The sequence below is a fragment of the Arachis stenosperma genome, chromosome 9, assembly GCF_014773155.1.
Source record: "Arachis stenosperma cultivar V10309 chromosome 9, arast.V10309.gnm1.PFL2, whole genome shotgun sequence".
Lineage (NCBI taxonomy): Eukaryota > Viridiplantae > Streptophyta > Magnoliopsida > Fabales > Fabaceae > Arachis > Arachis stenosperma.
Genome location: NC_080385.1, coordinates 24497358 through 24569446, shown reverse-complemented (window position 1 = coordinate 24569446; position 72089 = coordinate 24497358). Strand labels below are relative to the sequence as shown.

The 72089-nt window shown below is 33.5% G+C and overlaps 3 protein-coding genes across 3 annotated transcripts; all 3 read left to right on the top strand.

Annotated features, from left to right (window-relative positions):
• The first annotated feature begins 46405 nt into the window (after positions 1 to 46405).
• LOC130949258 (uncharacterized) lies at positions 46406 to 47362 on the top strand. Its single transcript, XM_057878029.1, has one exon. It carries the CDS (start codon positions 46406 to 46408, stop codon positions 47360 to 47362), a length of 957 nt encoding a protein of 318 aa, XP_057734012.1.
• Positions 47363 to 51121: 3759 nt separating this feature from the next.
• On the top strand, positions 51122 to 52078 carry LOC130949256 (uncharacterized). Its single transcript, XM_057878028.1, has one exon. The coding sequence runs from the start codon at positions 51122 to 51124 to the stop codon at positions 52076 to 52078; it is 957 nt and encodes a 318-aa protein (XP_057734011.1).
• A 3757-nt stretch (positions 52079 to 55835) lies between these two features.
• Positions 55836 to 56792, top strand: LOC130949255 (uncharacterized). Its single transcript, XM_057878026.1, has one exon. The coding sequence runs from the start codon at positions 55836 to 55838 to the stop codon at positions 56790 to 56792; it is 957 nt and encodes a 318-aa protein (XP_057734009.1).
• Positions 56793 to 72089: the final 15297 nt, after the last annotated feature.

Below are 72089 nucleotides of genomic sequence, written 5' to 3'. Positions count from 1 at the left end.
GGGGAGCGTGAAAAATCCACTTTCCATCCTTCATTCCTATCTAAAAAAATGTCCCCGTTCTTTCTCCGTTATTGCAAGTTCCTGTTTAATTACCCCTTAGAGAACGTAGATCTCTTCGGGTATCTACGAATATTCTTTGAAATTTTTTAAAAAAATTAACACAAAAAGACATAATATAATAAATCATAAAATAATCAATTCAATATAATTCAACACAATTTATAACATATTCATTATGAAAAATAACATTTTAAAAGGAGAAAACATAAAAAAATAATCCAACATAATAACATAACATAATTTTTTAGGACGATACTAAGCGACATAGTGACGGACTTGATGAGAGGTAGAGAAAGTGAGTTAGAGAGAGAGAGAAGATCAAGGCTGAGAATGAGTCTAGAAGAAAAAGAAAAAATTTGAATTGGAGGCAGAAATTAGGATTACTAAATTCATTACGTATATATAAATTAGGATAAATTAATAATTTTATATTCGCGTATATTTAATAAGTTTCATGGGGCGGGTACTTATGTCTGTTCCCCTATTAAGAGTGGCAAACGGGAAAGTCCGTCCTGTCTCGCCAAAAACCTGCCCCGCCTAGTAAGACGGTCCTGAATTTTCCCCCCGCCTGCCTAATGGTAGGCTGGCGCGATCTCTTTTTTTTATAAGCCATTAAATATTAAACAATATATATAATTTCACAACAATTTCAATAAATTTATAATTTCTAAAAACATTAAAAAATTATAATTTTTAAATTCATGTACATTAACGTCTTTATAATTATAAATGTGTAATAAATATAATTATAAATATTTTTTTTGAAACAAAATAATAAAACCAGCATTGTCCAAAGCAAAACAAATATTATCCAAAATATAACTTAAAACTTCTTCAATTATCATCTTTATCATTTTGTAGATCAATAACATCATAGAAATTTATAAAAAAAGTGGCTCTACCAAAATAAAAGCTTGGCCCAGCGGAAAAGCCTGCCCCGCCCCGCTGAAGCCCGCCAAATCCCGTGGATTAGGCGGTGCAGGGTAAGCAGGATTTCTAAGTTTGGTGGCCATAAATTTCCAGCCCAACCCGCATTTTTTGGCAGGTTATACGACCAGCTCGACAAATTTTGACCCGTTTGCCACCCCTAGTCCCCATTCATTTTCGCATGGCAGGTCGTGAGGATTTCAAGGGTCCCCATCTAGCTCCAAAATGCGAGTAATCCCTGCAAATACCCATTTCGGCTATTTTTGTGATCATCCTTATTGCTAGCATTCATTGGTTCGTGACGTGGAGCTATTCTAGCCACTCAATAAATTCTTAAATAATCAAAGTTTAGGTTATATCATTTTTACAAAGTTACATGTATTCTTGTTATAACAATATTAATAAAAGATAAATGGATAAACACTAAACTATTGTTTGGATATAAGATAAAAAATAAGAGGAAAGAAAATAGAAAGAAAAGTATATTTTTTGTGTGTGCTGTTTAGATGAAAAAAATGAATGAAAAGAAAATAGAGGAAAAAATTTCTTTTGCTTGAATGGAAGGAAAAGTAAGAAGAGAAAAAATTATAATAGAGAAAAATTATATTAATGTTTTTATATATTATATATAAATTATATTTCAAATGGTAACTCTGTATTTTTATCCATGTTTGCACTTTTGAATCAGTTTTCTTCGCAACTTTGAAGAGAAAAAATTTACGTGAGCTTCATATACACTTTTATGTTTTTCATTCAATTTCTTTGTTGAACCAAATAATGAAAAATTAATTTTTCCATCCATTTTCTTCTTCAGCATGTTATTTCTCTACAAATTCTTCTAATTTAAACAATGCATAAATATGTCACATTTTTTATATATATAACAATAACTAATATCATATATTAGGCTAATTTACGTTGATAAATCAAACTCACCCTAAAATTACCTGAATCCCCTAAATCCAATAACATTGCCTAGTTGTCTCCATTTAAATCGAATTTAATGAATTTGAATTAGGATAATAAGTAATAAATCTAATTTATATTTAATAATTTACCTCTAACTTATGGTAAAAATATAAGATATGATGCCAAAAAAAACTAAAGCGTCATAAATTTTTTACTAACAAAAAAAATATTTATTTATTTTTTCATTTTTTAGACACGTATCTATCTTTCTAAGTTATACATTTTGATTTATATAAATTAATGATAATTAAATGTAAAAAAATACTAATTAATAAAGGAATAAAATTTAAGATAAACATGTCCTGAACAAATTGAAATAAAATAAATACTTTTAATTATGATCATTAATTATAATTACATATATTTACTTCAAGATTTATACTTCGAAAACACAGTATATTAATATTTTGTATTTTTATTTTTTAATTTTATACTATCACAAACATTAGTTACTCTTTAATAATGAAAATACTTTTAAAAAAATAAATATAACTAAATTATCTTAAAATTATATAATAATTTTCAACATAACAAAAAAATATACAATTACCTAAAATATAATATTTGTGTAGTAATTTAAATTTAATTGTCAATATAAAGTAATATATAATATCATTTCATAATCAAATAAGTATTTAATCGAAGAATTTAATATTTATATAATAATATGACAAAATAAATTAAAGTTTGAGTTTAATCATAGCAAGCGTTCAAGTTTAAATTTTTATAAATTAATTTATTTGTGTTAAAGTGAATTGCACAATAAAAAATTCATAAAAATTTCATATATTGAAGTAGACAATAATTTATTTGTAAATACAAAAAGTGTATTGAATAAGTAAGAAATTATTTTATTTTAATTTGGTCCATAATTCACATTATTTAAATTTAGCTCAATATATATGATTTGATTTGATTTGATTATTGGTTGAAAGTATCTCAGTTGCCTAATTTTTCATAGATTTATTATTTTAATGACTAGTAAATTAATCAAATTAATTAATTAGTACACACAATAAATTTGGGTTAATAAATTTTAAAAAATAAATTAAAAATACTAACAGAATATTAAAATAAATAAATTAGAAAATACTACCAAATTAAATTGATATAAATTACAATAAATTATATAATATTTAAATATTAATCAAATTAATTAGTTGATATAGTTAATTTATCGTAATAAATTATAGTTAATGAGTTAAAAGAAATAAATCGGAAAATATTCTCAGAAGTATGCTACATCAGGTACATCATTAAGTACAAAAATTCGATTTTTATATAATAGAATAGATAAATTTAAATGCGTAATATTATTCTTATTAAAATTATCTAATTATATTTATGCAACTTAAACTTTTAGAGAAGATTATTAATGACATCTTATTGGTCAAAAAACTTATTAATGACTCTAGATTCTAGATAACTTGATGTGAATTTTTTTTTATATTTTACATTAACTTTAGGTAAAAAAATAGTTCTGACATATAATTGAAAACTTAAAATGCAATTAATAAAAAAATTTTATCTATAATTCTTAATAAGATATAATCTAGATATAATGAGAAATAAATTATATAAATAGAGATTTTGTATAATAGGTAGAGTTAAATTCAAGAATAACGATGTTTTTTAATTAATTTTTTAATTTATTCAATAATAATAATAATAATAATAATAATAATATATTTGTCTAACTTAATTTAATTTTCTCGTAGACAATTTCTAATATATTTTATATTCATCTACATTTTAAAAAAAAAAGAAAGAAATAAAGGATATATAATCTTTAATACGGTGCTCTTTTAGGTATCTAGAAATCTGAAAAAAAAAAAAGCCTTGAAAAACCAAATAGCCACCTAACTTTTCTTGCCCTCAATTCTATGATCTCACTCCCAAAACTTCAGGAGAGTAGAATATTGCTTGACCTGCTTTCGAATGCAATAGAAAATAATATGCAACTTCCATCTCGTCGCCGTTATTCCACCTGTCCAGTCACTACTGTTGTCGTGTCTGCTCTGTCGCCATGTGCGTTGTTATGGGTCATCCAATTTAATGAATTTAATTAGAATAAATAATAAATTATTTATTTTATTTTAGATTTCATAAATGAAAAAATCAATTCACTGATATAATTAATTACAATTAACGTAGTCTAATTAATTAAGTAATATAAATTTTAATAAATTATATTAATATTTAAATATCCAATCAAATCAATTAGTTAATATAATTAAGTCATTGTAATAAATTGTATTTAATGAGTTAAAATAATTAAATTGAGAAACACTCTCTGGAGCATGCTATATCTACTCCATCATTAAGTGTAGAAATTCAATATTTATATAATAGAATAAATAAGTAAGTAAGTATTTGCACTATTATACTTCTTGTTCTACATGATGACTTAAGATATTTGTTTTGTATGTTAAATAATATAAATAATATTTTGTATCTTATATTCATTAAATATTGATATTAAGATGAGAAAATTATGTAATAAATTTTATAAATAGTAATTATAAAAAATAAATAATTATTTATTATATATAATAATTCTTGGTATACATAGGATCGGATCATGTATATATTAGGATATTTATTAATTATTGTTATTTTTAATTTTTTATTATATTAGTAAATAATATTTAAAACTAAAAAAATATAACTAAAAATAAAATTTTCTTAATTTGAATAAAAGCTCTCTTATAAATATAGTAAAAATATAAGATGTGATATAGAAAAAAAGCTAAAGCGACATAAATTTTTACTAAAAATAAAAATATTTTTTTGTTCATTTTTTTTAGACATGTAACTATTTTATTCAAGGTATAAATTTTAATTGATATTTTATCAAAAAAAAAAGCAATCAATACAAAAATAAAACTTAAATAAGGCAAATATGTTCTGAAAAAAATTAGAATAAAATAAAAACTCCAATTATAACCATTAATCATAATCATATATATTTATTTTAAAATTTATACTTCAAAAATTCAGAATATTAATATTTTGTATTTTGTATTTTTTTAATTTTAAACTATTATAAATATTCGTTGTTCTCTAATAATAGTAATCCTTTTAAAAGAATAAACATAATTAAATAATTTTAAAAATATATAATGATTTTTAAAATAACAAAAAATGTACAATTTCCTAAAATATATTATTTTTATGTAGCAATTGAAATTTAATTGCTAATATAAAAATTATATATAATATCCTATCATAAATAAATAAGTGTTTAATCAAAGAATTTAATATTTATATAATATAAAAAATAAATTAAAATTTGAGTTTAATCATAATAAATGCTCGAGTTTAAATTCTTATAAATCAAATTTTATCATTTTTTTCTGGAAGTAACTTATACAATAAAAAATTCCTAACGCATTATTATACTCAAATAATAGAAATAATATATTAATAAATACAAAATATTATTAAAAGTTAAATATACAGATAAAAAATTATAACTTACAAAAATATCTCTAAAATTTATTACATAAATATTAAAGTCATGTATTTATATAAATTCAATTATATTAAATTGTAAGATATTTAGATATTTAATTAAATTTGAAAATAAATGGTATGCTAATTCAAATAATTTAGATTGAAGATAAAAAAAATATATAATCAAATTATATCATATAACATAACATTTCTATAAGTTTCTTTTATAAGAGATTTAATACAAAAATATTTATCATCATCTATTTAACGTAACAATTTAAATTTAGGAGAATTGTTCCAAAAAATACCTTTTTCGAATTATTTATAGTTAATATTAGGTCAATTTCATAACATTCAATAATAACATAAATGATTATATTTGAACCACAAAGTTAACCTAAAATAAAATATAGAAATTGATGAGAACAAAATATTAAGACAAAAAATGATTAAAAGTGTAAAAATAGAAAAAAATATCAAATTTAAATAATGTAAAAAAGAATCTAATATATAAAGATGTGAATTGTAAAAATAGAGGGATACATATATAAAGAAGAATAGCATGTATGCATAAACGTTTATTCACTATATCATAATTTGCTCCAGCTATACGATGAATTCAGCGGCAGTCAGCAGCTCCAAAAGTTTGCATCGGTGCACCTCGAACACATGACCTGATTTCTTAAGCTGCAAGTATGCCGAGCACATTATCGTCCAATTCCATCAGCAACGGTAATGCCTAAATTAAGACATTTTCGAGTTATAAATAAACGATCAACGAAATACTATTTATCCATACCTTCTCATTTATCCATAAAAGAAATTTTTACATAAAAAAAAAAAAGAAAAGAAGAGTTAAAATAGCAAGAGCGATAAAAATGATGATTCTTATCATTTTGTTTGGCCGTCTATATATAGAAGACCAGAAAATCATCATTATCTACAAAATTAATTTGTATTTATTACATTTAATTTGAATAAGTAAGAAATTATCATATTTTAGTTTAGTATTTGAATTTGATTTAATACATATAATTTAATTTGATTTAATTATTAGTTAAAAATATCTCAATTGCTTATTTTATTTTTAGATTTATTATTTTAATTATTAATAATTTAATCAAATCAATTAATTAATATACATAATTTATACCTAATTTGATTTAATAAATTAAAAAATACTACCAGAATATTAAAAGAAATAAATTAGGAAATACTATTAAAACAAATTGATATAAATTATAATTATTATGTAATATTTAAATATCTAATCAAATCAATTAGTTGATATAATTAATCTCATAATAAATTGTATTTAATGAGTTAAAAGAAATAAATCGAAAAACACTTTCAAAAGCATGCCACGTCAGCTCCATCATTAAGTGTAGAAATTCGATTTTTATACAATAGAATCGAATAGACGTTAATTCATATATAGTATATAAATAAATTTAATTAGAATAAATAATAATTTATTTATTTTATTTTATACTTTATAAATAAAAAGACTAATTCACTAATATAACGAATTATAATTAATGTAGTATAATTAATTAAGTAATATAAATTATAATAAATTATATTAAGAAAAGAAATATTTAAATATCTAATCAAATCAATTAGTTAATATAATTAATTCAGTGCAATAAATTGTATTGAATGAGTTAAAACAATTAAATTGGAAAACACTCTTCGAAGCATGTCACGTCAGCTTCATCATTAAGTGCAGACATCCGATTTTTATATAATAGAATAGATTTCTGTTAAAATAATAGAATAATATTATATGTAATAAGTGCGTAATTAATTTGAGTTGGTCAAGTGGTCAGTTCATTCGTCTATTTAAACATATGTTAGGATTCGAATCGCCTTTGTAAATACAATAACCTGTTGGCCAGTAACAGACCTTTAAATAAAGCTTAGATTCACAATGGTTCAATTCTTGACCAGTTAGGAGATACCTTATGAATGTTACATGCAAAAAATATGGATGTTGAATTATATAAGATAACTTTGAATTATTATCTTCTTAGCATTTCAATATTTGTATTATTACATTATATTTAACCTATCCTAATTTCTTTTCTTGTTAAAATGTTCAATATTACTGATGGTAACAATGTAAGCCTATCAATTTATTATTATTATTTTTTTGTTTCCTATGGTATCCCTGTTAAAACCGCAAATTAATTAACTTTAAATAATAATAATTTAATTGCTTGAATTAGGTTCAAAAATTATGATATTTGGACTCGATAGATTTTTTTGAGTCGAAAAATATAATTTTTTACAAAAAATTGCATAAAAATGCGTACCGGTAAATTAACTGGCAGTACCAGCTTAAATCTGTCCTGTACTGTATAAGAGCAGTAAAAATCATAGAAAAACTTAGAAAAATAATTAAAGTTAAAAAAGGGCACAAATTTTAAAGGTTTGGCCCAAAATTGGGCCAAACGGGCAAAAAATGCTAACGAGTTGGACCAGGTCACCAGCTAGCACGATATCGTCCGCTTTGGCACATAAGACCTTACGCTTTTTCCTTTGACGATAGGGTTGATAGCCGAAGCCCCCCTCACTCACTCGTCAAAACGCGTCATGCTAAGGAGAGGTATCCACACCCTTATAAGGCATGCTTCGTTCCCCTCCCCAATCGATGTGGGACCTTACAATCCACCCCCTAAAGGGAGCCCACCACCCTCGCTGGCACATCGATCCAGGCTCCGGCTCTGATACCATCTACACAATCCAAACTTAATCCTAGGGGAATCTAGCATAGGAATTCTCATCACACCACACGGTACTTAAATGAAACTTAAACCGTACCTTAATGACGGCGGTTCACACTCCCACATCGGTTGGGGAGGGGAACGAAACATGCTTTATAAGGGTGTGGATACCTCTCCCTAGCATAACGCGTTTTGACGAGTGAGTGTGGAGAGTTTCGTATATTATCCCTATCGTTAAAGGCAAAATCGTGAGGCCTTGTATGCCAAAGTGGACAATGTCGTGCTAGCAGATGGTCTGGGCTGTTACAGATGGTATCAGAGCCGGAGCCCGGATCGATGTGCTAGCAAGGACGCTGGGCTCCTTTAGGGGGTGGATTGTAAGGTCCCACATCAGTTGGAGAGGGGAACGAAGCATGCCTATAAGGGTGTGGATACCTCTCCCTAGCATGACGCGTTTTGACGAGTGAGTGTGGGGGGTTTCGGCTATCAACTCTATCGTCAAAAGCAAAATCGTGAGGCCTTGTGTGCCAAAGCGGACAATATCGTGCTAGCAGGTGGTCTGGGCTGTAAGACCCAGAATCTTTGAAAAGTCTTATTATGAGTAAGTTTCAAATCCTACAGTTATTTATAACCTTAATTTCAGAGATTATTTTATTATAGATAATTAAGGCAAGTTTTGATTTATTGAATTTGAGACAAGTCATGGTTATTATCCAATTTTATAATTATTGGATTATTTTCTATATCTAAAGTATAAGGTTGATAGTTATGAAATAATATGGATTTTACATGATTTTGATTAAATGAGTAATATTTTAAATATTATTACTGCTATTTTGGAAAATGAAGAAATTAAGTATATTATTTCTAATTTTTAGATTTGGGCATTTTATTGAAAATAATTTGTAAAACGGAGGAGCAAATAGTATTTCTATACATTAATTTTGTTGGATTAGAATTTATTTCTAATTTCTATATTATCCCTATTTTTAAGTAAAATTACTAAAATGTCCCTAACCCTAATTTTCAAAATAAGAAAACCCTAACCCAGTAACCCGTTACCATGACCCGGTTCCCTTCCCACTCAACCAAGCAGCAGCAGCATATGATTTTCCTTTTTCCCTTTTCATGAAAGAAAGGAACGAGAGCAGAAAGAAAGAGAGAGAGAGGGGCTGAGCTGCGGCAGAGGAGAGTGAGGACGCCGCCGTTCAGCTGGTCACCGCCATCCATCCTCACTGCTGCCAGCTGCGTGTCCCCACCAAGCCGCCAAACCTGCCACGCATCGCCGCCGCCAATCTCGCGCCGCCACGGTCCCGTCGAGCTTCCGCCAATACAGCATGAGACAGAGAGAGAGACCGATGGAGAAGAGGGCCGCGGAAGGGGAAAGAGCCGTCGATTGCAATCGCCATTGGGTCCTTATTCCTCGCCGTTGAAGGAGTTGCTCCCAGCCACGGTGGTCGCCGATGTTTGCGCCGCTGTTGTCGGAGAACCCGAGGAGGTGGAGGCGACACAACGGGAGAGAGGGAGTCGCCGTGGAGCAACGAGCTGCGTCCAGTCGCCGCCGACGCACCATTGACCACCGCCGTTCCGCCGCGCCGAGGATCCTTTTCCTGCTAGGTCTGCCGCCGTCAAGCATGAAGGGAGGAGGAAACGGCGTCGCGAGTCGGGGTTGATCCTTTTACGGCCGTTGGATCTGACCGGAGAAAGGAGCTGCATCTCTGTGATTCTGGCCGCCGGAGTGGTTGTGGCTGTCGGAACCACACCGGAGCTACTGCTGTTCACCGCTGCTGATGTCCGTCGCTGTTGCTGGTGATGGTTAGTTGAACCGCGGTCAGGAGAGGGTTCAGATCCGCCGCTGCTGGAGTTCTGAGGCCACCGGAACCACCGCCGGAGCTTCTGGCTACTTCTGCCGTCGCCGGAAAAGTTGCCGGTAAGGGTTTCATTTGAGGTTTCTGCCTTTTTAGTTTTTGAGATGGTTTTAATGCTGTACGGTTCTTCCAGTTGATCCGCCGGAGCTTCTGGCCGCCACCGGAGCTGTTGCCGGGGCCGGTTCAAAATCGCAGCTGCTTTGTGTTGTTATTTCGGTAAGAGATTATGTTTTGAAAAGCCTCGCGTTAGCATTTTGTTGTGTATAGTTGATGAATATGAATTCTGATAGCGTGGGGTCGAGTTCTGATTATTGTATGTTGCGATTAGTGTTGCTATGGTCATTGCGAATGTGGCTTAAAGCTGAGGTTGCGGTTGTTGTTGATTTCGGGTTGAGACGGAAAGGACTCTGTGAGGCGTTTGGATTATGGATTTGCGATTTAAGGTAGGGGCGCTTTCCAAAATCTATGTTTTATGTATTGGAATTATTACATATGGATACTGATGTGAGATATTGTGTATTTGGTGATTGTATCTGCCTTATGTATTATTTGATTGACTTGAATGATTATGGATGTTGGTTTGGCTGAGTTGTTGTGCGGCTTTGTGAAATATAGAGTTTTGAAGTTGATTCTTTAAAGATTTGAAATCTGAGATTAAACCGTTGATGATTGGTTTGAATTGAGTCAATTATTTCAATGATGTGAGAAGTCAAATGCACTTTTGAATTCAGCCTGGTTTATTTTAATTGATTTGGTTTTGGACAAATGATTTGTTATTGAACCGTTTCTTTAAAGCCTGGGAAATGAGTTATATCGATTGATATTGAATTGATTCTGAAATGGTATCCTTGAGATACGCCACTGAGGCGATTGTTGGATTTAGCTTGCTTTAAATTGATTTCTGGTTTTGAGCTGTTGAAAAGGAATGAGAAATGGTTTAGTTGGGACCCGAACCGGGTGGCAAAAGTCCAAGTTTTAGGGGAGGTGCTGCCGAAATTTCTACAAAACCCTACACTTGTTTGTAAGGTTATTTAAAAAGGGTTGGATTTGAGAAATTGTATTATTTGATTTATTAAAAGGATATTTATGTTTTTAAGCTTAATTTAGTTGATGAACCTTATACGTTGAGTTCGGCTTATTTAGAACTGAACTATTTTTACCGTTGAATCACTGAAGGAAAGAATGATGCTTTAATATTGATTTCAATATAAAAAGGAGTTTTAGTGATTTTTAAAGGAACCTAGACTTTTGATTGAGTAATCAAGTTTGAGGCATTTTGGAAGAGTTAGAAAAATGGGTTCCAAAAAGAAACCTGAAAGTGGTTTGATTCAAATGAACCGGTTCCGTTTCAAATGAGTTAATTTTTGGACCGGGTTGGAACTTGTGATTTTGTATGGCCGGTTTTATAGTAAATTCAGTTTTATTTACTTGAACCGAGAAATCTATGATTTTAAGAGTTTCAATGAATTTTAAGGAATTGATATAGGTTGACCTTCCCTAAAGACTTGGGACTCTGCCGAGAAACTTTTGTTATAAAATCCCATTGTTGGATGGGTGATTTTGAATGCTTTGAAATAAATCCTTAACTTGCCATGGTTTTGGAAGTTTTGGAAAGAGAATGCCGAGAGTGGCTTTGTTTTAAAAAGGGAACTCACTTTGAGTAAAATTTGGCTTATGAGCCTGAGATGATTTGAGAAATGAGATCCTTTAAAGCCAAGGCTGAAAAGAGTTAAAATTTGATTTCAAAGTGAAATGGCTTGAGAAAAGTGAGTTATGGCTTAAATGCCGGTTTTATGAATTTGATGATATTGAATGATGGAAGTACTGTTTTTGTTATGGGCCAGAATGGCTATGTATGATTATAAATATTGGCTGGTTCTGGATTGAACCGTGAGTAGGAATGGCTGTGTGTGATATTGATTTATGGCCGATTATCGAATGAGTTATAAGCCGTATGGCCGATTATGAATTATGAATTTAAGCCGAAGGGCTGTATTTATTGATAAGTTGATTGGTTCTGGATTGAACCGTGAGCCGGATGGCTGAGATGGATGGTGATCCATGGTTGAATATATGTGCATGTATGCAATTGAATGATTTGTGAATTTAAGCCGAATGGCTGAGATGAAAGTTGTAAGCAAGTGTGCTTGTGTTTTCTCTCTGGTTGTAAGGGTGACAGGGCACCGATACCCTCTAATGGCGACAGGGCGCATATACCCTCTAATGGCGACAGGGCGCAGATACCCTCTAATGATAATAATGCGCAACAGAGAGACTGTATCCGGGTTAGCTACCGGACACGTCGGGTTGGCTTGGTAACCGACAGATGATATCATCAGCCACTAGGAACAGGCATGCATCATATGCATCTATGTGACATTGTTTGGGTATGCATATTGTACTTGGTTTGCCTATGTGATTAACTGCTAATTGTTCTACTTGCAATAACTGTTTGTTTGTGTTTGCATCTTCCTACTTGTGTTTGCATCTGGAACTCTGTTGGATTGTGGTGGATTGGTTGTGGTTGGATTGTTTGGGCCTAGGGCCGTGGTTGATTGAGATGGACCGATGGTTGATTTCGGTTTTGTGGTTCTGGTCTGGAATAAGATATGAAAGGTTATTTTGGTTCAGTATAGATAAACCTTTTTGAAATGCTTTGATGTTTTGAGAATTGAACGGTTCCTCTTTCAAAAAAGATTTCTGACTTTACTTTTATTGTAAACTGTTGTTTTTGAAAAGAGGCATAAGATGGTTATTAATCACTGGTACGGCTTATCTTCATGTATCCTATTACAGTAATTCCCAAAAACCCTCTACTGAGAACCCTTTCGAGGATGATGTTCTCACCCCCTACATTTTTTCCCCTTTCAGGATTTGGGCACAGAAGTTATGAAGAGTTTAATTATTTGTATTTGAGATGCTCTGTATTGCTTTAGATTATTATTTTTGTACCCTCGCCTTTATCTTGATATATTCTATGAGAGGGATAGGAATTGTACTGGATAATGTTTGTAATATTATTTATATATATGTATGTATATATATATGGATGCACTCTTTATGAGTTTTTGTAAGTTGTATGGTATGTATGGACGTACGTTGTATGGCGAAAGTATTTTTGGGAATGGTATTGCGGTTTAAAGTTTTAAACAGGCTCATATTTTAGTATTAAATAGTATAAGTGTCGTCGTAATATCCGAACTATCAGAGTTGCGCAGCCGGAAGCGTGAGCTTTGGTAGTTAGGGTGTTACATGGGCTGTTACATTCAGTGAGCGTTACACATTGCCATCCTCACTGAGCCGTCTCTATAGCATCAAGTGAGCGTTACGCATCGCCGTCCCCACTAGGCACTCGGCAATAAGACCCAAACAACACTCAATTTCTTTTTAATCTTTGCTCTTTACTCTACTGCGGTAGAGATACCTTTGATTAATACATTCTTTTCTATCTATGTTACTGTGGCAGACGTTCATTAGAGTCTTTTAATCTTTGTTCTCTGCTCTCCTGTGGCAGAGATTCTTTTAATTAATAAATTTTTTCTCTTATATTCTCTGCTCTCATGTGGCAGAGGTTCTTTAGTTTCATTTATTCTTTTAATTATTTTGTTCTCTATTATTTATTGAATTATATTTTCACTTAACTCAGCAGCCTTTGTTTGAGTTTAGCTTCCAGTGCCATAACCTCTGTAAGCAAGTTCTGTCTTACAGGTGCGACTCTCTTGAGCCGATGTATGCAAACATAATCTCTGTAAGCAATTTCGATCTTACAGGTGAGGCTCTCTCTAGTCAATGTATGTATTGATAACCTCTGTAAGCAACCTCTGTCTTACAGGTGCGACCATCTTTTGGATTGGCCGATTTATCGCTGAAAAGCAAATTTCAATGAGATCACCACCATATCTTTGCTTATCTCATTTTCTTTTCGTTCATTCTTTCTTTCTTTTCTTTCTTATCATTTGACAATATAAATTGTCTTTACATTATTTCCTCGCCTTTCCCTAAGTATTTTATGGAAAGAGTATCAAAGTTTCTTAATTTAGATTTGTCTTTCTAAAGCTTTTAGGACAGTTTTTTGCTTACCTTTTTAATATATCATAAATAAAATAATATATTTTAAATAAAATACTAATATATAATATATTTCAAAAATACATTGATAATAATCTTAATAAATTAATAACAATAATAATAATTTTCTTTATTACCCAAAACTTATTAACTTAAGCTTTGTTCTTAATCTTTTATAAATTATTCTGTATCTTTGAACTTCCTAAAATATTTATATTCTTACACCAACATATTTTATAATTTATTAAAATATTCTTATATATAGTATAATTACCAAAATAAATTTGCATCTTTTATAAAATATCCATTTTATCTCTGAACTTCTTAATTATTACCTAAAATACTCTAAGACGTATATAATTACAAAACTAACTTCAAATTTTTATTAAATTACTATTTCAATCTCAGATATAAATTTTGTTTTCATGATTATAGCTTTACCAAAGGACCGAATTCCATTCCCAAAACTCTTCAAGTTTTTGCTTCATTTTTAAGTCTATTTTTGAGCTTTACGGTTACTGACTTTTCATAACTTTTAATTTAAATTTGAATCCACCAAGGCCAAACCATAATCTCAAAAATAACAATAATTCAACCAAATTCAACATAAAACTCAATCAAACTCAACAATAATCAATTAAACTAATATTCACTTATCAAATTCATATTTAATTATTATAAAATTATCAAACTCTATTTCCGTGCATAAATCACAACAACGGAACTTTTAGAAAAGTTTTTTGACCGAACCGCTGAAGAGAAAAACGTCAGAAATTGTCTATACTTCTTAGAACTCCAATTGACTAAACTCAAGAAGAAAAAGAACTACGTTATCATCAGTTTCTACCAAACAAAAATAATACTAATATATAAAAGAAAAAGATACAAATATTTTTATCGAATTAAACTTTTTTATTAAAATTACATATCACAAAAAATCGAAAGCGAAATTTTCGGTGTGGGTCACGGTTTTTCTCATGCAAGCATTCAGTCTCTCTTTTTTTTTTTTCCAAAATAATTCGGTCATGCATGAGAATTAAATGAGGTTGATAATGTGAAAGGAAAATGTGTGGTGATTAAGGCTTCATGAGGTGTCAAGGTTATATATATATATATATATATATATATATATATATATATGCGCCTAGGTATATATGCCTATAGTAATAATAATGATAATAATACAATAATGATATATCGGCAACTAATAATATATGAGTAATTCTTTTTTTTTGTCCAAATTATTTTAAGATTAAATATATATATGAGTTACTAATATAAATGATATTAGTAATTTAAGGATAAAAGATATTTAATGAAATATTTGCAAAGTTAAGTTTATCGAAAAATACCGATATTTACTTATATCGACGAATTTAGAATTTGATAATAATAATATTAATTGAATTCTATTTTTAAATTAAAAATATTAATTATTTAAATTAAAATATACATATAATTTTATTATTTATAAATTACTAGAATTATAGTTTTAATTATGTAAAATATTTCGTCATAAATATATATATATATATATAAAAGAATATGAATTTGATTAAATTCAAATAGTTATAAAATTAATTTAATTACTTATAATAAAGTAATTTCTAAAAATAAGAAACTCTAATTTTTAAAATAAATTTTAATTTATTTATATTTATATTTTTAAAAATGTGGGTTGTTACATCCAACCTGTACCAACATGTTGAATCCTTATTAGAGTGACACTCAAAATGGCTACAGAGAATAACTTTTTAATTCTTCTGTACTACAAAAACACGATTAAGAAAAAAACGCAATTGGAAATTAAGTTTACTGATAAAGATCCATTGAGCGTTTTTATCAGACCTTCTATGAGCCTAGTTGATTGTCATAATACCGTACTACAAAAATTGGGTCTGCATGAAATGAAACGAATCTAGACGTTATATTATCAAATTTCAATTTCTATTGTTCGGGCTAGGGTGAAGTACGACTCATTTGTGATAGGTAGTGACGAAGATTTGCAAGTTTTATTTCACTACCAATGGCCAATGAAAGGCGTCAAACTCAATCGGCCTGAAACCCAAAAACCGCTAAAAGATCCATGACTGGAGGAGATGCAAGGGACCGGCCAACTTAACCACATTCCTGTTAGCCACACGACATAAGCAACGGTATAACCACGACAAAGCAGAAAATCCCCAGCTGTATCCACCCATATTCTCCAATCTTGCTACATATGGTAGCCACTGGATATGCATACGTGTATCGGACTTGTCATCGAAGAGCTGGGTGGATAATAGAATCATGATGTGCGCCCACGCGTACCTCTTAACTGTCTCCTTATCTGCGTCATGAGGAAGGTGACTGAACGTCTCCTGTATCCAAGTGCACTTCACCGTGAGCTTGTCAATGTAGTCTGCCGGAGGTAACACACCCAACAACTCCTAGAACCAATCCCATGCATGTCTCCTGCCATCAATGAACTGCTGGAAATTCGTCAAGCATCCGCTAATGTAACATATATCGATGAAAAGTCCTAAATGATATGCAACATCCTAAAGCATAATCGTGCACTCTTCGAATGGCATATGAAAAGTGTAAGTCTCGGGCCGCCGCTGCTCCACAAATGCACTGACAAGCGGTTTATCCAACCTAAACCAGTGGTCGTTGAGTCTCGCAAGAGGGGATAAGCCGACCATGTGTAGGTATGGTATGATCCTGTCATCCAGGAAAATACCATGATACCTCCTCATGTTAGTAATACATCGATGTGGCTGTACCACTATAAAAAAATTTCTTTTAGAACCATCACAAGTAACATTTAATAAATTAATAATTTAACAAAATTAAACTACATTAAATAATTTGATAAATTAATCCTCAATAATTTAATACAAAATAATTAATCCTAAATAACCCTAAATATATTAAATCTAAATAAATTAAACTGAATTAAATTATTAAAAATTTTAACTAGCCCAAACTAAATAAATTTTGAACGACTTAGATTTTTAACTAAATTACTAGTCCTTTAATCTAGAGCTTAAGAATTACATTAAATCTAAAAAATTAAACTAATTTACATCCTTATTTTATTTCTACTGCCTATTTAACCTAACATTAGAAACCTACCTAAACTCCTGAAAAATTACTAATCTAGTTAATCACTACTTTAACTAAGTATTGTTAATCAGTAAATAACTAATCTAACTACCATTTGTAGTTTAATCATAATAGCACATATAACAAAATTCTAAACCACTTAACATCACAAATTAAACTATTATTGATATTCAATTTCAAAAACTAACCTCTTCATAGATCGAACCAAGAATGTGGGCGATGTCGCCTAAATGATAGATACGGTTGGGATTGTCTTTCATTTTCACAGTTTCAATCCTAATATTTTTTTAGCACAAATATTCTCTGGATTTGGTTTTTTAGTAGTTGGAATATAATTCGAAGCAAATGGATTTGAATTCCTTATATATGCATAGAAGAACTAAATCGAAGCTTACTATAATAATATAGATTATTTTTTAAGGTTATATGTGTAAAAAAAGAATTAAAAATTGTCAAAAAAAAACAAATTTTGATACTATTTTAACTATGAAAACATGTTAATAAAAATTTTGTCAAAAATAGTATTTTTAACATATAAGTAATTGTGAAAAAAATTTAAATCTTATTTTGATAAATATTGGTTCTAAAAAATAATTTGTTAGAAAAATTTGAGAATATATTTTCTGTAATACTTATTAACCGTCAAAATACTATTTATTTTGACATTTATTGACCATTAAATATTCTCAACGAAAATTTTTAACAAAGAATGAGATGAGATCTTGAAACTGAAGAATAAATTGAGATTTTGAAGATAAAGAATGAATAGTATGATCATAAACTGAGAGCAGTGTGATGTCAAAATTGACAGAGCTCAGAGAAGAAGAGAAATAGTGGAGTAAATTGAAAACAAATGAGTGTCAAAATTGAGAAGTAATTTTCTACGATCAAATTATTCATCAAGAAAATGTTAGAAATAAGAGACTAAACTAAAAAAAAAGGATTTGTCTATTATTGAATGTATTCAAGTTGTCTATTCAAGTTGTCTGGAATGATAAATATAAAAGGGTATTTATAGGTACTAAAAGAATCGTAATAATAAGAATGTAATCTCCTAGAATAAATATTCAGATATACTAAATAATACTAATTAATCCTAATTGATTCTAATTATATTCTAACATCCCTCCTCAAACTCAAGTGACAACTTGAGTTTGAAACTTATTTAAAACAACAAAATAAAGAGAAAAAACTGCATAAACTGATAAAATGGGTGTAGACGGAACTGCCAAAAAGAAGCGCAGATGGAACTGTCGCTTGTCTAAAGGAAGAGCAAATGGAAATGCTGCTTGTCTGAAGGAAGTGCAGATGGAACTATCGGAAGGAAGTGCAGATGGAACTGTCGGAAGGAAGTGTAGATGGAATTGCCGCTTGTCTGAAGGAAGCGCAGACGGAACTGCCGCTTGTCTGAAGGAAGCGCAGAAGGAACTGCCGCTATCTGAAGGAAGTGTAGATGGAACTACCAGAAAGAAACGCAGACGAAACTACCACGAGAAAACGCAAATGGAACTGCCACGAGAAAACGCAGATGGAACTGCCATGAGAAAATACAGACGGAACTGCCACGAGAGAATACAAACAGAACTGCCATGAGAGAACGCAGATGGAACAGCCACGAAAGAACGCAGACGAAACTGCCACGAGAGAACGCAGACGGAACTGTTGAAAGAGAGCAAAAACTATATAATTTCTTCATGAGAATAGGAAAATAGCGGATGACATTAGTGTTTGATCATTCGACTCGAAAAGACACAAGAGGGAGAGAATAGGCTAGTCGGTGAGGTGAAAAAGCATCAAAGAAGTGACAAAAGGTAAAGAAAAATGGCATAGAAGAAAAAAAAGTGCAAAAACTACGGTGATTTCACCGCAAGGAAAACAACCTATCTTTAAGGAGGATACCATGGCTCTGATACCATGTTAGAAATAAGAGACTATACTGAAAAAAATGATTTGTGTATTATTGAATGTATTCAAGTTGTCTATTCAAGTTGTCTGGAATGATACACTATAATAGGGTATTTATAGGTACTAAAAGAATCGTAATAATAAGCACGTAATCTCCTAGAATAAATATTTAGATATACTAAATAATACTAATTGATCCTAATTATATTCTAACAAGAAAACATAGAGAATTTGACATTTGTGATATTTGTCAAAAATATATATTAATTTTGACATTTAATTATGGTGTTAAAAAATAAAGTGTTAAAATAATTTTCTTTTTTTGTAGTGACGCTAATGAATTCGATTTACCAATAACTTTCGTTCAAGGTAAAACGAATCAACTCTATTCGATTTACTAGTGATGAATTTGAATCTAATGAATTAAAATTACTAGAGACGAAAATCAAGGTTTTAATTCGAAGTCATTGGTTTCAATTTACAAGATCAATAAAATAAAAAAGGAAATATTTTATAGAACCAAAAGCTAATTAGATGACAATGAGCAAATTTATTTATTTTGGTGCAGACCAAGAATGTTCTAAGTTTTTTTTATTAAATTGTAAGGTATACCAATTATGATGATTCTTTAATTATAAGCTTATTTTATGATTGATTTCATTTTATTTGAAATTTATTTTATTTCATTTTTATCATAGAAAGTAATATATGATGAACAGGTCCGATCAGTGGAGTTTGAAGATTTGGAGATAGTGGTAATATTATTTTGCTTCGAGATCCTAAAAATGATTCATGCGCATCATGATTTCTTTTTTTGTCTATGCACATAATGATTTGATGAAAAAAAAAAAAAAAAAAAACATCTATCTTCGTTAACGACCACAAATTTCCATTCTTAAATATTGTACGTGAAGATTGTGTTGCAAAATCCCTTATGTAATTAAACAAAATGTTTATTAGCCTTTGCGTTGATAATGTCTTACCAATATCTCAAGTTATAAATAAAAGTCAAGTCATATAAATACATTCTTGTCTCATGCATTAAAAGTTATTTTAACAAAAAAAAAAAATTAAAATACACAGCGAATAGCGGGAACTTAATGTAATAGTTGGAGTTGAAAATTTATTCTAAATTTTCATTAATTCTCCTTTCTTATTTGGCATGTTCATGTAATTTTTTTTTTATCACGTAATATAGTTGCATGAGAAATATATGTAGATATGAGAAAAACCTTTGCCTAAACAGATTGAAAATTTTCTTTTTCCATTTCTAGCCACATGTTCGTTATTAGCTAATCAAAGATGTTTTCTAATTTTACCTGAATGCTTAAAATAATAAAAATATACTAGAAGATTACAGAATTTATTATTCTTAATTATTAATTAGTTAACCATCAATCTTTAAAAATATAAGTTAAAATATGTTGTTAAATTATTAAACTAAATAAATTATTAGATTGATGCTATAATTAAAAGCAATGACTAATAAATTTTAATAATTCTCTAATATTTTTCTAAAATAAATTTTAATTTTATCTGTATATTTTTATACTTTCACTTATTATTATCTATTCCTCCCTCTAATAATTCCACCATCACTTTTACCATCATCACTACTATTATTGTTGTTACCGCCACTACCATTATCACATTTATCTTAATTAAAACATAAATTTTACTGGAAGAAAGGGATGGTCTACCAAAGGTAATGCTCGAGATCGATAATGAATTGCAAGGGCTCCTTCAACTGCAACACATCTTGAATTCAAAAGAAAGAACATAAGTCATGCATATTGCTCCAGCTAGTTTAATTTGTTCATAATACTAGCAAGAAATTATTTGTAATACGACATGTTATGTATAGCTAAAAAATTAAATTTAAAGAAAATTCATATGGATAATTACCTTCTCAAGTATAATAATAGAAATTTTTGGTACTTTATTGAAGTGATTTGATTTTGTCATGATCATTATCATCAACTCTGTATATGATCTTGAAAAATTATTGATACCAAGCAACGATTTTTAGAATGGCATTCATAAGAGAGAGAAGTCATTAGCCCTAAAACTATTTAGAAAATACATAAGAATAACAAACTCCGTGATGTTTTAAATTTTTTCCATCATTCTATTAATAATGGTTCTACGAAGTATAGTTATCATGATTAACTCGGTCATATGATCGGGTTACTTGGTCAACTGGTGAGTTATTAATTTATCTGGTTGAGTCGGTCATAATAATTAAATAAAAATATAAAATTATAAAAATAAAATTAAAATTAAAACTTAAAACTTAAAATACATATCTTTACAAATATATTAATAATAATTAAATATCAAGTATCAATTCTTAGATATAATTTATGATGAAAAAAAGATAATAAATTAGTCATTAGTATAAAATACTTTCTCAATTTAAATGAAAGAGAGTGAGAGAGAGAGAGAGAAAGAAAAATATAACATAATCGATATATCAAATTTGGTATCTATATGATTCCATATTTAAAAAGATGGAAGTAAAAATAAAATTCGTTCAATAGGTTTATTATATAATTATTTTTTGTCACATATAGTAAGAAAGGGGTGTTGCATTCACAATGTCCCCTGTTCGAACCTTACATCCAACATTTTTTAGTTTAATTTCTGTTACTGTTGAAGTGGACATACAGAGCTCCTTCGGTGGTTCGGTGGCATGCAGGTGTATTGCTGACCTCCGCGGGACAACAACAGTTTCAAGTACGAATCGATTGGTTTTCAACGAGTTTAACCACCATTGACTGAATCAACTGCAAGTCCAATCCAAATCATTAGCCGCTGAATCGGTCAGACTACTAGTTCATCGGTTTTTCAGTTAAACTAATTAGTCCGGTTCAATTCTGATAACTAAGCTACAAAGAACAAAAAAGTATTGACATAATTCATGGCAAATATGGAAGGACAATAAACAAAAATTTTGAATAAATTTCTTCAAGTCAAAATGCATTAAATAAGAAGATCTTTTTCATAAATGGGAAAATAATGTTTATAAAATTTATGATAAAAAAATAACAAGTTGAAAAATAGAAATTAATTTCTTCGTTTATATTAAATTCCATCCATTCATTGTATATTTGATCGAAAATATTTTATTATTATGCAAAGATTCTTTATTTTGCATTTCTTAATTTCTATTTGAATAATTGAGTAAATATTAAAAATAATAAATGTGTAATTGTAGATGTTATATGTATGAAAATATTCATATTAAGTTAAATAAGATAACTATTAATTAAATAATTATTGTCTCTCTAACATTAATGATATTTGTTGTATTACATACCTATCTCAATTTTTTTTCTTAAATTTTTTCCTTGTTAAAATGTTCAATAGTAGCTATGCTAACAAGGATATTAATTTATTATTTTTATTTACGGTCTTGTTATATGAATAAATTTTTATGATAATTAAGTCTAATCAAGTTGGTCTAATTATTAGTTGGTCCTATTTACGTGAATTACACGCTATAGTCACATGTTTCTTTATCTTTTTATATTGTTGCTAAGTATTTGCAAAAAATCGATAAAAATTCATGAAAGGATAAAGGAAAAATAATTGTTTACATGAGCTTAGCCTATTTTCTTCCTATACACAAAATTTTTAGTATATGAAATTATATTAGATTTTTTAATTTTGACAAACATAAGTCAATTTTAAAAAACTTCTCTTTAAATGTTTTAAAAAAAGAATCTTAAATTTTAAAAACTATAAGTATAAACACATAATGTAACATCCTACCACATAGAGCTTTACGCTTAAGTCATAAAGCAGAGGTGGAGTGGTATTACGACCTCTAAAATAAAATGTATATATATATAATAGTAGAAGAATTATAATATGCTAGGAGCCTTGAAGAATAGAGTAAATAAAAATCGCGAAATAAAAGTGCAACGCTCGAGAAACGAGTTAACTTGCGTGCTAAGAAAGCTACAGCTGTCAAGTGTAAAGTAACCCAAAACAGGAACAGAGAGTCAAAGATACAAAATATCGAGCTCCTGACTCAGCCTGCGAAGTCAAGGCTGACCGGAGAATATACACACATATATACATATATATACATATCCAAAACCCAAATGTACATAAACAAAATCCTACCTCTCCATACACCTCTAGGAGGATAAAAAAGAATACGTTATGTGGAGAGAAAGCTAAGTACATATATATACATCATAGCATAACAAAATAACCCAGTAACCACTTCGCTTTAGGTATCCAGACGCCTAATGAGATGCTTCTTGACCTGCATCTGAAAAATAACAACATAGTATAGAATGAGAACCGGAGGCTCTCAGTATGGTAAAGGTGCCACACACATAATATATAAGGTCTTGGAAATGCCAGAGGCAATCCTAGAACGCCGACTCTCAGATTATGGAACTTAAGGTATTAAACAGAAGGCATAAAAGGTGGTTTTCTAAGAATATTTAAACCTAACTTAGCTTAACCTTAAATCTAAGTCCCATACTGCCATTCCTCCATACCTCCAACTCCATCATGCACTTTCACAGACAAATAGATAGATAAAGGCAAACACAAGAAGGTTACAATTACTGCAGGTAACAAGTACACATTTAGCATAGCAAGTACATATAGGCACACCCAATTAAGGCACAAGCAAGTAGTTCAATTAATATGTATATGATGCATGCCTGTCCTATATGGCTGATGAGGCTCATCTGTCGGTTATCCAGCCAACCTAACAAGTCTGAATTGTACTTAGACTGTCCCCCGACGTGCATCCCTAAGAGTTCATGCATAGCTTTTCTCAAATAATCAATATTGTTCAATGGGGGTAACATTCCTGGGAATTTATATAGTGCCCGGTCATACTTACGTCGTAGGGTCAACAGAGTATCGAGTTTTCAACCTGGTACATGTGGTGGCAAGCCACGGCACTTAATCTAGGGAATCTCGTATCTCAAATCATTCAAATTCATAAGCCATATAAATAATTCAATAATAATTCATCAACATCCACATCATTCTCAATCGCATCTCATTCATAATCATACATCAATCATATTCAATTTTTATCCTTCATTGTCACACCTCCAATTCCGTCCATCAATAGTTCCATTTCAAAACATAATTCATTCTTTTCTAAATGAATCAAACTTAGAATATACTCATTTTCTTAATAACTCAAAATCAAACCATATAACCTTTGAATCTGAATCTTTTTAAATAATCATATAAACAAACTCTCTAATTTTTATAAAATTTCGACAGCATCTCCTCTAAAACTCGGACTTTGCCACCCTTTTCGGGTCCAAACTTGCATTCTTTTCAATTCAACATACCCTTCCTCATCATCATAACAATCGCCACAATAAATCTATCTCAGATCAACAATTATACTCATACAATATTCAAATCCAATAACCAAAATTCAATGAGAATCATAGTTCACAAATCCTAGGCTTTTAACACAAAATACCTCGTTATCACAACAACCTCCACAATAGTTATACCTCAAATCAATAATTCACCAAATCACCAGTTAATCAACAAGCACCAAACCAACCATGTTCATCAACGGGATACTAAGTATTAAATATACACATGCAATCCAACTTATCCTATGGTCATCTAGTTTAAGTTTTCACAGAACATTATATATTAAATGCAAGAAACCTAAACCATATCTTAACTAATTTTCACGTAATGACCAAAGCTATTTATTTAAAACCAAGGCAGCCCCTCAAAATTCAACTAATCAGCTTCCTCCAAGTTCCAGTATTCATAATTTCAAGCTCCAATTATTTATTCACAACCTAATATACATTCATAACACATATATATCTAATTTAATACTTAAAGCTCAAATTCAATAAAAATAAAATAGAATCATCATATCCTCACTTTACCCAAGCTTCACATAAGTAAAATGAATATTTTTCTCAAGCTAATTGGATCCTAAAACATCATAAATCAAAGAAATTCAACCTTCCCATAAAAAATTCAAAAATTGGGGGAAAAAGAGAGCTGAGAGTGATTAAACAAGTTACCAGTGAAATTGTTCCGGTAGAAATGTAGAGCTCGACGCGATGAATGCGTGGCTGTAAACGGTACGACGATTGGAGCTCGGACGGAGAAGTTACGGCGTACGGAAGTTAACGTGAGGGTTTGACATTCTTTCTTCCCTCTCCTCTGTTACTCTTTGATGCTGCCAAAATGAGGAGAAGAAGAATGTGGCTTTTACTTAAAGGGCTGGTCCGGTTGGGCCCACGGCCCGGTTTGGGCCTGATTCAACCGGTTCGGCCCGTTCAGTCCAATCTTGGACCGATTTCTTCAAAATTGGTGTCAAAATTCTCGTTCCGATGAGCTCTATCCTAATTTGATATAATATTCACATTTCTAATCCTCCTTATTAAAAACTAATTTATTAACTAATTATCTACTAATTTAACCGGAGTTTACACATATTCTTCTTTATTTACTAAACACAAACAAGGTGTTTCTAAAAAATGCAAACACCTTTTAAAAAAATTGTCATACCAAGCCTATGATAGAAGAAATATTGGAAAATCTAATAAAAGAGTATTATTGTCTATTTATAATAAATTTTTGTCTTTCTATTTATCTATTTTTTAAATAGATATTTTTTAATAATTAAATCTTATTAATGATCTTTAAGATTAATTTTTCATATTACAATTTGTATTAGAAATATAAATGGATGAATTAGACAAATTTAATGATTTCGGGTATTGTTAGCATTTGATTACCAAAACTAATTGTTCTTGCTGTAAAAGGGTCTGTATAAGGTATAACTCATTGTAGAAGGGAAGACATGTCATATCTTCTCCATGGATGAGGTATTCATCAAACTCTAAAGAACATCAGATGAGATGGATAATTGCAAAAGGTATTTTGACACTTAAGTCAGTAATATTTGAAATAAGAGAGTGAAAGTGACTTAAAGTAGTATTAAATTTGCATATATATTCTATCTTTTACCTTGATTTACCTTATATAAATTTACTTATAGAGATATTATCGTTTTTAAATATCTTCGGTTGCTAGTGAGAACGTATGTGGGCTATAGTGAGGTAATGTTTAAAGTTTCAATATCTGTTTTGACTACTTTTCCGAGCTATTAGGGATGACGTACAAGGAAGTTATTTTTCTGTTTTACTTGAATGATTATATCTATTTGTTTGACTTGTTCTTCGAGATACGGGTGACAGTTACCGAGTAACATAAGATGGATCGGATTGTAACGGTCGAGTTATGCGCAACAATGCGAGTTATGGTTGTTTATAAGTCATGAAAACTCTAACATTCTTTTGACCTAATTTCCAAATTATAGTTTATAGACGTCAAGTTATAGTGACCGAATCACTAATAACCATCTTTTATATATTATTCTAAAATATTTCATGGATAGTAAAAATTAGTTACTAACTCAATCACTATGTATTTATATATTTATACATATTATTTCGTACGTTTTCTTACTAAATAAACAGCCACTAGAATAATCAAATCTACTATACTAAAATAATCAAATATACAATAAACAAATAATCAAAGTGTTTACAATAGTATAATAAAATTTTATTGTGAGATACTAAATATATGTTTCTATACTCAATAATAGCTTATTAATAGCTATTTGTTTTTTGTGCACGTAATTAGATTGTTTATTTTTTTAATTTAAAAATTAATTATTTTCAAAAATACAAAATCATTCGCCACATATTATATATCACTACAATAAATATGGGCTTTAACAACGCCAAATTTTGTAGCATCTTAAAACTGTTCTCTTTGATAGGTTTAGACAACGGTTTTTTAAGTGTTACTATTAAATTCAATTTTCATTATTTTATAGCAACAAGCTAAAACCGTTCTCTTTGACTATTTTAAAGAACGGTTTTATAACCATTACTATGATTTTTTTTAAACAACGGTTTTTTATTGTTGTTTAAATAATTATACAAAAGAAACGCATAAAAATCGTTGCCAAAATGCTACACTTTAAAGCCGTTCTATTAGATGGTTGTAGACAATGATTTTTATAATGTTGCTATTGAAATTCAATTTTTCATTACGTTATAGCAACAAAATAAAACCGTTCTCTTTGACTATTTTAAATAACGGTTTTATAACCATTACAATAATTTTTTATCAAACAATAATTTTCTAATATTATTTAAATAATTATAAAAATTAAAAAATACATATAAAAATAATTATAAAAATTTAAACAATTTTTTTATAAATACTAAATTTATAAAACACCTAAAAACTATTGTTATAAATATATAACAAATATTTTTCTTAGAAAAAATAAAATTAAAATAAATTTTATAATAAATATTATATATTTTTGTTATAAATATATAACAAATATTATTTTTAAAAAATAAAGTTAAAATAAATTTATAATAAATATTATATATTTTTATTATAAATATATAACAAATATTATTTTTAAAAGAAATAAAATTAAAATAAATTTATAATAAATATTATATATTTTTTGTTTAATCCACTTCTAAACTCTAACATAACCAAACTTTGAGTAACAAAATAGATCAACGCGGTCTTCCTCCATCCCTCTACTAGCCCTACCCAACCTTAACCCACAAATTCATCAGAGCCATCATCGAACAAATCAAGCTTCACGCAGCCTCACCATGTAGCCCTAACCCACCATCGAAGGAAGGAGTTCCCAGTGCGCTGTCCTGGGTCTCTGAATCGTCATTGCGTCTTTGGCCATTTCTCCCTTCTCCTGGCAGTCGCTGCTTCTCCCGGCCAGCATTGCTTCTCCCATCACCTCGCCATGTTGGTTCTGCCTTAGTCATTTGTGGGGTGTCATGTCTTCTGCTTTAGCTTCGCTGCTTTTGCTTCTGTCATTTGTGGGTCGTCGCTACTTTTGTCATGGTGGCTGCCTTGGTCGTTTGTGGGTTATCATTTGTGGTAACTAGTCTTTTTATCTGATTTTGTTTTGATTTTAATATTGATTTTAATGTTGATTAGGTATAATGCATTTCTGATTTTGATTTGGTAGCTGGTTCTTTGGAAATGTTGTTTTGGGTTTATTTTGATTTTAATATTGATTTGGTATGTAACTGGTTCTTTGGAAATGCTGCCCTGATTTTGTTTTGATTTTAATATTAATTTGTTATAATGTTGTTATGCTTTTGATTTGGTAATTGGTTCTCTAGAAATGTTGTTCTGATTTTATTTTGATTTTAATATTGATTTGGTATAATGCTGTTCTGATTTTGATTTAGAAACTAGATCTCTGGAAATGCTATTCTAATTTTATTTTAAGAGGATAAAAACCCTTGGTGATTGGAAAAGGGAGCAGAATTTAGAAAATGAAAGCTGCAATGGCTTTCAAAGCACAATCTTCACTCTACAGCTTCTTCTTGGGTGGAACCATTTGCTTGCAGATGCTTGTTACCAATCTTGAAGGAGTGGTCACCACCATCAATGACATGTAGCTCATTGGGGGTTTTTATTTTCTTTCTAGTAGGTTCTAACTTCTCAAGTGGACAGAGAGTATCCTTGTTGCCATGTGCAAGGCACAACACAAAACAAACACTAAGATAAGTAGCATAGTTTTCTTTTTTTTTGGACTTTAAGTAGGATATAGTTAAAATTAAAAAATGATGCGTTGCAGGGATTCATGCTAGAGTGCGTGTGTGTGTGATTTCTTTAAGAAACAAAAAGATTAAATATGTAGCAGAATTTATTAGCATGATACAAGATTTGAAGAGAAAAGAGACCACAATTGTAGATGATGTTGAAGAGTGCATCAGCTTGCAAGAAAGGCCAACTAAGAAGGAAAAAATGCGTCAATTTGCTTCAATGACAGTACTTTGAAAGGTAAATTTTTGGTCTCTTTGAATATGTTATGGTATTTTAGTCTCTTTGAATATATCATATGGGTTAGAATGGGACAAGATGTAACACCCTAACTATCAAAGCTCACACTTCCGACTGCGCAACTCTGATAGCTCGAACATTACGACGACTCTTATACTATTTAATACTAAAATATGAGCCTGTTTAAAACTTTAAACCGGAAAACCGCTCCCAAAAACACTTTCGTTCGACAACGTACATCCATAGATACAAACATTATTTAATACAATTCCTAACCCTCTTACAGAATATATTAAGATAAAGGCGAGGGTACAATAAATAATAATCTAAGCAATACATAGCATTTCAACAACAACTAAATAAACTCGTCGTGACTTCTGTGCCCATATCCTGAAAGTGGAAAAATGTAGGGAAGTGAGAACATCATCCTCGAAAGGATTTTCAGTAGAGAGTTTTTGGGAATTACTGTAATAGGATATGTAAAGGTAAACTGTACCAGTGACTAATAACCGTCTTATGCCTCTTTTTTAAAAACAACGGTTCACAATAAAAGAGAAATCTGAAATCTTTTGTGAAAGAGGAAACTGTTTATTTAAAACAAGGTTCAAAAGCCTTTCAAAAGGTTTATCTATGCTGAACCAAATTAGCCTTTCATACTTTTCCAAACCAGAAACACAAAACCGAAACCAACCATCGGTTCATCTCATTTCAACCACGGCCCTAGGCCCAAATAGTCCAACAGCAACCAATCCACCACAATCCAACAGAGTTTCCGTCGCAAACACAAGTAGGAAGGTTCAAGCACAAACAACAGTTACAGCAAGTAGAACAATTAGCAAGTAATCACAAAGGCAAACCAAGTACAATATGCACACCAAAACAATGTCACATAGATGCATATGATGCATGCCTGTCCTAGTGGCTGATGATATCATCTGTCGGTTATAGAGCCAACCCGACAAGTCCTGGTAGCTAACCATTGGACTGTCCTTCTATCGTGCATCCCCAACTCGAGTTATACTCAACATAAACTTGATCATAATCATGATCCATATCTAACCCCCTGACTGGTGTATATTCACGGGGGCGAGCTCATCCGGGGCTTTCACAGTGCCCGGCCACCCTTACGACATAGGGTCAATAGAGTCTCGAGTCTCCACCTGGAGCACATGGTGGCTAGCCATTGCTTTCTTCCAGGGAACTCGTGTCTCAGATAGTGAAAGTGCAAAATCACAATTATCAATATCTCAGCATATATGCATTCATTCTCAGTCATGGATCAACATCCATCTCAGCCATCCGGCTTAAATTCATAATTCATAATCAGCCATACGGCTCATAACTCATTTGGCAATCAGCCATAATACAATATCATACACACCCATTCCGGCTCATAACAAAATAGCACTTCCACCATTCAACATCATCAAGTTCATAAAATCGGCATTTAAGCCATAAATCACTTTTTCTCAATTCTTTTCACTTTGAAATCAAATTTCAACTCTTTTCAGCCTTGGCTTTAAAGATCTCATTTTTCAAATCATCTCAGGCTCATAAGCCCCTTTTTCTCAAGGTAGGTTCCCTTTTTAAAACAAAGCCACTCTCGGCATCCTCTTTCCAAAACTTCCAAAACCATGGAAAGTTAAAGATTCATTTTGAAACATTCAAAATCATCCATCCAACAATGGAATTTTATAACAAAAATTTGTCGGCAGAGTCCCAAGTCTTTAGGAAAGGTCAACCTATATCAATTCCTTAAAATTCATTGAAACTCTTAAAATCATAGATTCTCGGTTCAAGTAAATAAAACTGAATTTATTATGAAACCGAATCATACAAAATAACAAGTTCCAACCCGTCCAAAACCCATTCACTTGAAACGGAATCAGTTCATTTGAATCAAACCACTTTCAGATTTCTTCTTGAAACCCATTTTTCTAGCCTCTTCCAAAATGCCTCAAACTTAATTATTCAGTCAAAAGTATAGTTTTCTTTAAAATCACTAAAAGCTCCTTTTTATATTGAAAACAATATTAGAGCATCATTCTTTCCTTCAGTGATTCAAATGGTAAAAATAGTTCATTTCTAAATAAGTCGAACTCAAGGCATAAAGTTCACTTAAAGAAATTAAGTTCGAAAACATAAACATTCTCTTAATGATTCAAATGATGCAATTTCTCAAATCCAAACCTTTTTAAATAGCTTTTCAAACAAGTCTAGGATTTTTATAGAAATTTTGGCAGCACCTCCCCTAAAACTTGGACTTTGCCACCCGGTTCAGGTCCCAACTAAACCGTTCTTCAATCCCTTTCAACAGTCCAAAATCCAAATCAATTCAAAATCAGGATAAATTCAACCGTCACCTCATTTGCATATCTCAAGGAAACCGTTTCAAAATCAAATCAATATCAAGTGATTTAACTCATTTCCAAAGCTTTAAAGAAACAGTTCGGCAACAAATCATTTGTCAAAACCATGTCAATTAAAGTAAACCAGGCTGAATTTCAAAGAGTATTATCTTTCACATTATCAAAATAATTAACTCAATTCAAATCAATTCTCAACGGATTAAACTCGATCTCAAATCTTTAAAAGAATCAACTTGAAACATTTCGTTTCACAAAACGGCACAACAATCCAACCAACAAATGTTCACAATCAATCGAGACAAATCAAACCATACATAAGGCCGATACAATCACCAAATACACATTTTCTCCCATCAGTATCCATATGTAATAATTCCAATATATATAAAGTATAATTTTCAGAAAGCGCCCCTACCTCGACAAATTGAAACTATAATCCAAACACCTCTCAGAAATCCATTCGTTTCGACTCAAAACCAACGGCAACCCCAAAGCACAGCCCCACACATTTTTGCAGCAGCATAAACAGCTTTAATTTACAACAAGCAACCTCGGTTACTAAATTCTGAGAACATTAATTTCGTAAATGCTTTAATACACGTACGGAACAATAACAAGAGGATTTTTGAAACATAAATACCTACTGGAATGACAAAACAAGGCAGCTGCAAACTCCGAGCATGGAATGCAAGCACGAATCCACAACCCTATGATGGCCAACACGGCAATGCCTCAGTATAAGTTTACAGAGCAGCGATGAAAAGCCTTTCGACTCAGAAATTCTTACCAAAACAGAGGACTCAGTGGCTGTTTCCGATGACAGAGGCGTAGAAAGCCAGGTGCAACGACACCCAGTGGCTCTTTCTCCCTCCACGCGACCCAGGCGGCGGCTACAGCAACATTCAGTAACTACAGCATTCCCAGAATTTAAAAAGGACCAAAGCCAAAAACAAAACCCTTACTGTAACCAAGAAAAAGTGACTGAGCCCATTGACAGCATCTCTGGCGGTGTTTCTAGCGGCCACAAGACTGCTCCTGGCGGCCAGAACAGCAGCACGGCTTCTCCCTCCTTCGGCAGCAACAACAGTGGTGTTTTTCAGCAACCACCGAGCTCCGTCATCAGCAACAGAAGCTCCAGCTAGGCACCGCAGAGCAGCAGATCGGCATGCGGTGGTGGAGACGCCCTCAACCGCGGTTAAACGCAGCGGCTATGGAAGCTTGACGGCGCTGTGTTTCCCCTCACTCGCGAGCTCGACGGTGGCTCCAAGGTGGACCAGTAGCGGCACGGGCAGCAGCGCGGCTCATGGGTGACGGCGACGCGGTGAGTTCCCCTTCTCCTCTGGCTCCCTCCTCCCGGTGACAGTGACGCGGCTCGAGGCCCCATGGACGGCGGCGATGAGATGCAAGTTCTGCCCCTCTTCAACACCTATTCTACGTGTTGGCAGTAGCGGCGGGATGGTTCGACGGCGAGGCAGCAGACGCGACCGACTGTGGCGACAGCGCCTTCCTCTCCCTTGCCAGCGCGCCCTTCTCCCCTTTTTCTTTTTTTTTTCTTTTTGCTTGCTTTTCCTTCGTTCATGGCACGAGGAGAAACCGTGTTTGTGGGCTATGGCTGCAACTGGGTTTTGGAAAGCTGAGTGTGGATGAAAGGAAACTGGGTCAGGTCACTGGGTCAGGGTTTTCATTTTTGAAAATTAGGGTTAGGGTTACTTTTGTAATTTCAAATAAAAGTAGGGGTAATATAGTAATTAGGAACAATTTTTGTAATATCAATCATTTAATCCAAATCATATAAAATTCTTATTATTTCATAACTAACAACTTTATAATTTAAATATAGAAAATAATCCAATAATTATAAAATTGGATAATAATCATAACTCATATCAAATTCAAAAAATAAAAACTTGCCTTAATTATCTTATATAAAATAATTTTTGAAATTAAGACTATAAATAACTATATGATTTGAGACTTGATCATAAAAAGACTTTTCAAAGATTTTGGGTCTTACACAAGATGTCATGTGCAGGAAAAGTATCTAATTTTGGAATAAGCTGAATATATCATACTTGGTTTTGGATAAGTAAGAAAGTAAGAGATGATTATATGTCATTTTAGTATAAGCTGAATTCATTTTTCTTTTTTCACTTTAGAGATGAGCTCATTTCATCTCAAATTAGCCTTACTATTGTATTTTAGTTTTTACTGCTGGAGCATTCTTATTTATCTGATAAACTCAGTGGTCATGACACATGCAGTTGTTTTGTTTGATGGCATATTGGTTGCTCTATATTTTATGTTCTTGATATTTACTCACTATATTTTATATTCTGGATATTTCCTCACAAGTTACGAGTATTCACCGAAAACAATGACATATGTCCACCGCTGTAAAATTCTTGCATGAAAATTGGACAAGTACCAAAACCACTAGATCAATAATGAGTGTATGGGTTTCTGCATATACATTTTTTTATTACCCAGCTATTGGAGCTAGTAATAACTAGTTACATTTAAAATGAATCAATACTAATGTGATATTTTAGTCTCTTTGAATATATTATTGTAATTTTATTAGTCTCTTTGTATAGAGACAATAGTGAGAAAAACACGAGGACCTACACAGTACTTGAAGATTCATGCAAGACAGTTGGAAGATAGAGAAGAAATTACTCTAGATGTTGAAAGAGAGGCAATTGGTCCTACTGATGAAGTTGTAAACAACTTGAGCAAATTTTTTGGCATAGTGGCAAGGAATTCAGATTTTTGTCCATTAATTTATATAAATTTGTAAAAAATGATGATATAAGTACAAGTAGTTATGACCTAGACTAGTATTATGTTATTTTGCAATGATGATATAATGTGATTGTGGATCTTAAAACAATTTTTTTATAAGTCAAATTTGATGATAAATGTTCAATTTTTTTTAGTAATTTGATTTAAATAGTTTAGGTTATTTATTGACACTAAATTAAAAAAAGTTGGAACTAATTTCATTTATGAGAGGACTATTGTAAATAAAGAATTATATATTACAAAAAATCATTGTCAAAAGTCACAAAAGGTAATGGTGTTAAAAACTTTGGCAAAGACGATTGCAAAATGATAATGGTATTAAAACCGTTGCCAAAAAACGACATCACTGGTAACGCTTTAAAACTATTGGCTTAGACGACTACAAAATGGCAATAGTATTAAAACCGTTGCCAAAACTTGACACCAACGGTAACGCTTTAAAACCGTTGGCTTTGTGGATAATAAAACTACAACAATTTAAAATCTTTGCCTATCCAGTAACGGTTTTAAACCGTTCTTTAAAAATTATTCTCAAAACCGTGCCTATGCCAGTAATTATGGCAACGGTTTTTTTGTTGCCGTTGCCTTAAATAAAAAACCGTTTCCTATGAGAATTGGTAATGGCCGCATATACCACAGGTCAAAAATCGTTGCTAAAGCGTTGCCTAAAATTTTAGGAACAGTTTTTCGATCTATGACAACAGTTTTCAACCGTTGCAAAAACCCTTATTTATTGTAGTATATGTTATTTCACATATCTTACTCATAAAAGAAACTGCCACCAGAATATAATCAATTTTTTTTATCGTAGTGTAATCAAAACTTACTATGAATATCAAATTTGTTTTCTTAATAAATGTTGAGTGTTTTTTTTTTTTTGTGTTCAAGTAGCATTATTTAATATTTTTATAATAAATTAATTGTTTACAAGATTAGTTGCTTTATTTTAGTAAAAGAATCTATAAGATATTTCATTAAATATATTTCAAAAGTTACTCACCACCTTTAATTTCTACTTATAATTCTTCGATGTTTACCATGAATTATGTCCATTATATTTACCAAAGGCATTATAAATACCATTAAAAATAGTTGAAATGTCAAGACTTTTTTTTAAATAAATAAAAAAATTCATATTTAATATTTTATACTAAAATAAAAATATTTATCATTTTACGTAGTATTTCTCAATTTCATAGATACTCAATTTTGCAATCAATGACCGCAAAATAGAAAAAGAAAATTTAAGTTTTCAATTTTGCAAATAATGGCAGTAAAATTGGACCAGCAAAAAATAGATATGTCAATAAAAAATATCTTTATTTGAATTTAAATATAATATTAATAAATCAAAACAAATAAAAATAAAAATTTAAAATTTGTATTTTAGTTCAAATTTTAGAAAATATGTGTTTTTATAAAGTTATGAATTTAAAATAAAATGATAAACAGTAAAATTCATTAAAAATTATCATTGACTGGTTAGCATCTAAAGAATCATTATTCGAACTTTTGATGATGAAGAAATTAATATAAAGTATAACTCTTTAAGGTATCAATAATCTATTTTCAACGATCCCTTCCTCAGAAACCCTAGCTCCTGCAGTTTTAGTACTTGCAGTTGCCATTTCGCAAAATCTGTCATATATGTTAAAATTTTGGATCAATAATTCAAGAGATCAAAGGATGTAGAGTAAACTATTTTCAAGAGAACAAAGGAAAAGATGGAGAAGAACCTACCTCGCGAGCTTGTGGGAGGAGAATCTCACAACACACAGTAGCTCGATGGACGAGATTGTCGGCGTAGGAGAATGCCACCGGAGGAGATCATCGGCGTAGGAGATGTCGCCGGAGGAGACCATCCCAGGAGAAGATTGTCGTTTGGGGAGAGGTCATCAGAGAAGATAGCCGCTAAGGAAGACATCACCGAATGAGGTCGTTGTTGGAGGAGGTCGTCGTCGGAGGAGATCGATCAGAGGAGGTCATCATCGGAGGAGATTGGTCAGCGAAGATCACTGTGGCAGCAATTCAACCTTTGCATTTCAATGGAAAATGAGAATTGGATTACGGTTAGACTTTTTTATATAGCAATGATAACGGTGTTTTAAAACTTCCAGAATCAACAAAAACTGCCATTAAATGCAATTCAATTATGGCAATAATAAAAACATCATAATACTAGTCTCATCACATTTTATGACCCTTTTCTTATAGCAACACCCCCATGCATAGGTACAAGTCTCGTCACACATCCTGTTTTGTTCGTGCGCACGTTAGGTTGCGTGTGTACCCAAACCAGAAAGGTTTAATTACTCGGTTGGTCTCTATAATTTTGTAAAATTTTCAATTAGGTCCCTATACTTTTTTTTATTTTAATTGAGTCTCTGCACCAATTTGTTTTTTCAATTAGGTCCTTCTTGGTAGTAATTGACTTAATTGTATAGGGACCCAACTAAAAAAAATTGGTGCAGGGACTCAAATAAAAGTAAAAAAAAAAGTGTAGGGACTCAATAAAAAAAATTGGTGCAAGGACTCAATCAAAAGGAAAAAAAAAAGTATAGGGACCAAATTAAAAATTTTGCAAAACTATAGGGACCAACAGAATAATTAAACCAACCAGAAATTCTAGTTTTTTGCAACTTTACAAAGTTCAATTTTCTATACGTAACTTTCGATGTTCATAACTTTCTCTACGAAACTCCAATTTCCTTCATATTTATACTGTTTTATGTGACACCCTAATATTAAAATCCTTATGCTCGAGTCATAAGTCAATGATATTACGGTAGTACGACTCTCAGATGGATTATAATACATAATTATAATTAGAATTGAAAGGAAGTATTAATCGATAAGCCTGAAATTGAGTAAAAAAAATTGCGAAGTTGTATCACTCACGTTTCGACAACTTAAAGATAAAGGGTGAAGTCGAAAGCAATATACAGATAAAGGCATAAAGGAGAATAAGAGGAGGACATTATATACATATATAACATAAGTAAATAGCCACTAGTCGCGACCCGCGAAGTTTAGGTCGGCTAGGGTACAGTATGAAAGTAGTTGACAACAGTACTTCCTAATCTCTCCCAAATAAAACATGAAAGCCTCTATAGGCAAATTCAAAAGATTTCAATACATAATATAAGCTTTTCAAAATAAAGGTGGAGAGATTCTAAGCAAAATATAAAGAAGAGAATATAAAGATCTTCGCCATCTCTCAGATGAACCACAACTCACTTGTGAGTACCTAGACCTGCATCTGAAAAACAAGAGACATATATGAAATGAGGACCCCCGACCCATGGGTTCCCAGTACGGTAAAAGTGCCAAATAAATACAATGCATTGTAATAAAAACTCACTAAGCATCCTAAACTTCCTTTCACCCAATATTCACCCTATATTTTCGCTAATCCACAAATAGGCAACTGTCATAAAGGAATGCTAGATCTAATTCCTCTTCCTCATGCTTCCCAACTTTCTAACTCTCCAACAAATCAGAATCAGAATCATAAGCCAAACCTTCATAAGTTATTCTGTCTCAATAATTCTGTATCGTTACCTCATATCCTCACCTGAAGCAAGTGAAATCACTTCACTACGTCTACCCAGGAAACTCAAATTGTCTCATTCAATAATCATCATCATTATTCAATTACATCATCAACTCATCTCATCAAGAACAGCCCTCAGCGTCAATCGACACTAGCATGAGGGACCTCTCAATTGTACAAACACAAGCAATACAGGCAAGTAATACACAATAAGGTACAAGTAAAAGAAGTAGCACATAATCATGTAACATAGCATATATGATATAGCAATCCAAAACAAATAGACAAACATAAACAATTCAAACATATGCAAATGATGTATGCCTGCCCTATGGCTGATGAGTCTCATCTGTTGGTTATAAAGCCAACCCGACAAGTCTTGGTAACTAACCATTAGACTATCCCTCTGTCGTGCATCCCCAACTCGAGTAATTCTCAATCATAAACATAATCATAACCATAGTCATACAACACCCACACTGGTGTTTATCCATGGGGCAAGCTCATCCGAAACTTTCACATTGTCCGGCCACACTTACGACATAGGGTCAGCAGAGTATCAAGTCTCAACTTGGAGCACGTGGTGGCTAGTCACTACTTTCATGCAGGAAACTTGTATCTCAGATAATCATTTCACATTCATTCATAACATTCCATAATCATTCATCATGACCATATCGTCACTTATACATCACATAATTGCACATTTTATACATCACTCATCATTATCCAGGACAAGTGGGGTGAAACCACAACCCTTGCGTCCACCCGGGGAGCCTCCATACTAACCAACCTGGAGCAAGTGGGGCGCAACCACAACCCTTGCATCTACCCAGGAGGTACATTCTCATATGCCCAGGAGGTACCAAGAAGGGGATCCTAACCTCCCACCATCTCGTTGGGGGTGATTTTACAATACCAGGAGAAACAAGGAAGGGGATCCTCGTCGCACTTTCAAGAAAGAGAGCTCAAGATAAAACAATCATTCAAAGCCATATTTTCATTTCCAGCTGTAAATCAATTTATCATAGCCATTCGGCTCATAATATAACCCATAACCAGCCAATAATCATTATTAAATATAGCTCTTTGGCTCACGGCATACACCGTACTTTCATCATCACCCTCAGCAACTCATACAGTCATCATTAATCATAATTCATCATTACTCTCCCTTTACTTCACCCTCAAGCTACCACTCTTCCTAGTCCCTTCTCATTTCTAGGCATACTATAAGGCTTTAAGACTGAAAGAGTGAGAATGGAGGCTTAAAAGTGTGAAATTCGACTTTAAAAACTCAAAATCAACTTTTGCTGAAAACAGGTCACGCGTGCGCATTGCTCTTGCACACGCGTGGAAAGCGGAAAAGGAAGTGACGCGTGAGTGTCATTCATGCACACGCATGGGAAGCAGAGAGGTAACGTGATGCGTGCGTGTCAGTGACGCGTACGCGTGGGTGCGTTTTGTGCTCCTCGCACAAACCCAACACAGTACCAGCGCAACTCTCTGGATTTTTCTACTGGGCACTTGCATCAATAAAGCGACGCGTACGCGTCGGCCAGGCACACGTGTGAGAGAGTAAAAATCGTGAGTGACGCGTGCGCGTCGGCCATGCGTGCGCGTCGGAGTACGTTTTACCAAAAATTTTACTAACTTAAAAAGTTGTAGAATTACATTTTCAAACCCCAAACTTCCAACACACATAACTTCTTCTACAAAATTTCTTTCTCAACCATTTCTAAACCCTGGGAAAGATCGTTGAATAAACTTTCATAAAAATCTAATTTTGAAGAATTCCAGCCTCCGTGGACCAAGTTATGGACCGCCAAAGTTGGTCAAAAATCAGTTTTTACCCAAAAATAAAAATCACCAATTTTTCCAATGTTCACAAGCCAAAGTCATTTCCACTCATCCAAATGACCACAATCCAACCACATTCACATAATGACATTCAACCAAAACCAAACCTACCTCATATACACAATTTCACCCAAAACTATCAAATTCCACACCTCAATTTCTCAAACCTTATTATTCAATAATCAAACTAATTATTCACACATTCAATATCTAAAATCCATCCAATCTCTTATATCATCACACAATACACACATCAACTTACCTTCCTTACCTCTTTTCGGCCTCCGGCCCAAGATTCACTGCCTCCGGCCCAGATTCACAATTTAAATGCATATTCTACAAACCTATATTCATTATCCAATTCATCAAATTCTCAACACACCAAACATACAAATTCACACAATTCTCAACCCAATCATTAATTTACATTACATATCAACTATGCATATTAGTACCAACCATTTACACAATCCAAACTTAATCCTAGGGGCATCTAGCCTAGGAATTCTCATCACACCACATGATACTTAAATGAAACTTAAACCGTACCTCTTGTAGCCAAAATAATTGAGCTTCTTCTTGGAAGTCTCCACCAACCCTTAGCTCAAAGCCTTACCAAAGCTCCACAAGTAATACCACTACAAAAAAGAGCACGAAATGACAGCAACATAATAGTGTTTCTATAAAACTGCCATTATATTCATAAATTAAGGCGGTTTATGCGGCTGCCATAATTTGATTGCAGAAAGCAGTGGGTTTTTTGTGCTTTTGACAGATTTAAACGCCATTACTCACTCTGCTTCCCTGATATAAAAATTCTTCTATTTTATTAATAAAGATTGTGTTATTTAATCGAACCTCCATCGCAATGTGACAAACCAAGAAGAAACTGCATCGCAACATGAGATCTGCAATCTCATCCACGAGGCTCTCCTCTGGAGGCAAGCTCCTACATCAACGCTTTTCTTCTAGATGCGATCTCCTCCATCAACGTTTCACTTTAATTGATGGATTTGCTGCGTGATTTTTCCTGCTCCACCGTGTTGTCCTCTGTGAAGCTTCTCCTTCTCCATCTTCGTTGAATTAGGTTTATATACAAATCCACATTCTCTTCTTTTAATTACTCATATTTTGTTCTGCGAATTGTTACTACTTCTATTTCTGTAATTTTAGGTTTTGATTTTCTTCCTTGTTAGTAGAAATTGGGGGTAAAGTCTTCATGTAATTTCTTCGATTTTTTCTTACATGCGTGTATACAAATTTGCATTCTCTTCGCGGTTTTGATTTGTAAATATGCTCTCGGTTGGTGCTTTACTAATTTACGTAGCACGTGTTTGATGAATTTCTTGAATGCTTATTTTTTTTGTTTATGCATTTATTCAATCATTGTTGTATGTGACATATTTCTTTTGCAGACATATCAACAAATTCTTTTATTAGCTTGAAACTTGTTTTTGTGCTTTGTTAAGTTATTTGCTTTAGAGAACAATGAAGTTGTTACCAATGAGGTTGTTTTATATGCAGGTGATAAAGATAAATAGATTTGGAACTATTTAGAAGATGGAAGCTACTTAAATAAGAACCACTTGAAGATAGACATCATCTTTTCATTCATCTGATGAGTATTAACATGCTGAACTTAAATAGTGCTTGTGACCTTGAAATAATTAGTTTAAATTTAGTATTAGCATGCAGTTTTCTTATCAGTAGAGGTTGCTGCAGTAGCTGCAAAAGCTTTAACGCCAGAGCAACATGGTCCTGGTGGTTTACCACTTCCAATCACCAAGTAACTCACACAAGGCTTTAGGTTCTTAATCACATCATTGCATGATGAAATTGTTGCCTCAGAACTAGTTATTGAGGTCACTAAAATCATAAGAACACATGTAGCAGCAACTGATTTCATGCTTATTTAATTTATTATTATATGTAGTGGTGCTGATGGTGGTTTCAATTTGCATTATTGGTCCATGTTTAGACATTTTTATAGGATCGGAGGAAGCTAAAAACTGCAAGTAAAAATAATTTTTAAAATAAAATTGTTAAATAGAGTACAAGAAAGATGAGTTTAATTTTGATTGTACAAGAAATTGTTAAAATTTCAAGGTTAGGTGGAAGTAATGAAGAAGGGGTTATTCAGTTTCAACAAGTAATATAAGTTGCACAAGATAATTGGTGTATATATAAATATTTTACAGTTTTCAAATCATGTAGAAATTTGATCACTATGGACATTTAATTCTGTGCTGGCTGGTAGTAAACCTTGTAAGGGTTGTTTACCACTATTGCACACTTTGTTAGTAGCAGTGACAATGAACCATCCAAGAGCAGAAGTGGGGCTAAGGAATAAGGAGTGGATCATTAAGAGCCAACAACACACAGGCAATGGCGCTTCTTTGCAGGCTTTCAACTTCCAAGGACAAGCCTTTACATCCTCTCTTCAGTGCAGGCACCACTTTTTACTACAAGGTCTTCTTTAATCAAATTTCCAACCATATATGCTTTATATTATATTATTATCTTTATAATAACAAATATTCATATTCATAATGTTCTATGCTCCCCTACCTTAACCAATTAACTACTTGCCATTCCTTTCCCTTGCTTTTGAATGTAGTCCTCTTTACTTAATGAAGCTGTTTACGACAAAGAAAAATCCCAAGTTTTGGTAAGCTTATTATATAATTACAGTTAATGTTATGCATATCTAGATATACATATTATTTCAACTTTCAAGCAGAAAGAAAGAAAAATCAGACTTCTATCGTAATATATTGATTTGCCTTTGCAGTGGCCAAAGCAATTGAATGCTTCACTTGAGGAAGTTGATCTTGAGATTGCGGATATAATTGAGCTAGAGAAAGCTAGACAATGGAAGGTAATATATTAGTTTATTATTACTTGCATCTTTGCCAGGGATATAGAAAATCTTGAAAAAAATTATCCAACTATCTGAGTTTATGCAAAACATTTGAATGTTTTATTGCCTATCATATATGATGATTGATGAGATGATGGTAGAGTTTTGCTTTTCAGTTTTCACCACACATATGGAAATCTTGTTTTTGTTTATGTGAAGGGGCTGAAAGTCATACCCTCAAACAATTTCACTTCTGTCTCTGTGATGGAAGCTGTAGGGTCTATCATGACAAACAAATACAGTGAGGGATATCCTGGTGCCAGTTACTATGGTTGAAATGAGTTTGTTGTAACCACCCTACCCCATAAGGTCTGTGATTTTTTTTATTCTTTACAGCATTCGCTGACACGCATAGGTTTATATATAAGTAGCATAGATAACGAATTAGAATTAGAACACGTAGCGCAAAACTTTTCTTTTAGTGCTTCCAAGCGACGAACCTTTCTCCGATTCAATTATTCTATGGAATAAGTTTTCCCATGAACCATATTAGTTAGATAATTCAAATTTTTGAACCGGTTTGATTTCCCTTCTCCCGGTTCAACCAAACCATGCTTTCCTTAAATAACCCAGACCTAGAGAAACTCTGATTAAACTCATCTTCCCTTCTTCTCTCACAACCGAACGTGTTGTCCAAGACCATGGTTACCTCTTCATGTAAGCAATACTGTGATGTGGTGTTGCAAGAGGAAGAGGCCACGAAGCCTTGTCACACCAGCTCACCTCTTTCCACCTTATGTAGATATATATATAGATGAGCCAAGTCTCTCAATTTTCCTGGGAACCACACGAAGAGAAGAAAGGAAGCAAGAGTGGCGGCCAAGAAGAAGGAAGAGGAAGACCCAGCAGAAATCATCATCATCATCATCTGCGTGTGTCACCACCAAGAAGAAGGAGAAGGGTCATCAAGAGAGCTGCTACCCGAAGCCAAAGAAGGAACCCTACCTCTTTCCTTTCCTAGTTTTCTTAGTGTTCCTCTTGTTGGGTAAGAACCAGTAACTTGTGTTCTGTTGATTTTTCCTAAATTAAAGATTCTACCCTTATTGAGCTCCAATTCTTTTAATTGGTAACCAAACCAATCAATTCAGCCCATCACAAGAGTAAGAACTCTTCTCTTGCTCCATATGCAACTCGGCCAATTAGCTCTATGAATTGACAAATCTCTTTAATTATGTTTGTTAGGGTTTTCTGATTTAATATAGCAAAGGACAGGCTTTGGTTTGTGAAATTCTCGAAGAGAGGTAAGGGATAGTCTATACAAGATATGTTACTTGCAGCTGTGTATACTGCTTATGATTGATGGTTTATCATGTGTTTGTTTGTTGAAAAGTGTATAGTAAATTTTTGTTATGATAAAGATGCAGAAAAGTGAGTTTGAGTTATGAGTGGGCCTTTGCAACAAGGGGTAAATTAATGAATATAAACTCTTAGAGCTGTGTTGATTATGCTAGCAACTTTAGTTAGTCAAAAGAAAGGTAAAATTATGGTTTTAGATGAATCCTAGGCTTGAATATAGGATTTGGTATGTGAGGTTGTTGGAAATGGTTTGTGCAGAATTTCTACAGAAATATGCATAATTGGCAGTAAAACGAATGATTTTCTGAGAGTAGTCCAGACCTAATTTTTAGATGAGATTATTTTTCTGTAAAACTTTAGTGTGTCTTGAACATGCCATAAAAATTTCAGAGAATTTGGCCAAGCGGTTTGGAAGATATGATTTTTCGAAGTTTAGTTGTTGCTGCAGATTTTTCTGGTTTTCTGGTTCTGCAATATCAACTTTCAGATGCTATAACTTTTAATTTAAAATAAATTTTGAGTTGATTCCAAAAGGATTTTGAAGATCTATCAGTCTATTTTAAGTGAGTACAAGTTTCATGTTCATATCTATTTTGTAGACTTAGATAAGTCACTTGAAAAATCAGTCATTTGCTGGAAACTCTGAACTGGTTTATGAAAACAGGGCTGTGTTCCTAAGCTCATAACTTTTTCATGTGACATGGTAATAATCTGAAATTTGATTTTCTGGAAATCTGAAAGAGTCTTGTCTAAGTACATAAATTTTTAAAGGCAATGGATGAGAACTGGATTTTTAGTGAATTTAACAAATTTACTGCTCACTGCTGTTTTTCTGCAATGATAGCAGAATTTTAAAACATTTGTACAATTTTCAGTTATGGTCGGAATGCCCCAGAACCAAGTTTTATTTTCTAAACCCGTGATTTACAATAACTAAAGGGATTAAAGAGAGTATAATGACCAATTAAGAATGTTTACCTGGTAAATAGTTAAGGAAAGTTTGAACGTTGTTAAAGCTGAGGGAACCCGTAAGGGTGGTTTTAGTGCTATTTTAGAGGAGAATATGTCCGAATTTCTATAAAAGTTCAAGGACTTAGTTTAATGAAAATGTGTAAGTTGCCCCTAAGAAAGGTTAAAGTTAAAGACAATGATATTGAGAGATAAAGTGAAGAAAGAAAAATGAGGAACAAGGAATGAAATAAAAGTTGAGAATTATATTGAATGGGCCTTGTGCCGAATTGCTAATGCGAAAGTGCCCGCCTAATGGATAGCCTGAGATTGCTAATGCGGGAATGTTCGCCTAATTGATAGCACTGTTCCTTACTGTGATACACATTGAAATGTTATTATAATGAGGCCTAATTGACACGGGTAACCGTGATGCCAAGGTGTCTAATTGACACAGTAAAGGGACCATACTCGGGGTTCACTCTAAGTAACGTCGGGTTGCGGGTAGAAAACTGACGCATGAGCTCATGGCCTGCGCTAGGAACAGGCATGCATCATCTTGTTTGCGCATATGAACTTCTTGTGAATTATTTACTGCCATTTCTTTCTTGTTCATGCTACTTACTTGTTATAAATATGTTTGTGCCTTGAGTCTCTGTGTTTGTTCTTTTTCTGTTTCGCGACAACTTAGAGATAAAGACCCTAGGTTCCCTTTTTTCCTTACTGAGAACTCTAGGTTCTCACCCTTCTTTTCTTTCTTTTCCCCCTCCCCAGACGGGTCCGGCAGAGGAGCCCTGTGAGTTTCGTTCTAACCGCTGAGTTATGAGGATCCGGCGCGCGACGGAGTCTTCATATGGAGCATGTTTTGGACCTCTTTCTTGCACAACGTTCGGAGATCACTCCAGAGTTAGTCGCAGTGGATCTTTCGCTCCTGTTTGATTATCTTAGTATCACTTTCCCCTCACTTTTGTAGTACTTTTAGAGGGGTAGGACGTCTTAGTAGTTCGGTTCCAGCTTAGGAAACCCGTGTGAGGATTGGGACTGATTTCTTCTTTTGTATATGTACGTATAACTTGGTGTGATACTCGGCTTTGATGGATGACACGTATCCTTGAACTTAACTCATGTGTATATTATATATATGTTTATATATGTTATTTTCTGTTGCCTTGTGTTTTCTTACACGACAACTCTGAAGAAACTAACCTTGCGAGCAACTAAATGCTATTCCACGAGTAGTAATCTGTTCACGATTAAACCGATAAAGGCTTTTATTGATATTAATTTATAAAAATCTGAGTCTAGAGCTAAGTAGGCCGCACGATGAGTAACACCTGAACATTTGGCATTGGTCATGACGTGTCGAAAGTTGGGGTGTTACAGTTGGTATCAGAGCAGTTCGTCCTTTGAGCCTTGGGATGGACTGTCTATGCTTTCTTGCATACTCTGAATCTTTTTATACCATGCAGTTAGGATATTTTGGTAATATATTCTGCATGAAGGTCTGTGAACATCCATTGTAGTAATATTAATACTTGATTTTGATATATTAAGACTGATCACCTTAATATTGATTATTGGGTATTGATAGGACTCAAATGGCTGTGAATAGGCGAAGACGCCCTTGACTGGGAGGAACAAGTGAGGGAAATTTCCCTGATGCAGCAGCTATTCTCGAATCTGTAAATGCTATGGCCGCTGATGTACGTGAATCAGTAGCTGCTACTAACCGAGTAGCTGAACGTCTTGATCGTCAGAATGGAATTGAAAATAACCATGGGCCTAGACAAGAAAATGAAAATGGCGAAGAAGGTGAAGCTGGACTACGTAACCGGCCCATGACTCTAGCCACTTTCTTGAAGATAAATCCGCCTCAATTCCATGGGAACACTAGTGCTACACGAGCTGATGACTGGTTTAAAGAAATAGGACGAGCAATGCGAGCCCAACAAGTCCCTGAAGGACAGCGAGTGGAATTTGCTGCTTATATGTTGAGGAATGACGCGCAACATTGGTGGCAGGGAATACTCCAACTACTAGGAAGAGAAGCTATTGACATCTCCTGGGAGGAATTTTCAGTTGAATTTTATAAGAAGTATTTTCCTGAGTGTTCTCGCACCGCTAAGGAATTGGAGTTGCTTCAGTTGAAACAAGAAAACATGACAGTCAGTGAGTACACTCGCAAGTTTGAAGAGTTATGCCGGTTCTCGAATATTTGTCAAGGAGCACCAGCTGCATTCGAGAAATGGAAGTGCATCAAGTTCGAAGGAGGACTTAGAGAAGAACTGTTAGCTCATGTGGGCCCGATGGAAATACAGAATTTTGCAGAATTAGTTAACAAGAGCCAACTGACGGAGGAATGTGTAAAGAAGCTGGTGGCAGCACAAACTAAGCACAGGAACCTTCCAACAAGGGATTTCAATCGTAACCTCGCTCCTCAAGGAAGAAAATTCAAAGTAACTCGGCAGCCGGACTTAGGCAAACAATTGCAATCGACCCAACCAAGATTGATATGCACTGTGTGTGGAAGGAATCATGGGGGAAAACCCTGCTTGCTGAAGTCTGGGATTTGCTATAATTGCGAAAAGCCCGGACATATAGCCAAAGAATGCATTCGACGAAAGCCTGAATTTGGTTTCCCTGGATAGCAACAGCCAGGAAGGGTGTTTGTCTTGGATGCGGGAAATACTACCAAAACCGATCCCCACACTCGAGGTAACGAAATTTTGAGGACAAAATTTTTTTTTAGGAGGGTAGAATGTAACCACCCTACCCCATAAGGCCTGTGATTTTTTTTATTCTTTACAGCGTTCGCTGACACGCATAGGTTTATATATAAGTAGCATAGATAACGAATTAGAATTAGAACACGTAGCGCAAAACTTTTCTTTTAATGCTTCCAAGCGACGAACCTTTCTCCGATTCAATTATTCTATGGAATAAGTTTTCCCCTGAACCATATTAGTTAGATAATTCAAATTTTTGAACCGGTTTGATTTCCCTTCTCCCGGTTCAACCAAACCATGCTTTCCTTAAATAACCCAGACCTAGAGAAACTCTGATTAAACTCATCTTCCCTTCTTCTCTCACAACCGAACGTGTTGTCCAAGACCATGGTTACCTCTTCATGTAAGCAATACTGTGATGTGGTGTTGCAAGAGGAAGAGGCCACGAAGCCTTGTCACACCAGCTCACCTCTTTCCACCTTCTGTAGATATATATATAGATGAGCCAAGTCTCTCAATTTTCCTGAAAACCACACGAAGAGAAGAAAGGAAGCAAGAGTGGCGGCCAAGAAGAAGGAAGAGGAAGACCCAGCAGAAATCATCATCATCATCATCTGCGTGTGTCACCACCAAGAAGAAGGAGAAGGATCATCAAGAGAGCTGCTACCCGAAGCCAAAGAAGGAACCCTACCTCTTTCTTTTCCTGGTTTTCTTAGTGTTCCTCTTGTTGGGTAAGAACCAGTAACTTGTGTTCTGTTGATTTTTCCTAAATTAAAGATTCTACCCTTATTGAGCTCCAATTCTTTTAATTGGTAACCAAACCAATCAATTCAGCCCATCACAAGAGTAAGAACTCTTCTCTTGCTCCATATGCAACTCGGCCAATTAGCTCTATGAATTGACAAATCTCTTTAATTATGTTTGTTAGGGTTTTTTGATTTAATATAGCAAAGGACAGGCTTTGGTTTGTGAAATTCTCGAAGAGAGGTAAGGGATAGTCTATACAAGATATGTTACTTGCAGCTGTGTATACTGCTTATGATTGATGGTTTATCATGTGTTTGTTTGTTGAAAAGTGTATAGTGAATTTTTGTTATGATAAAGATGCAGAAAAGTGAGTTTGAGTTATGAGTGGGCCTTTGCAACAAGGGGTAAATTAATGAATATAAACTCTTAGAGCTGTGTTGATTATGCTAGCAACTTTAGTTAGTCAAAAGAAAGGTAAAATTATGGTTTTAGATGAATCCTAGGCTTGAATATAGGATTTGGTATGTGAGGTTGTTGGAAATGGTTTGTGCAGAATTTCTACAGAAATATGCATAATTGGCAGTAAAACGAATGATTTTCTGGGAGCAGTCCAGACATAATTTTTAGATGAGATTATTTTTCTGTAAAACTTTAGTGTGTCTTGAACATGCCATAAAAATTTCAGAGAATTTGGCCAAGCGGTTTGGAAGATATGATTTTTTGAAGTTTAGTGGTTGCTGCAGATTTTTCTGGTTTTCTGGTTCTGCAGTATGAACTTTCAGATGCTATAACTTTTAATTTAAACAGAATTTTGAGTTGATTCCAAAAAGATTTTGAAGATCTATCAGTCTATTTTAAGTGAGTACAAGTTTCATGTTCATATCTATTTTGTAGACTTAGATAAGTCACTTGGAAAATCAGTCATTTGCTGGAAACTCTGAACTGGTTTATGAAAACAGGGCTGTGTTCCTAAGCTCATAACTTTTTCATGTGACATGGTAATAATCTGAAATTTGATTTTCTGGAAATCTGAAAGAGTCTTGTCTAAGTACATAAATTTTTAAAGGCAATGGATGAGAACTGGATTTTTAGTGAATTTAACAAATTTACTGCTCACTGCTGTTTTTCTGCAATGATAGCAGAATTTTAAAACATTTGTACAATTTTCAGTTATGGTCGGAATGCCCCAGAACCAAGTTTTATTTTCTAAACCCGTGATTTACAATAACTAAAGGGATTAAAGAGAGTATAATGACCAATTAAGAATGTTTACCTGGTAAATAGTTAAGGAAAGTTTGAACGTTGTTAAAGCTGAGGGAACCCGTAAGGGTGGTTTTAGTGCTATTTTAGAGGAGAATATGTCCGAATTTCTATAAAAGTTCAAGGACTTAGTTTAATGAAAATGTGTAAGTTGCCCCTAAGAAAGGTTAAAGTTAAAGACAATGATATTGAGAGATAAAGTGAAGAAAGAAAAATGAGGAACAAGGAATGAAATAAAAGTTGAGAATTATATTGAATGGGCCTTGTGCCGAACTGCTAATGCGAAAGTGCCCGCCTAATGGATAGCCTGAGATTGCTAATGCGGGAATGTTCGCCTAATTGATAGCACTGTTCCTTACTGTGATACACATTGAAATGTTATTATAATGAGGCCTAATTGACACGGGTAACCGTGATGCCAAGGTGTCTAATTGACACAGTAAAGGGACCATACTCGGGGTTCACTCTGAGTAACGTCGGGTTGCGGGTAGAAAACTGACGCATGAGCTCATGGCCTGCGCTAGGAACAGGCATGCATCATCTTGTTTGCGCATATGAACTTCTTGTGAATTATTTACTGCCATTTCTTTCTTGTTCATGCTACTTACTTATTATAAATATGTTTGTGCCTTGAGTCTCTGTGTTTGTTCTTTTTCTGTTTCGCGACAACTTAGAGATAAAGACCCTAGGTTCCCTTTTTTCCTTACTGAGAACTCTAGGTTCTCACCCTTCTTTTCTTTCTTTTCCCCCTCCCCAGACGGGTCCGGCAGAGGAGCCCTGTGAGTTTCGTTCTAACCGCTGAGCTATGAGGATCCGGCGCGCGGCGGAGTCTTCATATGGAGCATGTTTTGGACCTCTTTCTTGCACAACGTTCGGAGATCACTCCAAAGTTAGTCGCAGTGGATCTTTCGCTCCTATTTGATGATCTTAGTATCACTTTCCCCTCACTTTTGTAGTACTTTTAGAGGGGTAGGATGTCTTAGTAGTTCGGTTCCAGCTTAGGAAACCCGTGTGAGGGTTGGGACTGATTTCTTCTTTTGTATATGTACGTATAACTTGGTGTGATACTCGGCTTTGATGGATGACACGTATCCTTGAACTTAACTCATGTGTATATTATATATATGTTTATATATGTTATTTTCTGTTGCCTTGTGTTTTCTTACACGACAACTCTGAAGAAACTAACCTTGCGAGCAACTAAACGCTATTCCAAGAGTAGTAATCTGTTCACGATTAAACCGATAAAGGCTTTTATTGATATTAATTTATAAAAATCTGAGTCTAGAGCTAAGTAGGCCGCACGATGAGTAACACCTGAACATTTGGCATTGGTCATGACGTGTCGAAAGTTGGGGTGTTACAGTTGGTATCAGAGCAGTTCGTCCTTTGAGCCTTGGGATGGACTGTCTATGCTTTCTTGCATACTCTGAATCTTTTTATACCATGCAGTTAGGATATTTTGGTAATATATTCTGCATGAAGGTCTGTGAACATCCATTGTAGTAATATTAATACTTGATTTTGATATATTAAGACTGATCACCTTAATATTGATTATTGGGTATTGATAGGACTCAAATGGCTGCGAATAGGCGAAGACGCCCTTGACTGGGAGGAACAAGTGAGGGAAATTTCCCTGATGCAGCGGCTATTCTCGAATCTGTAAATGCTATGGCCGCTGATGTACGTGAATCAGTAGCTGCTACTAACCGAGTAGCTGAACGTCTTGATCGTCAGAATGGAATTGAAAATAACCATGGGCCTAGACAAGAAAATGAAAATGGCGAAGAAGGTGAAGCTGGACTACGTAACCGGCCCATGACTCTAGCCACTTTCTTGAAGATAAATCCGCCTCAATTCCATGGGAACACTAGTGCTACACGAGCTGATGACTGGTTTAAAGAAATAGGACGAGCAATGCGAGCCCAACAAGTCCCTGAAGGACAGCGAGTGGAATTTGCTGCTTATATGTTGAGGAATGACGCGCAACATTGGTGGCAGGGAATACTCCAACTACTAGGAAGAGAAGCTATTGACATCTCCTGGGAGGAATTTTCAGTTGAATTTTATAAGAAGTATTTTCCTGAGTGTTCTCGCACCGCTAAGGAATTGGAGTTGCTTCAGTTGAAACAAGAAAACATGACAGTCAGTGAGTACACTCGCAAGTTTGAAGAGTTATGCCGGTTCTCGAATATTTGTCAAGGAGCACCAGCTGCATTCGAGAAATGGAAGTGCATCAAGTTCGAAGGAGGACTTAGAGAAGAACTGTTAGCTCATGTGGGCCCGATGGAAATACAGAATTTTGCAGAATTAGTTAACAAGAGCCAACTGACGGAGGAATGTGTAAAGAAGCTGGTGGCAGCACAAACTAAGCACAGGAACCTTCCAACAAGGGATTTCAATCGTAACCTCGCTCCTCAAGGAAGAAACTTCAAGGTAACTCGGCAGCCGGACTTAGGCAAACAATTGCAATCGACCCAACCAAGACTGATATGCACTGTGTGTGGAAGGAATCATGGGGGAAAACCCTGCTTGCTGAAGTCTGGGATTTGCTATAATTGCGAAAAGCCCGGACATATAGCCAAAGAATGCATTCGACGAAAGCCTGAATTTGGTTTCCCTGGATAGCAACAGCCAGGAAGGGTGTTTGTCTTGGATGCGGGAAATACTACCAAAACCGATCCCCACACTCGAGGTAACGAAATTTTGAGGACAAAATTTTTTTTTAGGAGGGTAGAATGTAACCACCCTACCCCATAAGGCCTGTGATTTTTTTTATTCTTTACAGCGTTCGCTGACACGCATAGGTTTATATATAAGTAGCATAGATAACGAATTAGAATTAGAACACGTAGCGCAAAACTTTTCTTTTAGTGCTTCCAAGCGACGAACCTTTCTCCGATTCAATTATTCTATGGAATAAGTTTTCCCTGAACCATATTAGTTAGATAATTCAAATTTTTGAACCGGTTTGATTTCCCTTCTCCCGGTTCAACCAAACCATGCTTTCCTTAAATAACCCAGACCTAGAGAAACTCTGATTAAACTCATCTTCCCTTCTTCTCTCACAACCGAACGTGTTGTCCAAGACCATGGTTACCTCTTCATGTAAACAATACTGTGATGTGGTGTTGCAAGAGGAAGAGGCCACGAAGCCTTGTCACACCAGCTCACCTCTTTCCACCTTCTGTAGATATATATATAGATGAGCCAAGTCTCTCAATTTTCCTGAAAACCACACGAAGAGAAGAAAGGAAGCAAGAGTGGCGGCCAAGAAGAAGGAAGAGGAAGACCCAGCAGAAATCATCATCATCATCATCTGCGTGTGTCACCACCAAGAAGAAGGAGAAGGGTCATCAAGAGAGCTGCTACCCGAAGCCAAAGAAGGAACCCTACCTCTTTCTTTTCCTGGTTTTCTTAGTGTTCCTCTTGTTGGGTAAGAACCAGTAACTTGTGTTCTGTTGATTTTTCCTAAATTAAAGATTCTACCCTTATTGAGCTCCAATTCTTTTAATTGGTAACCAAACCAATCAATTCAGCCCATCACAAGAGTAAGAACTCTTCTCTTGCTCCATATGCAACTCGGCCAATTAGCTCTATGAATTGACAAATCTCTTTAATTATGTTTGTTAGGGTTTTCTGATTTAATATAGCAAAGGACAGGCTTTGGTTTGTGAAATTCTCGAAGAGAGGTAAGGGATAGTCTATACAAGATATGTTACTTGCAGCTGTGTATACTGCTTATGATTGATGGTTTATCATGTGTTTGTTTGTTGAAAAGTGTATAGTGAATTTTTGTTATGATAAAGATGCAGAAAAGTGAGTTTGAGTTATGAGTGGGCCTTTGCAACAAGGGGTAAATTAATGAATATAAACTCTTAGAGCTGTGTTGATTATGCTAGCAACTTTAGTTAGTCAAAAGAAAGGTAAAATTATGGTTTTAGATGAATCCTAGGCTTGAATATAGGATTTGGTATGTGAGGTTGTTGGAAATGGTTTGTGCAGAATTTCTACAGAAATATGCATAATTGGCAGTAAAACGAATGATTTTCTGGGAGCATTCCAGACCTAATTTTTAGATGAGATTATTTTTCTGTAAAACTTTAGTGTGTCTTGAACATGCCATAAAAATTTCAGAGAAATTGGCTAAGCGGTTTGGAAGATATGATTTTTTGAAGTTTAGTGGTTGCTGCAGATTTTTTGGTTTTCTGGTTCTGCAGTATGAACTTTCAGATGCTATAACTTTTAATTTAAACAGAATTTTGAGTTGATTCCAAAAAGATTTTAAAGATCTATCAGTCTATTTTAAGTGAGTACAAGTTTCATGTTCATATCTATTTTGTAGACTTAGATAAGTTACTTGGAAAATCAGTCATTTGCTGGAAACTCTGAACTGGTTTATGAAAACAGGGCTGTGTTCCTAAGCTCATAACTTTTTCATGTGACATGGTAATAATCTGAAATTTGATTTTCTAGAAAGCTGAAAGAGTCTTGTCTAAGTACATAAATTTTGAAAGGCAATGGATGAGAACTGAATTTTTAGTGAATTTAACAAATTTACTGCTCACTGCTGTTTTTCTGCAATGATAGCAGAATTTTAAAACATTTGTACAATTTTCAGTTATGGTCGGAATGCCCCAGAACCAAGTTTTATTTTCTAAACCCGTGATTTACAATAACTAAAGGGATTAAAGAGAGTATAATGACCAATTAAGAATGTTTACCTGGTAAATAGTTAAGGAAAGTTTGAACGTTGTTAAAGCTGAGGGAACCCGTAAGGGTGGTTTTAGTGCTATTTTAGAGGAGAATATGTCCGAATTTCTATAAAAGTTCAAGGACTTAGTTTAATGAAAATGTGTAAGTTGCCCCTAAGAAAGGTTAAAGTTAAAGACAATGATATTGAGAGATAAAGTGAAGAAAGAAAAATGAGGAACAAGGAATGAAATAAAAGTTGAGAATTATATTGAATGGGCCTTGTGCCGAACTGCTAATGCGAAAGTGCCCGCCTAATGGATAGCCTGAGATTGCTAATGCGGGAATGTTCGCCTAATTGATAGCACTGTTCCTTACTGTGATACACATTGAAATGTTATTATAATGAGGCCTAATTGACACGGGTAACCGTGATGCCAAGGTGTCTAATTGACACAGTATAGGGACCATACTCGGGGTTCACTCTGAGTAACGTCGGGTTGCGGGTAGAAAACCGACGCATGAGCTCATGGCCTGCGCTAGGAACAGGCATGCATCATCTTGTTTGCGCATATGAACTTCTTGTGAATTATTTACTGCCATTTCTTTCTTGTTCATGCTACTTACTTGTTATAAATATGTTTGTGCCTTGAGTCTCTGTGTTTGTTCTTTTTCTGTTTCGCGACAACTTAGAGATAAAGACCCTAGGTTCTCTTTTTTCCTTACTGAGAACTCTAGGTTCTCACCCTTCTTTTCTTTCTTTTCCCCCTCCCCAAACGGGTCCGGCAGAGGAGCCCTGTGAGTTTCGTTCTAACCGCTGAGCTATGAGGATCTGGCGCGCGGCGGAGTCTTCATATGGAGCATGTTTTGGACCTCTTTCTTGCACAACGTTCGGAGATCACTCCAGAGTTAGTCGCAGTGGATCTTTCGCTCCTGTTTGATTATCTTAGTATCACTTTCCCCTCACTTTTGTAGTACTTTTAGAGGGGTAGGACGTCTTAGTAGTTTGGTTCCAGCTTAGGAAACCCGTGTGAGGGTTGGGACTGATTTCTTCTTTTGTATATGTACGTATAACTTGGTGTGATACTCGGCTTTGATGGATGACACGTATCCTTGAACTTAACTCATGGGTATATTATATATATGTTTATATATGTTATTTTCTGTTGCCTTGTGTTTTCTTACACGACAACTCTGAAGAAACTAACCTTGCGAGCAACTAAACGCTATTCCACGAGTAGTAATCTGTTCACGACTAAACCGATAAAGGCTTTTATTGATATTAATTTATAAAAATCTGAGTCTAGAGCTAAGTAGGCCGCACGATGAGTAACACCTGAACATTTGGCATTGGTCATGACGTGTCGAAAGTTGGGGTGTTATAGTTGGTATCAGAGCAGTTCGTCCTTTGAGCCTTGGGATGGACTGTCTATGCTTTCTTGCATACTCTGAATCTTTTTATACCATGCAGTTAGGATATTTTGGTAATATATTCTGCATGAAGGTCTGTGAACATCCATTGTAGTAATATTAATACTTGATTTTGATATATTAAGACTGATCACCTTAATATTGATTATTGGGTATTGATAGGACTCAAATGGCTGCGAATAGGCGAAGATGCCCTTGACTGGGAGGAACAAGTGAGGGAAATTTCCCTGATGCAGCGGCTATTCTCGAATCTGTAAATGCTATGGCCGCTGATGTACGTGAATCAGTAGCTGCTACTAACCGAGTAGCTGAACGTCTTGATCGTCAGAATGGAATTGAAAATAACCATGGGCCTAGACAAGAAAATGAAAATGGCGAAGAAGGTGAAGCTGGACTACGTAACCGGCCCATGACTCTAGCCACTTTCTTGAAGATAAATCCGCCTCAATTCCATGGGAACACTAGTGCTACACGAGCTGATGACTGGTTTAAAGAAATAGGACGAGCAATGCGAGCCCAACAAGTCCCTGAAGGACAGCGAGTGGAATTTGCTGCTTATATGTTGAGGAATGACGCGCAACATTGGTGGCAGGGAATACTCCAACTACTAGGAAGAGAAGCTATTGACATCTCCTGGGAGGAATTTTCAGTTGAATTTTATAAGAAGTATTTTCCTGAGTGTTCTCGCACCGCTAAGGAATTGGAGTTGCTTCAGTTGAAACAAGAAAACATGACAGTCAGTGAGTACACTCGCAAGTTTGAAGAGTTATGCCGGTTCTCGAATATTTGTCAAGGAGCACCAGCTGCATTCGAGAAATGGAAGTGCATCAAGTTCGAAGGAGGACTTAGAGAAGAACTGTTAGCTCATGTGGGCCCGATGGAAATACAGAATTTTGCAGAATTAGTTAACAAGAGCCAACTGACGGAGGAATGTGTAAAGAAGCTGGTGGCAGCACAAACTAAGCACAGGAACCTTCCAACAAGGGATTTCAATCGTAACCTCGCTCCTCAAGGAAGAAACTTCAAGGTAACTCGGCAGCCGGACTTAGGCAAACAATTGCAATCGACCCAACCAAGACTGATATGCACTGTGTGTGGAAGGAATCATGGGGGAAAACCCTGCTTGCTGAAGTCTGGGATTTGCTATAATTGCGAAAAGCCCGAACATATAGCCAAAGAATGCATTCGACGAAAGCCTGAATTTGGTTTCCCTGGATAGCAACAGCCAGGAAGGGTGTTTGTCTTGGATGCGGGAAATACTACCAAAACCGATCCCCACACTCGAGGTAACGAAATTTTGAGGACAAAATTTTTTTTTAGGAGGGTAGAATGTAACCACCCTACCCCATAAGGCCTGTGATTTTTTTTATTCTTTACAGCGTTCGCTGACACGCATAGGTTTATATATAAGTAGCATAGATAACGAATTAGAATTAGAACACGTAGCGCAAAACTTTTCTTTTAGTGCTTCCAAGCGACGAACCTTTCTCCGATTCAATTATTCTATGGAATAAGTTTTCCCCTGAACCATATTAGTTAGATAATTCAAATTTTTGAACCGGTTTGATTTCCCTTCTCCCGGTTCAACCAAACCATGCTTTCCTTAAATAACCCAGACCTAGAGAAACTCTGATTAAACTCATCTTCCCTTCTTCTCTCACAACCGAACGTGTTGTCCAAGACCATGGTTACCTCTTCATGTAAGCAATACTGTGATGTGGTGTTGCAAGAGGAAGAGGCCACGAAGCCTTGTCACACCAGCTCACCTCTTTCCACCTTCTGTAGATATATATATAGATGAGCCAAGTCTCTCAATTTTCCTGAAAACCACACGAAGAGAAGAAAGGAAGCAAGAGTGGCGGCCAAGAAGAAGGAAGAGGAAGACCCAGCAGAAATCATCATCATCATCATCTGCGTGTGTCACCACCAAGAAGAAGGAGAAGGGTCATCAAGAGAGCTGCTACCCGAAGCCAAAGAAGGAACCCTACCTCTTTCTTTTCCTGGTTTTCTTAGTGTTCCTCTTGTTGGGTAAGAACCAATAACTTGTGTTCTGTTGATTTTTCCTAAATTAAAGATTCTACCCTTATTGAGCTCCAATTCTTTTAATTGGTAACCAAACCAATCAATTCAGCCCATCACAAGAGTAAGAACTCTTCTCTTGCTCCATATGCAACTCGGCCAATTAGCTCTATGAATTGACAAATCTCTTTAATTATGTTTGTTAGGGTTTTCTGATTTAATATAGCAAAGGACAGGCTTTGGTTTGTGAAATTCTCGAAGAGAGGTAAGGGATAGTCTATACAAGATATGTTACTTGCAGCTGTGTATACTGCTTATGATTGATGGTTTATCATGTGTTTGTTTGTTGAAAAGTGTATAGTGAATTTTTGTTATGATAAAGATGCAGAAAAGTGAGTTTGAGTTATGAGTGGGCCTTTGCAACAAGGGGTAAATTAATGAATATAAACTCTTAGAGCTGTGTTGATTATGCTAGCAACTTTAGTTAGTCAAAAGAAAGGTAAAATTATGGTTTTAGATGAATCCTAGGCTTGAATATAGGATTTGGTATGTGAGGTTGTTGGAAATGGTTTGTGCAGAATTTCTACAGAAATATGCATAATTGGCAGTAAAACGAATGATTTTCTGGGAGCATTCCAGACCTAATTTTTAGATGAGATTATTTTTCTGTAAAACTTTAGTGTGTCTTGAACATGCCATAAAAATTTCAGAGAATTTGGCCAAGCGGTTTGGAAGATATGATTTTTTGAAGTTTAGTGGTTGCTGCAGATTTTTTGGTTTTCTGGTTCTGCAGTATGAACTTTCAGATGCTATAACTTTTAATTTAAACAGAATTTTGAGTTGATTCCAAAAGGATTTTGAAGATCTATCAGTCTATTTTAAGTGAGTACAAGTTTCATGTTCATATCTATTTTGTAGACTTAGATAAGTCACTTGGAAAATCAGTCATTTGCTGGAAACTCTGAACTGGTTTATGAAAACAGGGCTGTGTTCCTAAGCTCATAACTTTTTCATGTGACATGGTAATAATCTGAAATTTGATTTTCTAGAAAGCTGAAAGAGTCTTGTCTAAGTACATAAATTTTGAAAGGCAATGGATGAGAACTGAATTTTTAGTGAATTTAACAAATTTACTGCTCACTGCTGTTTTTCTGCAATGATAGCAGAATTTTAAAACATTTGTACAATTTTCAGTTATGGTCGGAATGCCCCAGAACCAAGTTTTATTTTCTAAACCCGTGATTTACAATAACTAAAGGGATTAAAGAGAGTATAATGACCAATTAAGAATGTTTACCTGGTAAATAGTTAAGGAAAGTTTGAACGTTGTTAAAGCTGAGGGAACCCGTAAGGGTGGTTTTAGTGCTATTTTAGAGGAGAATATGTCCGAATTTCTATAAAAGTTCAAGGACTTAGTTTAATGAAAATGTGTAAGTTGCCCCTAAGAAAGGTTAAAGTTAAAGACAATGATATTGAGAGATAAAGTGAAGAAAGAAAAATGAGGAACAAGGAATGAAATAAAAGTTGAGAATTATATTGAATGGGCCTTGTGCCGAACTGCTAATGCGAAAGTGCCCGCCTAATGGATAGCCTGAGATTGCTAATGCGGGAATGTTCGCCTAATTGATAGCACTGTTCCTTACTGTGATACGCATTGAAATGTTATTATAATGAGGCCTAATTGACACGGGTAACCGTGATGCCAAGGTGTCTAATTGATACAGTAAAGGGACCATACACGGGGTTCACTCTGAGTAACGTCGGGTTGCGGGTAGACAACCGACGCATGAGCTCATGGCCTGTGCTAGGAACAGGCATGCATCATCTTGTTTGCGCATATGAACTTCTTGTGAATTATTTACTGCCATTTCTTTCTTGTTCATGCTACTTACTTGTTATAAATATGTTTGTGCCTTGAGTCTCTGTGTTTGTTCTTTTTCTGTTTCGCGACAAATTAGAGATAAAGACCCTAGGTTCCCTTTTTTCCTTACTGAGAACTCTAGGTTCTCACCCTTCTTTTCTTTCTTTTCCCCCTCCCCAGACGGGTCCGGCAGAGGAGCCCTGTGAGTTTCGTTCTAACCGCTGAGCTATGAGGATCCGGCGCGCAACGGAGTCTTCATATGGAGCATGTTTTGGACCTCTTTCTTGCACAATGTTCGGAGATCACTCCAGAGTTAGTCGCAGTGGATCTTTCGCTCCTGTTTGATGATCTTAGTATCACTTTTCCCTCACTTTTGTAGTACTTTTAGAGGGGTAGGACGTCTTAGAAGTTTGGTTCCAGCTTAGGAAACCCGTGTGAGGGTTGGGACTGATTTCTTCTTTTGTATCTGTACGTATAACTTGGTGTGATACTCGGCTTTGATGGATGACACGTATCCTTGAACTTAACTCATGTGTATATTATATATATGTTTATATATGTTATTTTCTGTTGCCTTGTGTTTTCTTACACGACAACTCTGAAGAAACTAACCTTGCGAGCAACTAAACGCTATTCCACGAGTAGTAATCTGTTCACGATTAAACCGATAAAGGCTTTTATTGATATTAATTTATAAAAATCTGAGTCTAGAGCTAAGTAGGCCGCATGATGAGTAACACCTGAACATTTGGCATTGGTCATGACCTGTCGAAAGTTGGGGTGTTACATTGTCCCTCTTTCACTTTCTTTTATAGGAGTGTCACATTAAAATATTGAATCAATTCAATGATTTTTTATCTTTCTTATTTCAGGTATATTGACATGGCTGAAACACTATGCCAGAAGTGTGCCTTGGAAGCGTTCCGGTTATATCCAGCGAGGTGGGAAGTAATCACACAACACTAACATAGTACCTGATTTGTTTTTCATTGTATATGGATAAATTTCCCTGTTTTGGCTTCATAGGACTTTGCTTTCACATCTCACACTTTCTCCAATGAATATTTCTATGTTTAATATGTTGTTTTAATTCCAAAAGGAAGGGGAAAAGAATCAGAAAAAGAAAAAACAATAGAGAGGGAAATGTAGCTTATGTGTCTCTTACCCCAATGTTGCAGTAAATGTGCAACCTCTGTCTGGTTCACCTGCAAATTTTCATGTGTATACCGCATTACTGAAACCTCACGAGCGAATCATGGTGCTTGATCTTCCTCATGGAGGGCATCTTTCTCATGGATACCATGTATTATCAACTTCCCTCACTCATTTACCTATTTCAATAAAATCTAGTTAGGTATATGGAAATAGATCAATGATCACTGTGTTGTCATTTTTTCCCCTAATAAAGTTGTCCTGAGATTAACTAGAATAACTTAGCAATTCTTTATGAAACATAAGACTATTTTGATTAATGGATTTTCATTTCAGCAATGGGGCATTTATTGTCTATTAACATTTGTATAGAGTTACAATCAATTAAGGATAAGAAAGTAATAGTCACTATTGTCATGATGCAGACTGATACCAAAAAAATTTCTGTAGTCCCTATATTTTTTGAGATAATGCCATACAGACTGAATGAAAGCACAAGATATATCGACTATGACCAGGTATTTTTGCACATTGCAGTCTTGTATCATGGTCTCTGTATAACCTACAATTGTACTTTTCACTTGCTGAGTGATTGAAAAGTCTAATGAATAGCTAAATAAAGTCTTTTTGGTTTCTTGATCGCTAATGAGAAATAACAAAAGAATATATAGCTCTTTGAATAAAGACTCATTATATTGAATTAATTCTAAAATCACTCTCATACCCTACAATATATATTGTTGGTTAGTTAAAACCTGGAATAAATGTTAGACTTGAATCGGAAGAATTTTAATACCATTTCAATATTGGAGTTAAGAAATAAATGACTGGACAGTTTCTTTCTATTTTTTAATACCAAATCGTGGCTTGAACGAAAGAATATTTTATTTATGAGTTATGTAATATTTTGTTGATGAGTTATGATTTCTTATTATTGTGAAATTTTAAACAAAAAATTATTTGTTTAACACGATAAAAACTATCTTTTTAAAAGATAAAAAAATTACTTTTACCTAGAAAAAAAGGGCAATTTTTAACTATCATTTTAAATAACATGAAATGTCATTTTAATCTGGTAAAAATGACGGTTTCAAATGTCATTTTAACCAATAAAATGACACTGTCTGGATAAAAAGGCAGTTCAAAATGCTATTTTAACCAACAAAAAGTCACTCTGTTAGGGTAAAAATGGTGGTTCACCTAAATGCCACTCTAACAGGGTAATAATGGCAGTTCAAACCGTCATTTTAACCTATCCAAAAACCGCCATTTTATCCCAGGAAATAATGGCGGTTTGAACCGCCGTTTTAACAAACAAGAAAATGTCTTTATTTGAAAATAATGGCGGTTTGAACCGCCGTTTTAACTTATTCAAAAACCGCCGTTTTAACCTAGAAAATTGTGGCAGTTTTAAGAAAGTCACCGTAATAACCAGAATGGCGCCTAGAATTACGTCGCTTTACAAAACCGCCATTCTTGGTAATAATGGCGGTTCAAACCACCGTAAATACAAAAAAAATGGTTGTTTTTACCAAATTTTTTTGTAGTGCACCACCTTCCCAATTGTGCACCAAAATCAACCAATACTCTAACATAACCAATTTCACACTAATAATCAACCTAGGGTTCAAGAAATTGAAAAATCACAAGGGTTAGAGGGTTCCTTATCTTAACCCACGAAATTTTGTAATGAATATCACCAGTGGCTCATACTAGAGTACCCTTAAACAATCAAAATCACAAGATTTCCTCAAAACCCAAACCAAATTCAAAATACAAGAGGAAAAATAAAACTGGGTAGAGGAGAGTTAAATACTCACCACTAAATTTAGATAGACTCGAAGAGGAGAAGAAGAGCGATGCGTGGTCACAAACGGCTTGTCAATCGGAGCTCCGTAGCTCAAGTTATGGTAATTTGAAGATCAAAGAGAGTTAGGGTTTCTCTCTTATCATCTCTCTCTTTTCATTTCAGCAACAAACACACTAAATGGAATTTGGATCCTCTAAATTTTGAATTTTCAAATTAGAAAGTAAAGTGTGATCTCTCACCTTTGAATGATTTCTCTCTCATATTTTCTCTTGGTCCCACTTATGAAATAAATGGTGAGTGATTACACTTTACACTCTAAAGTGAATTTTAAAATTTAGAGAATCCAAATCCCACTAAATGAGGGTTAGAGTGGCTGAATGGCTTTAAGTCTTTAAGTTAAGACACACACACACACACACACACACACACACACACACACACACACACACACACACACACACACACACACACACATATGTGTGCTGGGCTTAGGTCCACTTGGGCCCAATTCTCTTAGTTTAGTCAGTTGGCCCAATTTTGGGCCAAAACCTTTAAGATTAGAGCTTTAAATCGCATTTTAAATATTTCTAATATTTCTACCTGTTCTAATTATAAATCCTAATTTCTTAGCCTTATTTACTTATAATCAATTTTTCTCAGCTACAGTGTCAGACAGATTTCAGCCGGTACTGTCGGTCAAAATTCCAGTGTGCATTTTTACGTATAAAACTATGTTTTCTGACTCAAAAAAATTCACTGAATCCAAATATCATATTTAAATTATCAAATTTTGATTGCTAAATTTTCTAATCATATTTTCTCATATTTAATTAATTACAGTTTGACCCGGTTTTATATTTTAAAGCTCTCATAACCATCTTCAACCTAAAATCAAGTTTACTCAATTCCAAAACTCGAGGGCCAGGTTATGACCCGCCAAAATTGGTTAAAATTCCATTTTTACCAAATTATACCAACCCCTCTAATTTTCAAAATTTTCAATCTAAAACCAATCAAATCACAACAAAAACAATACCAATTAATCATAAACATTATCACACACTTCTCCATCACTCCACAAACATAACGACACTTAAATTCATCAGTTTATTCAACGATTTTCACTCAAAATTTCCACCAATTTTAACATTTAACATCAACAATTCACATCACATATACATATCATATCTAACCAATCAAACCAACCAAACCCTGACCAGTTCAACACCAACTATTCTTTTACACTATCGCATTTTCATTATCCAATTCTCAATTATTCTAACACATAAATTCATCAATCCATTCAATCCATTTTCACACATAAAACCACCAACTTCACCAATCAATATCAACATCACATTTGTACAAATTTAATCCACAAAAACCAACATTTCAAAACATTCAAGCCTATCCTATGGCAACTAGCCTAAGTTTTCACGCAATATTATAGATTCAATACAGGAAACCAAAATCATACTTTGGTCGATTAGCTCCCAAGCCACAAAGCACCACGAAACCTGGTTTCCACAATTCTCCAAGCCTCCAAAGTCCACTTGACAAGCTGCTAAGAGTTCCAAATTAACTCAACAAGCTTTAATCACTATAACTTTGTTCTAATTCACCAGTTTGACATTAATTTCACATATATTCAACCTAATTTTATACAATTATATACACAACTACCAGATTCAATACCTAACTTCATAGAATTAAAGAATTCACAATGGATAAGATTTTCTTACCGTTACCCACTGAGTAATTGAATAATACTCAGCTATATCTTGTAGTAGAGTATCCCTAAATCATCAAAATTATAAAATCTCTCAGTATTCAAAACCAAAATCCTAGAATTGAAGGGAGGTGAGAACTAGGCATAAAATTTAGAATTTCTTGGCACTTTATTTGTATAGAATCAAAGAGCTCGACAAGAAGATCACATGGCCGTAAAAGACTCGTCAATCAAAACTCCAGATTGAAAGTTATAGGCAATTTACAGTGGTGATGAATAATGCACAAAACCCTCTTTCTCTTCTTCTCTTCCACGATCCCTCACTCTTTCTTTTGAAGTAAACGAGCTTAATGCTCATAGTTAGGACTTATATAAGTTGGACATTGGGCCCTCTGGTTTAACAAATTTAGTCAGTTGGCCTAATCTTGGGCCAAAATTTTTAAAATTAGCGTTTAAATTGTATTTTAATTGTTTTTACTTCTTCAAAATATAATATTTAATTTTCTACTTTCTTTGGCTCATAATTAATTTATTAATTAATGGTGTATTATAAATAATAATATACAATAATTTATTTTTAAATGATAATTTTCATTCATACTAATGTTTCTTAATACTAACGTACATAATTAATTAAAAAATTATGCATTCATACAATAGTAATATAGTTGGATTGATATAACTTATAACAGGAAAAGAAAATTTTAATTAATGCTAAATAAATTTAATTAGTTCTTTTAAAAATAAATAATTATAATACTAGTTAATGCTTTTTTTTCTATAATGTTGTCCTCCTATTATTCTCCAATTATACAATTTAAACATATATAACTATTTGTAACCCATAAATTAACCCATTGTGTTAAGTGAGTAAGTATAAATTCGGAATAATTAGTAAATAAATTAATTATTAATCAAGACAATTAGAAAATAGAATTTTATAGTTTAATGATATAGAGTTAATTAAAATAATAATTTTGACATTAATTTTAAAAAATTCGGTCCAAGACTAGGCTAAACAGACTTAACCGAACCCAAACCGAACCTGTGAGCCCAACCAACCTACTTAACTTAATGAGATTTATTTCATTCTCTCTCCTTCCTTTTGCAAACACGCTGAAACTCAGCAAAAGGGGGAAGAGCTTGAGGAAGGAGCTCAAACCCTTGTCCTCCATTCAAGTTGTCATAACTTCTCGCTCCGAGCTCCGATTGCCGCGCCGTTTACGGCCAAACAACCAGTACGACGAGCTCTACAAAACCTGAAAACTAATTTAGTGAGGAATTCACTTTTCAATTTTAGTTCTCTCCTTCCCAAATTTTGAAATTCAATGTGTGATTATGTTAAATTTTGTATGATTTCAGTGTTTAGGTTCGAATTAGCTTGTGGATATTATCAGGTCTAGCTCATTAGAGCTGTGGGTTAGGTAAGCACCCTCAAACCCTTGTGTAATATTGAATTAATGAACTCTATATTGATTATAGTAATAATTGTGATGTTAGATTGAAATTGGTTGTTGAATGGAGTCATGAAGCTTGAGATCAAGCTTTGGAGGATGGGTTTCGTTGGTGAGGAGCCAAAGTTATGGAGCTTATGGTATGGTGAATGCTTGAGGTATTCCAGGATTAACGAGGAATCGGACAAGGTATGGTTTCAGTTTCTCATAACTAAAATGTAATGTGTCGTGAAAACTTAGGTTAGTTGACCATGGATAAGATTGAATTATTTATGTTGTTGCTTGAAATTGGTAAATGGTAATGATAATGTTAGTGGAATATTGATATTGCTGATGATTTGGGGTTGGTTAGTATTTATGAAGCATAGTGAATTAAGGGTGTTCTTGGTGAAATAATGCAAATTTTGTGGAGAATAATGAAGTGTATATGCATGTGGTTGATGATTTTATATAATGTTGTTTTGGTATGGGTTATCGTGTTGGAATGGAATTAAAATGTACGTTGGTAAGTATGATGAAGTTGAGGGGTGTTGATGAAGGGTTGAACTTGGTTGGAGATACATTTGGTAAGTTTTAAAAAGGGTTGAATTGATATGTTGTGAAAATTGAGGTTCAGACTTCTTGTGAAAATTTTATGAAAAATTGATTTTTACTGAATTTTGATGAGCCATAACTTGGCTTCCAGACCCCCGATTTTTGTTAAATCTGTCTTGAATGAAAATTGGGTCCGAGAAATTTATACCGTTTGAAGAACGAAGGAAAAATGTTTTAAAACGAAAAAGTTATGCGCGTCGGAAGTTTAGTGTGCAAAACTGAAATTCTGCAGCACTTAACCAATTTTGCATCCTGCAGAATTCGCGTACGCGACCACCTACAAGAGACGCGGCCATTCCTTTCGAGTTTGGTGTCTCGCGTACACGAACAGGCAGTGACGGATCCAGAAAATTTTGGTAGTGAGGGCAAAATTTATATAACATGATAATAATTTTTATAATAAAAATAATATGTGTATATAAAAAATTAAACATTAAATTATCTATTAACCACTATATATCTTTATATAAATACATGTATTGTTTAACTTATTTTCAATGTGTATTTTATATTTTAATATATATTTTATACGGATAATTATTTTTTTATGTACATATAGCATGATTATTATTATGATTATATTTTGTTATTGTAAAATATGATTAATCTTCAAAATATCTAATATACAAATTAAAACACTGAAATAGTAATTTAAGTAATAATATATAATTTAAAATTCTATTCTTTTAGGTTTTATATTTTTTAAAAATTAAGTAATTTTTCTCTTAACACTACTATCAAAATTTCTCTCTTTCCATATATATTACTAAACAATTCTTTAAAAATTCACTTCCTAACACAATTAGAAGCTAACTCTTATTGATATTCATAGTTAAAAGTTCTTTCAATTAATATAGTTGCTACGCAAAAATGAAAACTAATTTAAAACGAAGGTAAATAATATTCTTTTGAGTTGATTTTTAAAAAAGAACACTAATTTCGTTTAAATTTGAGAATTGATCATTCTAACGAATATCTAATATAAAATTTTTAAATTGACGATTAAGTACCAAAAGTTGAGTAAAAAATTATTGTGGGGTCAAATTTAATAATCTAATGGGGGCAAATAAATATTATTATCATATACTACTCAAAAAAATTTTAAATTATAGTGGGGGCGCTTGCCCCCACACCACTGCACTTGGAACCGTCCCTGCGAGCAGGATATGCGTACATGAGAACTGGATTTTTAAGGGGTTGCGTACGCGAACACTTACACGTGACGCGGCCATTCCTTTTGGGTTTGGTGCCTCGCTTATGCGAGCAAGTGCATGCGTATGCGAGCAATGAAAAACACACCCCCGCATACGCGAGACCATCCCTGCGTATGCAAAGCCCCTATTTTCAGCAAAAAAGGATTTTATGATTTTAAAGTATAATTTGGGACTTCTAAACCTCTATTTTTATTTTTTTTAGCCCCTAGACCTTAGTCAGGGACGGTTCTAAGTGCACTGGTGTGGGGGCAAGCGCCCCCACTACAATTTGAACTTTTTTTAATAGTATATAATAATAATATTTATTTGCTCTCATTAGCTTATTAAATTTGACTCCACAATATTTTTTTACTCAACTTTTGGTACTTAATTGTCAATTTAAAATTTTATAGTAGATATTTGTTAGAATGATCAATTATCAGATTTAAACGAAATTAGTGTTCTTTTTTAAAAATCAACAATATTATTTATCTTCTTTTCAAATTAGCTTTAATTTTTGCGTAGCAACTATATTAATTAAAAGAATTTTTTTTAACTATGAATATCAATAAGAGTTGGCTTCTAATTGTGATGGGAAGTGAATTTTTAAATAATTGTTTAGTAATATATATGAAAAGAGAAAAATTTTGATGGTAGTGTTAAGAGAAAAATTACTTAATTTTTAAAAAATATAAAACCTAAAAGAATAGAATTTTAAATTATATATTATTATTTAAATTACTATTTTAGTGTTTAATTTGTATATTAGATATTTCGAAGGCTAATCATATTTTACAATAACAAAATATAATCATAACAATAATCATGTTATATGTACATAAAAAATAATTATATGTATAAAATATATATTAAAATATAAAATACTCATTGAAAATAAGTTAAACAATACATGTATTTATACAGATATATAGTGGTTAATTGATAATTTAATATTTAATTTTTTATATACACATATTATTTTTATTATAAAAATTATTATCATGTTATATAAATTTTGCCCCCACTATCAAAATTTTCTGGATCCATCACTGACCTTAGTTGTATGTTAAGTGATGAGATGAAGTTAAGAAGGGGCACTAACATGGAGATGAAGGAAGTATGTTGTTGATGTAGAAAGAGGTAAAGTGAATGTTGATAGTGGCGGAAGTGCTGTTTATGTAATAGGTCGGAAGGCTATCTTGATAATGAATCATGGTTGTTAATTATTATATGAATTTGAAAGATTCCTTTATCTCGAGTCATCTTTCTCGAAAGTGTGACCCCAGAGAGATGGTGGAAGGTGAGGATCCTCTTCCTTGTTCCTCCTAATATTATAAAATTGCCTCCAACGAGATAGTGAGAGGTTAGGATCCCCTCCGTAGTTCCTCTTGGACATATGAGAACGTACCTCCTCGGTAGATACAAGGGTTGTGGTTCGCCCAACTTGCTCTAGGTTGAGATGATTTTGAGCCTCCTGGGTAGATTCAGTGGTCGCGCCACTTGCTCTAGGTTGGTAATTGTGATTTGATTTAGCCTCCCGGGGTAGATGCAGTGGCTCGCCTCCACTTGCTCCCAGTCGAGATGATATATGATTTAAAAAATTATTTGATTCACAAGTTTCCCTAGGTAGACACAGTAGTTCGGCTCCACTTGCTCCAGGTTGAGACTTGAGTTTCTGTTGACCCTGCCACGCGATGAATGAATGAATAATTATATGTGCATATACTTTAAGTATACGCGCCGCAGGGACTGTCAAGGGTTCGCTACCGGACATGTCGGGTTGGCTTGATAACCGAAAGATGAGACTCATCAGCTATAGGATAGGCATACATCATATGCATTTGTCTATTTGCTTTGGTTTGCATTCTTGGGACTGCATACTTATTATTTCATGCTTAACTGCTATATATCCTGTTTTCTGTATTTGAAAACTAAATGTATTTTCTTTGTTTGTATATGCAACTGAGATGCCCCTTGTCTGGAGGAGGAGTGACGAGGGCAGTTCCATCAGAGTTTCGAAGGGTTGGAGAAAAGGCTATGATTTTAGGGATTAAGTTGAATTGAGATAGAATCAAGAACTTTTAGATACCTTACCCCATTTATGGCTTTCAATTTTAGTTTTAAATATGAATCTATTGTCGGAAGTTCTAAGATCGCCTTTGACTTTTCCGGTACCTTTATGTTAGTTATGTGGACACTGTTACCATGCTGAGAACTTTGGGTTTTTACCCCATACACATTTTGCAGTTTTCAGATGTAGGATGTGAGGTACCTCGCTGAGGCATTCTGGAAGTTTCTGAAGCGAAGAATTCTTACCTTTTGGGATTCTATTTTGGTTTTTGATATATATGTAGATACTTTATATCTCTACTGTATATATTATGTTTTATCCCTCTTAGAGGTTCATTTGGAGAAACAGGTTTTGTAAACAGTATTTTGGGTCTTTTTGGGATTCTCATATATATATATATGTAGATATGTTTATATGCTCTGTCCGGTTTTAACTTTGCGAGCCGGATCAGAAGCTTTGTTATCTGTATCTTGGAACGCTCTTGTATATATATCCATTCTTAGTTTACTTTTATCTTGTTTCTGTTACATTAGCATTTAAAAGAAGCTCCCAAAATTAAAGGGTTTGATTAAATGAACTTGATGAATAGGACATGATCAAACGTTAATCTAGATATCATGTGTAGTTAGATGATCCTATGTTTTGAAACATTGTTGTGATCAACTAATAATTAATTAATTAAGGTGTTGAGAACCTTAATATAAGTTAACATGCAATTACAATTCTTTATTTTATTTTTTATGTCATTCATTTACTTGTCATAGTCATAAAGAGAATAACCATTAAAATTATATATATGAACTTATATAGTTTCATGTTAGTCTTCTTCTATAACATGCTATATTTATTTAAGATATTAGGGTTAAGACTTAAGATAACATTCTCTTCAGAATAAAAAAGACTAAATTTATTGACTCTTGGTTAGTTGTGTCTCCATTAGATTTGAGAAATAAAGTCCAAGTCAATAGTGCTATATATTAATTGTGGGAATTAATCTTTCTAAAGAAACATAAATGTTATGGATATATATAATTTTGTTAACTTTAATACAGACTACAAGAATGTATACATATGATGACCTCACTTTTATTTATAGCTTGAGATATTGATAATACATTAAACAAAGAAACGACTAACAAATATTTGATTTAATTCCATGAGGGATTTTGCAATCCAATTTTTGCATACAATCCTTAAGAATTGAAATTTGTGGTTAATTCTAAAGTTAGAGATCTTTTCATCAAGTCATCATGCATGAATCATTTTCAAGATCTTGAGACAAAATGGTATCACTATTATCTCAAAATCTTCAAACTCAGATCTCAAATTCTTTATTTATGTTGTCTTTTTCTATCTGCTTAAACTTTTGAGATGAGTAAATTCATGATAAAGTATTAGAGTTCTATGTTCAAAATGTCCAGAGTTCGATCTTGATAAACTTCCATAGTAACAAAAAAAAGCATAAGACAAATAAAAAGAAAAAAGAAAGCCTGTGCAAAAAATTACGCAAACCCAAAAGAGGCTCTTGCTTTAGCTTCCTTTTCCTCTGCAAACATGTCTGCATTTAATTTACATTCTTTCGAAAACCATTTCAATGGGCAGATATCTTGGATGAATCTGCTTGATCGTGGTTAAGAAAGCGAAGCATGCAGCATGCAAGTGAAGGACACCACTAAATTAGTGATGGCGTGAATGCACACAAGGAGTAAGCGGGAGAGGAAAGAAAATCCCAAATTTGACGTAATTTTCTCCACAAGCACAAGCTGAAGAGTAAGGGTTTGTGTGTGTGATCACAGTGACATCCTTAGCCTGCACCAAATTAAACAAACTTGTTAATTATCGTTTAGTTAGAATATGTTATACAAATTACACTTAGTTTAATTTTAATACATTGATATTAAAAATATTAATCCTATTTTTTTAATTATTAATTTACTATTTATGGAATAAGTGAGAAAAATAATTATTTTGTTGATATATACAATATATAATTGAATGTACTTGTAAGATATTTTTATATAAATTGTGCTGCCTGTGCATAAAAAATTAATTCAATTAAACAACATCAATAATTACAAGATTTTCTATTTGGAGAAAGAATTAGAATACAAAAATGTGTCTGTAAATGCAATAATTAAGAACTGGTAAGTATTAAAATACCAATAATCATATGTGAGTTGTTCACCCTTATTATACACGTCTTGTATAGCAAAAATGCCTATTCTTGTTTCTCATTTGGATGTGAGTGAAGCCTATGACTATATAACACATTATTTTCACAAGATAAAAGATGTAATAATAGTAATATCCTCATGGTCAAATTTAAATGTTAATGTATTCAAGAGTTTAAAAAATTGATTACTTGATGGCTTAAATAAGATTTTGGTTTGTATAAAATACTTGTTTTTTAGTTTTGGTTGAGTAAAATTTTAAAAAATTTAGTTTTAGTTTCTATCATCAGTTTTTGGTCTTATAAAATATTTGTTTTTTTTCAGTAAAATTTAAGCATTTTTTTTAGTCTTTACTGTCAATTTGTACAGAATAAGTTACTAATACATGAATTAAATATTGATGTGGCATGTCTTGCCACATTAATAGTTTAGCTTCACGTTATCATTTAATCTCGAGCAAAC

Bases quoted from the DNA above. Each gene is read 5' to 3' on its own strand.
- LOC130949258 (XM_057878029.1), top strand. From the start codon at position 46,406: ATGGCCGCTGATGTACGTGAATCAGTAGCTGCTACTAACCGAGTAGCT.
- LOC130949256 (XM_057878028.1), top strand. From the start codon at position 51,122: ATGGCCGCTGATGTACGTGAATCAGTAGCTGCTACTAACCGAGTAGCT.
- LOC130949255 (XM_057878026.1), top strand. From the start codon at position 55,836: ATGGCCGCTGATGTACGTGAATCAGTAGCTGCTACTAACCGAGTAGCT.